This window comes from Rattus norvegicus, chromosome 9 (genome assembly GCF_036323735.1).
Source record: "Rattus norvegicus strain BN/NHsdMcwi chromosome 9, GRCr8, whole genome shotgun sequence".
NCBI classification, from domain to species: Eukaryota; Metazoa; Chordata; class Mammalia; order Rodentia; family Muridae; genus Rattus; species Rattus norvegicus.
Window position 1 is genome coordinate 81,966,360 of NC_086027.1, and position 72,089 is coordinate 82,038,448.

The 72,089-nt window shown below is 45.3% G+C and overlaps 2 long non-coding RNA genes across 2 annotated transcripts; one reads left to right on the forward strand and one right to left on the reverse strand.

The window, feature by feature from the left end:
• The first annotated feature begins 12,354 nt into the window (after positions 1-12,354).
• On the forward strand, positions 12,355-33,058 carry LOC120094704 (uncharacterized). Its single transcript, XR_005489198.2, has 3 exons — positions 12,355-14,216; positions 24,312-24,381; positions 30,540-33,058. It is a non-coding gene; the product is annotated as an uncharacterized LOC120094704 (long non-coding RNA).
• A 2,881-nt stretch (positions 33,059-35,939) lies between these two features.
• On the reverse strand, positions 35,940-41,008 carry LOC134480592 (uncharacterized). Its single transcript, XR_010055028.1, has 2 exons — positions 40,673-41,008; positions 35,940-36,379 (listed from the first exon to the last, which is right to left on the reverse strand). It is a non-coding gene; the product is annotated as an uncharacterized LOC134480592 (long non-coding RNA).
• Between the last annotated feature and the right edge of the window lie 31,081 nt (positions 41,009-72,089).

Sequence of the window (72,089 nt, forward strand, 5' to 3'; positions counted from 1 at the left end):
GGCTGTTTGTTGCAGACCATAACCTGCCTGAATATCATGAGTAATCACTAATCTGGTCATTGGTTCCATAGACTCCATTATTGGCATGGACCATCAGCCCTATGACGATAAAGTCCTAGATTTCTGTGCACCAGGTGATACTCTATAAGGAAAAAGGTGATGATCAGGTAAAAACAGACCTGGTACCCAATAGGCTCATTAATATGTGACTTAGACAACACTGGAAGTTGTTGTCCAAAGAAAGACCTGAGGAGGCAGAGGCAGAGGCAGCTACAGGTTGTCCATGGAGGGTAGCAACAGGCCTCACGTGTGCTGGTTCACTTCCCACTTTCCTGCATTGTCTGTGCAGTCTTTCTTTAGCTCTCAGATTGTACCAGGACGCTTTACTAGTGGGAAGTCATCTTGGGAATGGACTTATCTCTGTGGACCAAGGAGCATGTAAATTTGTGTTTTTGTGGGGCTTGGAGAGGAGCCATCACATGTGGTTGGACTGCAGTGGAGGAAGCCGCATAGGAAGGTGATGAATGCAACCTTCTCAGCATCCTAGGGTGCTTCACAGTTACATCCATTTTGAATCCATCTCTTTCATTCATTCACCAAAATCAACACTTATGGAGGATTGTAGGCACTGAGCTCAGTGCTGGGAATTTAAAGGTAGCTAGGCTGTGACTTCAGCTCTCCAGGAATACTCATGCAGATGTGGAAGTCTTCTATGTTTACTTATTGTGTGTGTGTGTGTGTGTGTGTGTGTGTGTGTGTGTGTGTGTGTGTTGGAGTGGGGCACGACCATACTAAAGCATGTGTATGGAAATCAGAGGACAACCTGCAGGAAGTCATTATCTTCTCCCACCAGGTAGGTCCCAAGGATCGAACTCAGATCCTCAAACTTGGTTGCAGGGACCTGGTGAGCCATCTTGCTGGCCCTAGAGAAATCCCTAAACTAGGGTCTACTACTCAAGACTTCCGATATCCGCAGGTGAGTGGACTCGACGCTTGCAAGAATGTCAAGGTCCTGAGTCGCACCAGTCCTTGGACATGAAGAACTGATTCATTTCTAGCCAAGTGGAAGAGTGACTTTCCTTTCCTGCTAAGAGAATTTGAAATGGTCTCTTAACAGTCAGCAGAAAACACTGGAGTGGAGGGGTGGGAGTGGGGTCTGAGATCTCAAAGTTCCTCCAGAGAAAGCTGTGGGGCTTCATAAACAGAGCCCTGCTGTTTCGCATGGTGTGTTATTATAGCAAGGGAGGATGATTTGTTTATTTAGTTTTAGAGTGGGTTTCAAAACAAACTTTGACAGCTGGGGATGAGACGAGAGGATCCGGAGAGTACTGAGCCACATCTGCCCAGCCTGCTTCCGAAAGCTGACAGACCTGTTGCTACAAAGCAGCCAGGTGCAGACTTGCACGGCACAGGGTGAAGTTAACATTTTTTAAAATTTGTTTCTTCTACTTTGGATTTTGAGACAGGTTCTCACCGGGTAACTTAGCTAGCCTGGAACTTGCTTTATAAAACTTGTGGCAATTCTCTTACATCTGCCTCCTTAGCAAAAAGATGCAGAATCTGTTTGGACTCTGCCTTTCTCATTAAGTTTTCTCTTCTCTTCCTCCCTACTCCCCACCCCTCCCACCACTCTTCAGAAAGTCTGGAGTGAGACTTGAAGGTTAAAGTTTTGTCACCAGACCCAGAAGACCTTGCTTGACCATTAGGGAGGCTTTCGCTCCCAGAGGCGGAATACCACGCCAGGAACCTCTTTCAGCTTCTGTCTCTGCCAGTTTGTTCTGGTCTGAGCCGGTCAGGCTTACACAGGCATTGTACAGGGGCCAAAAAGGGACTGGACAGCCTATTCCTTTGGGGCTAGTGGCTCCAACTCCAAATTAGGGGCTCAGTGAATGTCTTTCCAAGAAGGTAAGCTTGGGTTTTGTTTCTAGATGGACTCGGGTGTTTGAGGAGGAGAAAATCATCTCTTTCAAAGCACACAGCAGGCCTGGCAAGCGGGTGAACTCTGGGAGCTAAGGCGATGAAGATGATTCGAGTTTGCGCTCAGCCCAGAGTCTCACCATTTTAAGATAAGCGGCAAGCCAACAAAATGACCGTGCTGCCAATCCCGGCTCACTTTCCCCAGGGAGGACAGCTGGATTTTCATCAGAGTCATGAGATTTGGTCTCACTGTTGTAAATATAGGCCGGGCTCTAGGATGTGGCGGCCCTGCGCTTGGCCACACTTCTCTTCAGCAACCCCTTCTTCTGTAGGTTTGGGTCTGTTGAGTAACACGAAGGCCGTTTCCCAAGGATGGCATCATATGATTGCTGGAGCCTCCAACTCACTATGTAGCTAAAAATGACCTTCAACTTCTTAGCCTCCTGCCTCTGCCTTTACATGTCGGGATTACAGAAGTGTGCTACCATGCCTGGTTTCACGTGGTGTTGGGGATTGGACCCAGAGCTTCATCCATGTTAGTCAAGGGCGTTACTAACTGACCTATATTCTTGCTCGCTCTTTCTTTTCTTTTTTAGTGAGTCTTTAACTGAAGAGTACATTTCACGATGAATTGTAATGTTTCAATATGCAACGCTCTTTTTTTTTTTTTTTTTTTTTTGAGACAGACTTTGTAGTCCAGTGGTTCTGACTGACCTTACCTTCCCCCTTATCCTTCAGAGTGTAGAGATTACAGTCAGGAGCGACCATACCTAGGCGTTATGGAATGATTTTTTAGAAGACAGCTTGAAACACTGAAAACTTAAAACCAGGCTAAATTGAAAATGAGGATGTGGGGAGCTGATCCTGCTGTGGCATCGGAAGCCGCTAATCACAGCAGTCAGAGCAAGAGCATCAGGAGTTTCTGAGGTGCATGATAGGCCCATAAGATAAAACTGTTGATCAAAAAGGCCAAAGGAATACTTGTTATATGTAGGTCTCAAGGAAGTCAAGATATGTGTAATTGTAAATATGGTTCCTGCTTGTGAGTCTCCTTTTTTTATCAAGTAGTCTTCACAGTGTATGTGAAAATAATCTTGAACTCCTAATTCTCCTAAACCCAGAAGACTTCCACCATGTTGGACTTTTGTAGGCTTAGATTTTTTTAAGCCTACTTTAATAAGGTTCTCAAACACTTCAACACCCCCTCCCTTTCCCCCCCACTTCTAGTCTATTGTCTAAAGGTTGGGAAGAAAATATGGTGAATAGGACAAGGGGATGTGGACCTGTTTAGAAGGGGACGATTCCAATCTCTGACAGGGTACCAGCAGCCCAGTTCAGTAGGATACCTACCATGAATCAGCAGTGGTGGCAGGATCTAGTAGAAACTGCCAGGCCTCCCCCTGGATTCGGCACGAGTCAGTGGGAGTGACCAGGACTAGCAGGAATAGCAGGATAAGTTCCCTGCTGAGTGTCTCTCAACAAAGACAAGACAAAGGCATGAGACCAGGGAAGCATTGCTCGGCTGACTATGCAAGCATGCCATCACTGTCTACTGAGTCCTATTTATACTCTCTCCAAACATCATGTGCTCTCTCGTGGGTCTTGCCTCAGCAAAACATGACATGAGTCGGTCTCACCACGTGAGTATGCGTCATGTGCCTCAACCAGAAACTTTTTCACTTGAGGTTTTTATGAGTCTTTTTGAATCTTAGCCAGCAAGGACAAAGAATTCTCATCTCTGCTGTGCCCCCTTAATTTTCTTTGTCTGAGTTGAGCACACTTGTGGTTCTAGTAACAGTGGACTACACAGCAGGAGGATTGCTTCAAGGTCAGTTTGGACTACATAGCCTGGACCTGTCTTAACATCTCCTAGAAGCCCCCCTATCCCCAACTTCCCCCTATAGTCTTGTCTTTCTATCCTGCTTCAAGGTAAGGGAGACTTAATTGGTGGAGACCATTAGAAGAATCCTGTAAGTTAGAAAATGTTGTAGTCTTAGTTTCATGCCAAAGTCTAACTTGAGGTAGGACAATGGGTGAAGAACTAGTAACCATACTTTAAATCTGTGGACTCAGTCTCCTGAATGGGTGGGGCTGGTTGGACTGAGGCTCCTTGATGATGCAGGTGACACTTTGGGGGAGGGGCATATCAAGGTAGGTTTTGGAGAAGAGTTTTAAACAGTGCCTCATTAAACATGCAATTCTAGGGCCCAGGTACCTGCTCATGAACAATTACCACAGAGAAAGGAAGACTCAATTTGATACCAACACAAATATTGACAGGACCCCCTCTAAACCTGAGAGCAACCCAGAAGTCCTTCAACAGGTGAATGGCTAAACCGACTGCCATCCATTTGCATAGTAGAGTAATATTACCAAGCCATGAAAAAGAATGAGCTATGACAGCTATTGGGCTAATCTCTAGTGAACTATGCTGAATGAATGGCACCCTCCTTTTTTTTATTTTTTTATTTTTTTTAATTTATTTCATACTTAATAATAATTCTTTGGTTTCCGGGCAAACATCCCCCTCCCCCCTCCCATTCCTTATGGGTGTTCCCCTCCCAACCCTCCCCCCATTGCCGCCCTCCCCCCAACAGTCTAGTTCACTGGGGGTTCAGTCTTAGCAGGACCCAGGGCTTCCCCTTCCACTGGTGCTCTTACTAGGATATTCATTGCTACCTATGGGGTCAGAGTCCAGGGTCAGTCCATGTATAGTCTTTAGGTAGTGGCTTAGTCCCTGGAAGCTCTGGTTGCTTGGCATTGTTGTACATATGGGGTCTCGAGCCCCTTCAAGCTCTTCCAGTCCTTTCTCTGATTCCTTCAACGGGGGTCCTATTCTCAGTTCAGTGGTTTGCTGCTGGCATTCGCCTCTGTATTTGCTGTATTCTGGCTGTGTCTCTCAGGAGCGATCTACATCCGGCTCCTGTTGGTCTGCACTTCTTTGCTTCATCCATCTTGTCTAATTGGGTGGCTGTATATGTATGGCACCCTCCTTTAAGATAGGATGAAAGACCAAACTTAGGGCCTCCTGCCGGCCAGGCAAATGCTATGCCACAGAGAGATAGTCCTGGCCAAGCAAATGAACACCCTCAAAAGGTCGGGTGTGATTCTATTTATAATAACAAAGTATCAACTCATAGAAATAGAGACTAGTGATGAAGGAGTGGGTGTGTGGGAGGACCGGGGATGTAGCTGTGAGAGGGAAGGGAAGGATCTGATGCTGGAAATAGTCCTCATCACAATAAACAGCAGTATCCCAGCTTTGACACCGTGCCGCACAGTTTTAAAAGACCTCCTTACTGGGAGGAAACTGGACAAAAACACAAAGGGTCTGGCTTATAATTTTTTTTTGCAACTGCATGTAAATCTACAATTTGCTCAAAATATAAACTGTAATTAGAGGGGGAAAAGGTTGAGCTTTACAGAGGCAGCCCTGGTCTTGGAGCAATGGTTCTGTACCATGCAGCTTCAAGAAGAAGGAAGAACAGGTCCTTTCCTCAGTTTTGAATGTGAGCAATGAATTCACTTTCTCTAAAGCCCTGAAGGTTTTTCGTGTTCCTGTCTTGTTTTGCTTGAGGACGGGTTTCTAGTTCAGATAGTTAAGGAAGACTTTGCACTTCTAATCCGGCTGTCCCCCTCTCTCTCTTGAATGCTGGGATTACAGGCAGGCGCTGCCACGCAGGGTTTTGATGAGGTACTGGGGGTTAAACCCAAGGTCTCAGGAGTGAGGCAAACACTCTATGAACCCAGCTACATCCCAAGTTATTTTTAGCTCAGAATCAGGTTGATGGCTCTCCACAGAGGCTTTCCTCAATAGAGAGCATGTCTCTGTGAGACTCTGTGAGTTCTCTTTTGTGCTGTCGCCCTATCTTCCTTCTCAAGGTGTCATAATCTCTGCCTGACAGAAGGCAGCCAGGGCCTGCAAGATGCAGAGTCCAGGAAGCCGGAGAAGGGTGACCTAAGGGTGCAAACAGTGTGGCTGTCTTTCTTCCCCTCTTTCTTTTCCCTCCTCCCTCCTACAGCCACGTGCAGCCTGGGGTGGGAGGCTGGGTCAGGGGTAGAGGAGGGGGTGGAATCCTTAGGTCAGCAGCTCCAAGCTGCTCATTCTGTCTGGCTCCACGGTTGGCTTTGCTCAAGCCAGAGCTGTCAACCCTGCCCTTTAAAAATGGAGCAACAAAGGAGAAAAGGGGGAGGGGACACAGGCAGGGTGGGTGCGCTGGGGGGAGGGCAGAGCTGAGGAACAGGTGGGGACTACTTAAGCAAAAAGGCCTGACTCAGCCCTTTCCTTTCAAGGACTTTTCTAAAGCACTGTTTGTTTAGTTCTCCAGGGGAGTGGTTGTGAGGCTGGGCCAGGAGGAGAGAGCAGGCATCCACTGGACTCCAGACACCCCTCTTTCTGGGGACGGGGTTAGGCACCTCCACGGACTCTGGGTGGGTTCTGCTTTCTTAGTGGCGGGGCTTAGCTGTCTAGGAAACATAGGATCATAGAGGTTGGAGGGAACAGTGGGACTCAGAAGCATTCAAGGGTTATATAGATCTCTCTACCCCGACCCCTGAAATAATGACATAACAAATCTAGAAAACGTGCCTGTGACTCCTGGGTTTGTTATTGCAACACAATTTGATTTTTTCCAGACTGGAGTTTGGAGTTCCCCTGTTATGTGTTCCTCCCCCACATTGTATTTGGTGTTGGGGCTCTCAAAAATCCCACTAGGTAGAGCCTAGGTAGAGACTAGGGACATTATCGGTGTATGGGGCAGGGTAGGGCTCTTCTGGGGGGCGGTGGAATGGTTTTTATTTTTTTTTTGGTTTGTTTGTTTAAGTAATTATTTATAAATGAAAGCTGATTTCGATGGTTTCGAAATGTTTAGCCTTACTAAGCCACTAGCAGTATCTAGGAATCAATGAAGCAGTTGTAGGGTTAGTCTGATTTTTCCCTACTGAGTCAGGCTCCACCTGAACTCAAGTTTAGAACAGTTTTGTTCTAGAAGGCAAAAAAATCTGTGCTTGAAGCAGCGAGGAGACATCTAAGGAGGACTATATAAGTCATGAACTCTCTATCTTGCTTCAAGCGAGTACAGCCGGGAGCCTTCTCTTTAAAAGTAGATTTGTCTCCAACTCTCTGTTCTGTGTTGGCTTTTCCCTCTGCCTCTTCTTCTCTCTCTAACTGCTACTTCGGCATTCTCCCTGCTGCCTCGAGGTAGCTTAGCCAGCCTCTGGTGTCAGCTTGTCTGGTGTCAGGGGTCAGGGGTCAGAGGTCAGGGTGTCTTGACACAGAACCCAGGGCAGAGGCAGGTGTAGATGCTTATTAATAACCATCTTCTGACTTTGATGCATGAAAAGGGAGGGGAGGGCTGGGACCAACCAGCAATATTTTACCTGGTTGTTTTGCTGAATGTCAGACCAGAGTCAAAAGGTAAAAACGCCGGTGGTTTGCTATTTTTGACTAGATTTGTAATCCATGCAGAGAAAGAAATGGTCTCTCACAAGGGTGTATCAGAACGAACGCCTATTCTAATCTCTCTACCGTAGCTGAGACCAAGGACACGGGACACTCAATCAGCACTCTGGTGACTTGGCCAAGTAGCTTCTCTCTTCTGTTGTTAAAAAAATGGACAGGCTTCGTGAAATAGCAGGTTCCTCTGTGTGTTTTTGTTTTTGTTTTTTTGTTTTGTTTTGTTTTGTTTTGTTTTGTTTTTGTTTTTTCCCCTCATTTCTGAGCTACTGATGATCCAATTAGTACATCATTATATGAGCTCTATGTTGTGGGGTATTTGTGACTAGACTCTTTAAGGATAGTATTTTATATTCTAAAGCTTTAAAATCAGAAGCTTTGGTCTGGAGTGGTAGAGCACCCGTCCAGCCTTTGGGAAGCAAACACGTGCTCTTGAACACGTCACCCCAGTTCTTACCACATAGAGTTTTCTTAATTCCAAGGAGGAAACAACTACACTTATTATCACGACTTCTCAGTGCTAATTCCTCTTCGAAACTATTCCATACACAGTCTTCCTTGCCCTCACCCAAACCTGTATGCAGTGCATTGTAAGACAGAGATAGCTGTGGTCCATTTTCACTATGAGGTGTGATTAGAGTTCATCAGAGTGCCTGCAGGAGCCTAGCTGTCTGCTGGCGCCTGCTTATCTCAGGCTCTGAGAGTTAGAAAGTTTCAGGGAGTCTGTTACTTAACTGAGCCTAAGATGGGAAAGGGATTTGAGAGGTTTAAAAAACACCATCATGGGCTGGACACAGTGGCACATGCCTTTTATCCCAGCTCTTAGAAGGTGGAGGTAGGTGGACCCATGTGATTTCAAGGCTAACCTGGTCTAACCTGGTCTGCATACATTTCAGTACAACCAGGAACACACACAGTGAGAGCCTGTAATCAAAACCAGAACAGAACAAATCAAAACAAATCAAACGCCACCGCCTCTTCTCCTGTCAAATCAGCATCCAAGTGGATCCTCCTACCCCTTTTCAAAAGCTTTTCTTCATGCCTGTATCCCTTCCCCCCTCTTTAAAGAGAATTTTATGATAAAGACTGCCTTTTTTCCATTAGCCTTCTGAATTTGTTATTTATTGTCTTTTTCCAATATATATTACCATCTCGACCCTGTACCAATTTGTTGATTAATTAATTATATGAGGGTCAGGAAAGTTAAATAACTTACTCCAAGCCTCATGACTGTAGAAAATCTTAAGAGTTGGAATTCAAGCTCAGATCTAGCTCACCCCAGCCTCCTATCCTTTGTCTCTCAATGGTGCTTCCTAGACACAAACGTTTACTATTCCTTTTAGGTTGCTGGCTTTCATTTGGTTTGTCTTTCTGTCCCCTGCCTTTTGACATCCAAGGATGAACCGCCACATTTAGGCAGACAGAACAGCAAGATAAAATACCCAAAGACAGAGACAAGAGGTAAAAATTCTAACAGATAAAATTTTACCTCATTAAAAAATATCTGTGTTTTAAAGTAGGGCTTCTTCAACTTTAACCATTCGCAACCCCTCAGGAGATTCATGTAATGTAGGCATGCGGAAATGGGGCTTCTTTTGTGCCTTGGTTCTGTTTAATCTCTTCGGTTGTCCGGTTGTCCCGCAGGCTTTCAGAGGAAGGTAAATAGCTCTGAGGTGACTGGGCAGTTTCCCCAGGTTCTTGCAGTGCCAATGGTCACTGTTTACTTATTTCCTTCAGCACAATTAGTGAGCAGAAGTACTTTCTCCTCAGTGGTTCCTGCCCAGCACAGCTTATTGTCATCTTCTACCTGCACATCAGCTCCAGAAGTAAAAACGCAGCTGTTACAAATGTCGTTCATAGCTCTTCCCCCATGCTCCCCTGCCTTTGTCACTGAGCGGTGGTTACAGGGTATAACTTCTTACCATCAGTTTCTTTATTACGGTTGGTAGCCAGACTATGCATGTGACAATGGAGTTACAATGGACATTAAAGAACAGGGCTGCAGAACAGAGAGAGAATGGGTAAGTTAGAGAGAATGGGTAAGTTAGATTCCTGCATGGGGTGACAGGAGCCTGAGTCTGAGCCTGAGCCCGATACTGGTGCTGTCCTTTATGACTTCCCTGGGAGTTAAAACACGTTGTCGAGCTAGCAGGAGGAGGATGCATCCACCAGTGGAGGTCACCTTGTTCTCATGAGACACGGGCTCTGTAATTCATGCCCCATGGAAGGTGCTTCGCTGCAACCGTGTTTTGTACCCCAGGGTTTGTCTCAGTGAAGGAGGGTGTTATGGCCGAGCCAGCGCTGTTTCTCCTCATTGAGGAACAGCACCTGGGTTGCTCTCTGCTTAGTTCTTGTCCTGTCCACCGCTGTCATTCCCTCTATCTTTGACTGCCCAGTCCTGTCCCTCTTTACCGATGGCCTGATAGATGGAAAGCAGTGGGCATAACTGAGCATGTAGTTTTTTTTTAAATTTAATTTTATTTTTTCTCCATCTTTATTAAATTGGATATTTCTTATTTACATTTCAATTGTTATTCCCTTTCCCGGTTTCCAGGCCAACATCCCCCAACCCCTCCCCTCCCCTTCTATATGGGTGTTCCCCTCCCCATCCTCCCCCTCCCCTCCCAAATCCCGTTCACTGGGGGTTCAGTCTTGGCAGGACCAAGGGCTTCCCCTTCCACTGGTGCTCTTACTAGGCTATTCATTGCTACCTATGAGGTTGGAGCCCAGGGTCAGTCCATGTATAGTCTTTAGGTAGTGGCTTAGTCCCTGGAAGCTCTGGTTGGTTGGCATTGTTGTACATATGGGGTCTCAAGCCCCTTCAAGCTCCTTCAGTCCTTTCTCTGATTCCTTCAACAGGGGTTCTGTTGTCAGTTCAGTGGTTTGCTGCTGGCATTCGCCTATGTATTTGCCATATTCTGGCTGTGTCTCTCAGGAGATATCTACATCCGGTTCCTGTCAGCCTGTACTTTGCTTCATCCATCTTATCTAATTGGGTGGCTGTATATGTATATGTATATGTATATGTATATGTATATGTATATGTATATGTATATGTATATGTATATGTATATGTATATGTATATGTATATGTATATGTATATGTATGGGCCACATTTTCTGTATCCATTCCTCTGTTGAAGGGCATCTGGGTTCTCTCCAGCTTCTGGCTATTATAAATAAGGCTGCTATGAACATAGTGGAGCATGTGTCTTTGTTATTTGTTGGAGCATCTTTTGGGTACATGCCCAAGAGAGGTATAGCTGGGTCCTCAGGCAGTTCAATGTCCAATTTTCTGAGGAACCTCCAGACTGATTTCCAGAATGGTTGTACCAGTCTGCAATCCCACCAACGATGGAGGAGTGTTCCTCTTCCTCCACATCCTTGACAGCACCTGCTGTTGCCAGAGTTTTTGATTTTAGCCATTCGGACTGGTGTGAGGTGGAATCTCAGGGTTGTTTTGATTTGCATTTCCCTTATGACTAACGATGTTGAACATTTCTTTAGGTGCTTCTCAGCCATTCGGCATTCCTCAGCTGTGAATTCTTTGTTTAGCTCTGAACCCCATTTTTATTTATTTATTTATTTTTTTTAATTAACTTGAGTATTTCTTATATACATTTCAAGTGTTATTCCCTTTCCCGGTTTCCGGGCAAAATCCCCCTCCCCCCTCCCCTTCCTTATGGGTGTTCCCCTCCCAACCCTCCCCGCATTGCCGCCCTCCCCCCATAGTCTAGTTCACTGGGGGTTCAGTCTTAGCAGGACCCAGGGCTTCCCCTTCCACTGGTGCTCTTACTAGGATATTCATTGCTACCTATGGGGTCAGAGTCCAGGGTCAGTCCATGTATAGTCTTTAGGTAGTGGCTTAGTCCCTGGAAGCTCTGGTTGCTTGACATTGTTGTACTTTTGGGGTCTCGAGCCCCTTCAAGCTCTTCCAGTTCTTTCTCTGATTCCTTCAACGGGGGTCCTATTCTCAGTTCAGTGGTTTGCTGCTGGCATTCGCCTCTGTATTTGCTGTATTCTGGCTGTGTCTCTCAGGAGCGATCTACATCCGGCTCCTGTTGGTCTGCACTTCTTTGCTTCATCCATCTTGTCTAATTGGGTGGCTGTATATGTATGGGCCACATGTGGGGCAGGCTCTGAATGGGTTGAACCCCATTTTTAATAGGGTTATTTGTCTCCCTGCGGTCTAACTTCGTGAGTTCTTTGTATATTTTGGATATGAGCCCTCTATCAGTTGTAGGATTGGTAGAGCATGTGGTTTTTAATAAGAGACCTAAAGGTAAATTTGGTGGTTCCTAGTGATGGTTCTCATTTACTCAGAGGAAAGATGTATTTGACCCTTCCTGGCAATGAAAACAAGATTTATTTTTTCAGTATATAGTGCCTAGAATACCAAAGCAAGTAACAATAGTGGATTTAAGAAACTGTCTTAGATTGTTCTCCATCCATCCATCCATCCATCCATCCACCATCATTTATTCATCTACTCATTCACAGCACCTACCCACCTGTCTGTCTACTTCCCTATCCTTTCATTTACATATGAAAGTATTCCATTCATCCACCCGCCTACCCAGCTGACCACGTATCCACTTACAGCACCTACCAAGCCATTGATCTATCTACCCACTCATCAATATATCTGCCCATCCTTTATGTAATCTTGAGTGTAGTCATTCATTCATTCACTCACCATTTATTCATCTGTTATCCGTCCACTTTCCCACTCACCTATTATCTATTCATCCATCGTCTATCCATCTACTATCCATCCAAACATCCATTATCCAACCATCACCCATCTATCCATCTGTCCATCTACCCACCCACACACGCATCTGTCCTTCCTTCCTTCCTTCCTTCCTTCCTTCCTTCCTTCCTTCCTTCCTTCCTCTCTTTATTCCACACTTATCAATCTACTTACCCAATCATTATCCTTTCCCTTTGGCAGGCCAGCTGAGACCATCTGCCTTTGGACAGGACCCAAGAAGAGCCTAACTAGAAGTTGTGAAGTTGCCCATAATCTCTGAGGAGCTTCAAGCACTCCCATACAGCCATCCTGTTTAGAATATCCTTGACCAGGGGAAATGGGGCCATAGAAAGCCCCCCTTGGGGGTTGGGGATTTAGCTCAGTGGTAGAGCGCTTGCCTAGGAAGCGCAAGGCCCTGGGTTTGGTCCCCAGCTCCGGAAAAAAAAAGAAAAGAAAAAAAAAAGAAAGCCCCCCTTTCTCTCTTCTCACTAACATTATCTTTGTAGACTCTGCCTAGTCCTGCCTCTATTTTCTCTTCAGGCATTTTGAACTTTTGAAGAATGCCTCATGTGTGCACAGAGGTTAGTCCCCTGAGGCCAACACACCACCTTCCAGTGCTTGCCTTAGCTACCAACCATAGTGCCTCAGACTTTACGAATGTTTAAGGGGCAGTTATAGTCTCCCTGGCTGCCAACAGGGGTTTCCATAGGAAGGTCTGACTGCTATGTATGTTAGATGAGAAAAATCCTTCAAGAGCGTATTCAGAGAGCTGTGTGGGTCTGGGTATTAGGACTCCTCACCATGGGAGCCTTTGGTATAGAGAGACCCACAGTAGATGTGGGCAGGGGCAAAGGTGGTGTGGTAAGGAGAATGTCCCAGACAGAGGCACAAGTCTACCCCTCAATGCTATGAGTTCTGCTTGGTGCCTAGACTTCATCTCAAGAGTCCTGCCTGCTTGCCTGTTGCAAAGAGTCCAAGTAAACTGTTCTCACCACCAGCCTGCTTCAGACGCCAGCTGCATTCATCCGTCAGGAAAAAGGAGGCCAAGTTCTAGCCTTGGGCCTACAGGTCCCCCCACCAGCTACATGTCATCAGCAGGTTCTTCCCGTTTCCTGACATCTTGGACTGGTGGTCTCTCCCCACTCTCCTTAACCCAGATGATGAAGGATTTTGCTCAGTAATTGGCAATGTTGTTAGTATAAGAATTTCCCCCAGAATGCAGGTTTATTATTGCTGTTGTTCTTCTTGTTGTCAAGACAGACTTTAGCTGTGTAAACACAGATGGTCCCTTAAGCCCTGAGACTGCAGTTGTGTGCAATTGCACCCAGCAAAAGGAAAGAATTCACCTATGGCATGGCTCTGGGTTCCTCAAGCTGGAGTATTTCCAAGCAAGCACTTTCATTTTTAACGTCTGCAGTTCTATGGATGGAACCCTGGGCCCTGTGCACGGGCACAGCCATGTTGTCACTGAGTCACACCCCCAGTCCTCAGGGCTCAAAGACAATGGGGGGGGGGCGGTAGAGCATGAAGAGGAGTAGTTATAAGGTCTGTGTACCAGAATCACCTCTCTCTCAGGGTCCTTGGATACTTCTGGATAATCTGGGAGGTACCAGTTAATTTCTTTAGAGGACTTGGAAAAAAAAAAATCCAAGACTGTCTACAGAAATAAGAGCAGTTTAAGTTTACCCCACCCCCAAGGAAAAGATATGCAAAGTGAGGGTGAGCCTACAGACAGCCATGGGTACCTCGTGCCTAGCCTTGGGCTCTCAGCCCAGGTGCCCAAGGGCTGTGTCTGGATGATAGCTTTAGTTCTTGCCTGGTGTGCTTTTGGGAAACAGTGACATTGATAACACCTTTAGAGTCATGGAGAGTTTTAGATGGCGCTGCAAAGATACTCAGTTAGGAGAGGGAAGTCTAAAAATAGTTCCCAGAGAGGGCTCTTGAGGCCATCTCCCCTGTTTTCCCTATCTGTGTCGGACAGAGCAGCTGAGTACAGTCATCCTCCCGGAGCAGGAGTGAAGATGCTGTGTGGTAGACTGGGAAAGGGTCCAGAGACAGGACCTAGAGCTGGAGGCCAGATCAAGTGAAGAGGTGCAGTGCCCTGTGGGGAGCAGGGGTGAGGGGGTGCAATACCTGTGGGGAGCAGGGGTGAGGGGGTGCAATACCTGTGGGGAGCAGGGGTGAGGGGGTGCAATACCTGTGGGGAGCAGGGGTGAGGGGGTGTAGTGCCTGTGAGGAGCAGGGGTGAGGGGGTGTAGTGCCTGTGAGGAGCAGGGGTGAGGGGAAACAGTGCCCCGTGGAAAGCAGGGGTGAGGAGGTGCAATACCTGTGGGGAGCAGGGGTGAGGGGTACAATACCTGTGGGGAGCAGGGGTGAGGGGGTGCAATACCTGTGGGGAGCAGGGGTGAGGGGGTGTAGTGCCTGTGAGGAGCAGGGGTGAGGGGAAACAGTGCCCCGTGGAAAGCAGGGGTGAGGAGGTGCAGTGTCCCATGGGGAGCAAGGATGAGGAGGTACAGTGCCCTATGGGGAGCAGGGGTGAGGAAGGGAAAATGGTAATGACATCAAAACACCCTCTGTGTCTGTTCTCTGACCCCGGAGAGGATAGAGTTGTACCTTGGCTGTGCTCTTGAGACTAGACCATGACTTCCTGCATGTCAACCTCCCAGAATGGGCAGCTAGGCTTCAGACGGTCAGGGCATTGGCCCCATGTGGGTTTGAGGGAGGAAGACTGACAGCCACTGCTGCTAGCAGATCGCACAGCCCTCAGAACCCGGAAGAATAATGACTCATGAGACAGCTGGCTCTGGGGACAGTTCGGAGCAGGTGGAGGCCTGCCTGGTTTCCATCAATCACCCACTGTTACACCGGGTCATGAAAGAAGGAACAGAGGCAGGCTAGGTGGGTAGCAAAGGCCTTCTGTAAGGAAAGGAGTAGTTAATTCTATCCATGGACTCAGCAGCTTTGAATAGATGGATTATTCTTCCAGTTTTAGGAATCAATAGACGGGGTGGGGGGGAACAGGCAAAAAGAGATTGACCCACCATAGCATGCTTTTTAGTATAGAGTTTGTTGGGACTTGAACCTGGGTGTGTCTAATTCCCCATAGTTAGGAGGGAAGTGTGAAAAATTACAGTTGGCTCTTTTTGTCTGTCCTCAGTGAAAGCCAGAGAGTATCCTCAGCTCACTGTCCTGAGCAATTTTGTCAACTTGATATAAGTTAGAGTTAACTTGGGAAAATATCTCTTTCAGATTGCCTTCAGGCACATCTGTAGGGCATTTTCTTGCTTAATGATTGATGTGGGAAGGGGCTATGTCACCCCTGGGTAGGTAATCCCTGGTGCTATAAGAGAACAGACTAGCCAGTGAGCAGCACTGGTCTAAAGAGTTTGTCTCCAGATTTCTGCCTTGACTTCCCGTCTTGGCTTCCCTTGATGATGGATAGGCTGTAACCTGTATGCTGAACAGTCAAATACACCCCTTCCTCCCCAAGTGGCTTTTAGTCAGGTTTTTTTTTTAAACATTCTTTTTTTTTATTTTTTTAAAAGATTTATTTATTTATCATAGATGAGTACACTGTAGTTGTCTTCAGCTGTGCCAGAAGAGGGCATCAGATTCTATTAGAGATGGTTGTGAGCCACCATGTGGTTGCTGGGATTTGAACTCAGGACCTCTGGAAGAGCAGTCAGTGCTCTTAACCGCTGAGCCATCTCTCCAGCTCCCTAGTCAGGGTTTTATCACAGCAATAGAAACCAAATTAGGACACTCACAATGGCCAATGACTCTTGCAGTCTCTAAGTTCAGAGAAAGTCAGTGGAGGGTTGATCCTGCCCATGGGTCAGCCTCACAGGGCCTGATTTGGAGCATCCCTGTAGTCTTTCCTTGGCTTAGAGCAGAAAGATGCATCCCCCAAGTCCGGATTTTCACTGGGTATCTGGTTGCCCTAGCTTGGAATCTGAGCCGGTCCATTTTTCCACTGGTGAATTAGTGGAACAGTCCAGCCTTAAGAAGGAGCACCTCTGACCAGTCTGTGAATGGGCTCAGAGGAGTGCTGGGCTCAGGTGAGCTGCACAGGGTGGGGAGAGTGCTGGCTAGAAACTGACCTGCTCTTGTCTCACTGCCCCCTTCTCAGCTTGGGAACCTGCAGCGAGGCTGCTCGCCTTTCCCTGCCTGCTGAACGGTGGGAATTTGCTTCCGTGGTAGATTATATTTTCCCGAGATGGTTTGAATTACCTTGCCGTCCATTCACTTAATTAGGCTGAGGCTGGTGTCTATTGTGTCCAGCAGGCCTTCCTGCATGAATAAATAGTAACATGTTTGTTTTCCTGTAGGTGGGGTTCATTTTTAAAATGCTGGATTGGCACAAAGAGGAGAGAGTATGGGAGTGGGGGCAGGGGTTGTGAAGTCATGGGATAAGAGGTTAGAGGCGAAGTTTTACTTCCCTGAGCCAGCCCCGTAATCTTTCCTGTTCTTTTTGTACAACGTATTCAGAACACCCTCTGTTCTCACCTGTCTCTAGCTGGTGTGTGTGTGTGTGTGTGTGTGTGTGTGTGTGTGTGTGTGTGTGTCTGTCTGTCTGTCTGTCTGTCTATGTTTCTGTACTTCTCCTGGGAATCTAGGCACTTCCTGCTTCAGCACTGTTTGCTTAACCTTCTACCTGCTCATTTTACTGTAGTTTTCCATCTGACCCTTCAGCCTTCTGCCCTGTTCTTCTCTAGCTCTTGGCTACCCCAAAGCAACAAGGAACTTGATAAATAAGCCACAATACAGTCTTGCTCTAAAATATTATGCAGCCAAGAAAAACAAAAGAACTCAGAGATCTTAGAGTGGCTTATCAAGAGACACTATAAAAAAAGGAAGTAGTATAAACCACTTGCACTTTTAAAAAGGCTTTTCAACCTAGGTACACAGCATTTCTGGAAACATCTGAAAGATCTCTGAATAATGGTTGTTTCTAGAGAAAGGGAGTGGAGGCCAGATTTAGAAAGAGATCTGCATTTGTATGTTTTAAACATTTACATTCTCTCTCTCTCTTTCTCTCTCTCTCTCTCTCTCTCTCTCTCTCTCTCTCTCTCTCTCCCTCCCTCTCCCTCTCCCTCTCTCCCTCCCTCCCCACCTCTCTCTGTGTGTGTTATTGTAACAAGCATGTGTGTGGAGGTCAAAGGACAAGTTTCAAAGGACAAGTTTTGGGAGTTTGTTGTCTCCTTCTACTGTGTGGGTCTGACTCAGGTTGTCAGGCTTGGCAGGGACAACCTTTACCCCTTGATTCATCTCACTGGCCCTTTTTATATTGAAATTTTATAGCATATTTTTGTAGCTATGTGTATTTTTAAATCATTACAGACATATACCACTTTTGTAACCAAGGCTGATTTATAAGATGAAAATATGAAATTTGAAGATATGCTAGGAGACAGTACATGCTTAACCCCATGGTGAAACAGTGATTGGGAGCTAGCTGGCCTAGAGGAGTCAGGCTTATGTTATAGTCCCACTAAACTGCCAGGGAATTGTTGGGAATTGACTTTATCTTTCTAAACCTCAGTTCCCCAGTTTGTGAAATGGGATAGGAACGGCTGCTGCTCTCTGAGATATGGAAGCTTATACTTTACCGTGAAGACTGTTACTTAAGAATGTCACTGTATGGGCTTGCTTTAACATCTCCACAAAATTTTGCATGAGATGCAGATTCTGCAGATCATTTAGGGCAATTTTTAAGAGCAGATGTCCCAATCCTCTTTTTAGAAAGACAGGGTCACTGAGAAGAGCTCTGCATCTGAGATAGGTAGGAAAGTCCACCGAGGAGTCTCCTAGACTGAGTCTTGGGTGCTGGCGTTAGGGGAGCAGCCGAGGCTGCTCTGTGAGGCCTCACCCTCTGGTCCTGAGAACCGCTGAGGCCTGAGTGAGTGGAGAAAGCATGGAGAATATAGGCGAGGCCTGTAGAGCAGTCAGGCCGGGGATGTGTCCTCTCCGGGGTGATGAACAGTGACAAAGAGGCTGGTACTGAGTTATTTAGGACCTTGAAGGCTGCATCAGGCACTTCAGAGTCGTCTCTATGGGCAGTGGGAGGCATGAAAATGGGACAAAAGCAGTGCTTCTCAACCTGTGGGTCATGACCCCTTTGAGGGTTGAGTGACCCTTTCACGGGGATGGGGTGTTGCCTAAGACCATGGGGAAACACAGATATTTACACTATGATTTACAACAGTAGCAAAATTATAGTTGTAAAGTAGCAGTGAAAATAATTATATAGTTGGGGGTTCACCACATAAGGAAGCGTATTAAAGGGTCACAGCATTAGGAAGGTTGAGAAACACTGGGCTAAAGGAATGGCTGAGGCTTCTAGCAGTGTCACAACGGCCTGCAAATCTAGGGGTACAAAACCACCATTTGTCATGATCAAAGTTCCGTGTGTCAGGAACTTGGACTTGCTAGGGTGTGGCTGCAGATGGTTGTCTCTGCTCCCCAGGGTCTTGTGGTACCTCAGTGGCTGTGTCTGGGCTCCCCTGGGGCTGTCTGTGTTTACATGCACTGCTGGCAGGCAGCCGAGTCTTCAGCTGGGCTTCTCTGACAGAACATATCATCTGGGGTTCACCAGGTACTCTAGTTCCTCACAGCATGGTAGATGCACTCTATGGGTAAGTCAGTCAAGGTGGTTATAAAGCACCTCCTCAGACAGTTCTAGAAGTCTGGTAGCAGCTTATCTGCAGATCCTCTCATCAGAGCAATCACAAGGTCTTGACTGAGTAGAAGGGCAGAGAATGTAGAGATCACTCCTTAATGGAGGAACAGTGGTATCAGAGACACTGGGACCAATTTTGCAAAATGTGGTCTGCTGCAAAGAAGGGTGTGGGGAAAGCCAGGCACTGCAAATTAACCAATATTTGTCAGAATTTGCTCCATGGTAGACTCTGAAATAGGGGGTACAGTGATGAGCAAAACTAGACATAGTTTGAACTTCCTAGAGATGACGGCTGGAGGAGTAGACACTGACCTGCCACGCCTGCAGTGTAGACTGATGTGGTAGGTCCTTGAGAGGAACTTGGGGCTCTGAGTTCGTAGACTCTTGCTTTTACAGTCAGAGAGTGGAGGAAAGGGTTCCCTGAGGTTATCTGAGCTGAGAAGAAAGGGATGTAGAAGCAGAGTAAGTAGCATCAGGGGAAGAAGGTGGGCTCTATCCCAAGACAGGACGGAATCATATTGAATGATTGTGTAGTCCTGAGTAGAGAGGAGCGTGACTACAGAGCTCTCGTCCATCATTAGCTGGATTCCTTCTTTCTCCACTGTTTATAACATCTGGTTGACCATACTTTCCTGAAAGAAGCCACAGCTTTGCACCAAACAAATGAAGATGAGAATATGGGAGATGAGGTGGAGCAGAAGCCTCCCTTTCTGGTTCCAACTATAGACAGTGGTTCACAGGTCAACGGAAGTTAACAGCTGATGTGGGAGTCACTCTACAGCAATCTGGAAGTTAGTCTTGGGATCCAAGCAACATACCTACCTCATTGCTTTTCCTTGCTGGACTTGGGGGGAATCCAAGGAAGCATTGACACCCTCGTCACTATGGAAATCAAATGGAGAATATTTATAGCCAGGAAAGTGTTAGAAGGAAAGTCCATCTTGACCAAGTTGGTCATAGAAGCATGAAGATATCTTGATGTTATTGCTAATAGCAATGGATCAGGTGATAAACACTGACTTGGGTGGGTTGCAAAAGTGAGAAAAGGTTCCAGGTACTTTCCCAATCCCAACAACGAACCCAGATGATTATTCAGTGCACATAGCACTTGACTAGGTCTCTGCAGATGCCTCCTCTACCAACAGTCTGTGTAGCAGAGAGAGAGAGTGTATAGTGCTTAGCAACCATCTCCACAAAGATCGTCAAGGGTTTCTGGTTGTGCAACTTGCCTTTTCTGTTGACAGCAATGACAGGGACTCAACTGCTCCCAACTGCAGTTCTTGTTCATTCAAAAGTAGCCACAGTATTTGGGAGTTTACAGTTTTCAATAGCAATGTGATTCAATGAGGTAGCCAGTGTTGTGATGCTTATAGAAGTTTTCTTGAGTCTCTCACTCCTGAGAAGCATTGGCCTTCATTTGGTAATACTTGGATACCTTTCTCCAAAGTGTCCTGGGTAGAGAACTGAAGAGTCTTTCCATGTTCTGAGATAATGTTTGCTGCATATCCCTTCCTCTTTGAGAAAGGAGTGTCTGAAAGGTCACCACAACCTCTGTCCGGTGTAAAAGGAAGGGCATACCAATTCTGTCTGTGTTTTCTCTTCCCTGGAGAGAGTGTCCAACTTCATCAGCGTATCAGGCCAGTGCTGTGGCCACTCCCGTTTGAGCATCTCTATCATAGTTGGATACAGAATGTCTTCAATGTGGTTCTCCTCCTCCCAAATACTCATTATTCCATTTGTGATCAGCTCCATGACACTGGGTTGCAGAGGGACTTCCCATAGAGACATGCTGTTCCACCAAAACCTGGCAACATGCTCCAGGATCTGAAGGGCAGAATGATCATGGTGGTTTGTGTTTTCTCAGCCAACCTCAAGCCACACAGGACATGGATAGGCACCTTTCTTTAAAATTTTCACAAAACTTGAGTGCTTTCTGCTGTTGGTGCTGGGTGGAGCTGGCTTCCATCACAACTGTCCTTGCTTCCCCCAGTTTCCCACTTAGTGTGTTTATTTGTACCAACTCCATGTTGGTGCCAGGAACACCACTCTCATCCCAGAGCACAAGGCATGCACGGATCCCTTAGTAGGACCACATTGATCCCAGGCCATGCCAGGCTGGTAATCCTCCAGCATTTTTTTTTTATTAACTTGAGTATTTCTTATATACATTTCAAGTGTTATTCCCTTTCCCGGTTTCCGGAAAAACATCCCCCTCCCCCCTCCTCTTCCTTATGGGTGTTCCCCTCCCAACCCTCCCCCCATTGCCACCCTCCCCCCATAGTCTAGTTCACTGGGGGTTCAGTCTTAGCAGGACCCAGGGCTTCTCCTTCCACTGGTGCTCTTACTAGGATATTCATTGCTACCTATGGGGTCAGAGTCCAGGGTCAGTCCATGTATAGTCTTTAGGTAGTGGCTTAGTCCCTGGAAGCTCTAGTTGCTTGACATTGTTGTACTTTTGGGGTCTCGAGCACCTTCAAGCTCTTCCAATTCTTTCTCTGATTCCTTCAACGGGGGACCTATTCTCAGTTCAGTGGTTTGCTGCTGGCATTCGCCTCTGTATTTGCTGTATTCTGGCTGTGTCTCTCAGGAGCGATCTACATCCGGCTCCTGTTGGTCTGCACTTCTTTGCTTCATCCATCTTGTCTAATTGGGTGGCTGTATATGTATGGGCCACATGTGGGGCAGGCTCTGAATGGGTGTTCCTTTAGTCTCTGTTTTAATCTTTGCCTCTCCCTTCCCTGCCAAGGGTATTCTTTTTCCTCATTTAAAGAATCCTCCAGCATTTTTTACAGGGATAGCTTCAAGCCAGAATAGCGGTATGTATTTATTTTGTTCACACATAGACAAGTTTTGTTTTGTTTCTTTTGTTTCTTTTCTTTTTCTTTCTTCCTTCCTTCCTTCCTTTCTTTCTCTTTCTTTCTCTCTTTCTTCTTCTTCTTCTTCTTCTTCTTCTTCTTCTTCTTCTTCTTCTTCTTCTTCTTCTTCTTCTTCTTCTTCTTCTTCTTCTTCGTCTTCTTCTTCTTCTTTTTTGTTTTTTTGCTTAGCATGAAATCAGACCATTTGAAGGCAGAATTGATAGTCATCTCCTCAAGAGAGAGAAGCAGACAGTGGAAAGAGGTTTTCTGGAACTTCCATTGGCTAAGAGCTGGAAAGACTGGGATTGGTCAGCTAGTAGGAGGGGTAGGATGCCAATAGATCAGAGCCCAAAACACCCAGGAGAACGTGGAGGTACTGTGAGGAGTCTCTAGCCAGAGGAATGATAACCAGATTGAAAACTAGAAAGCAACCCTAATCAGACCATTGTCTTGATTTAGTCTGATGACCCTATTTCCACATAAGCACAGGTTCTGAGCATATATTGGGACTTTAGTCTTTAGTACTGTGGGGTAAGGATCCAATTCAATCCACTGTCACATAAAGGGATGACTACTTCAAGGCACATATGTATTACTGACAAGGGGCTAGGGGATATGACCCTGAAAGATGACAGTAGGAGGCAAAACATCCTAGCTGGGCAGAGCAGCAAAGACAGGAAGACATGGGGAAGATTCCAGACCCAGGAGAAACAATAGACACTCTTGGGATCCCTACTAGTTTGCAAATATCACATTAGATGTTATATGAACCCCTTATCTGTTAGATGCTATGTGAATAATTCCACAGTGTTATATCCCCAGGTTATAGAGAAAGCATGATATGAGTTAGGAAGCAACTGTCACAAAGCAAGACTGCAGTGTGGCTCCATGGTAGGGACAAGAATCCAGACCAGTGCCCCATGTCTAGTGATTTACCTAAAGCAATGGACTGAAATTACTCACAGGTGGAAGAATGTTTGGAGGATCAGACATGTTTTTAGCTGTGCCTAATACCATTGCAAAATGACCAACAGAGAGAGATATTTGAGAGAGATCTTGGGATAGCCTTTGAATGCTCACAGACATGGTGGCTGAGACTATGGGATTATAGTTCATTGTTGCACTTGCCTTCTTTAGTCCTTATACTGGGACAAGCCTTTCTCTCATGAGAAAAGTACCTATCTGTTTCCTATGTGGTGGTAAGGAAACTGTGACCTTAAGAGAATTAGGATGACCAGAAAGTCCTGACTCAGTTGCCCCTGTGCTTTGTCCATCTGTCCATCCCCATCTACTGCCTCCTGAGTCCTTATAAATACTAGGTGAAAAGGATGCACCTTTCAAGCGCCTTCGGATGTGGTGGAATGTGGCCTCTCTGCTTCAGGCTTTAGATGTAAAATGTTCCCCCAATTCTTATGTATTGAAGTAGGGATTCTGGGAAGTGACTGGATCATGAGGGCACTAACCTAATGGATTAATCCATCAATGATTTCATAATTGAATGGCATTATTGCAAGGTGGTGGGAAGTAGGAGGCAGGGCCTAGTTGGAGGTAAAATGTCACTGGATGTGATGGTTGGTCTTGTCTGTCAGCTTGACGGGGCTGAGAATCACCTTGGAGATATAACCACTGGTCAAGTTTGTTTCTGAGAGCCTTCCAGAGAAGTTAACCCAGGTAGAAAAAAAATCACTTTGAATATGGGTGGTATTTTCCAGGGATTCAATAAGAAGGGAAAGGGGAAGAAGCTGAATGATTGACAGCATTCACTTCTTTTGCTTCCTGACCGAGGACACGTTATTAGCTGCCACACAGTTCAGTCAGCACAACTAGACCTGTGCCTCCCCTGCCACTATGATCATGTCTCTTCAACTGCAAGCCAGAACCTTAAACTGATTTTGTTGGGCACTCTGGTACTGAGATGAGGAAAGTAATTCAGAAACTGGGTGCACCCTTGAAGGATGTACCTTTTCCCTGGCACCCCATCTTTGTGTCACCTCCTAAAGGGCAAGAAGGAAGAGCCAGGCATGATGGTGGACATGAAGAAGCCAGCTTTCCTCTGCTCTTCTCTGTTCCAGTGTCTCAAGTCTTGCCTCCAGCTCACCACAATGGAATGGACTGACCACAGACCAAAAACATCAAATATGTGATCTGGGAGAGAGAGGGAGAGAGAGAGAGAGAGAGAGAGAGAGAGAGAGAGAGAGAGAGAGAGAGAGAGAGAGAGAGAGGAGAGACAGAGAGACAGAGAGACATAGAGAGAGAGTCAGAGACAGACAGAGATAGACAGAGACAGACAGAGATAGACAGAGACAGAGACAGAGAAAGAAGGTATGTTTCTCTACATTGTTGGGGGTTTATGTATTTTTGTCATGGCAATGAAAAACTACATGTAGCACAAATACTGTGCTGTTTCAGCTTGTGTCCTCCCTCCTACTGTGTGTCTATGGTTGTGTCAGATTTGCCCCTCAGTTTTCTCATGTAGACACTGACATACTACTTAACTCACAGGGTTGAGGTGTTGTTGACTGAGACTACAGACATGTCTGTTAGTTAATATCAGAGTGCTGGATATCTATGGGAGTTATTGAATCCGATCAGTACATTTAGGACTCTTCATAGGGTTAAGTAAGACAGTATCTACCACTCTCTCTTTCCCAGATGGAATCTTCCAGACCAGTGGTTCTCAATGTTCCTAATGCTGAGACCCTTCAGTACAGTTCCTCATGTGGTAAGTCCCAACTATAAAATTATTTTCATTGCTACTTCTGTAATTTTGCAACTTTTATAAATTATAACCCAAAATATCTGTGTTTTACAATGGTCTTAGGCAACCCCTGTGAAAGGATCATTGACCTCCTAAAGGTGTAGAGACCCACAGGTTGAGAACCACTGCTATAGACTAGTCATAGCTATGGTCTATGAGCAAAATATTCTCAACCTTCTGTTTTGTATAGTATGTGAAGGAAAGGGTGATTTTTACATTTATTTATTTATTTTATTTTTTTTTATTTTATTTTTTTTCCCCAGAGCTGGGGACCGAACCCAGGGCCTTGCGGTTGCTAGGCAAGCGCTCTACCACTGAGCTAAATTCCCCAACCCTATTTTTATTTTTTTAAATTAATACTTTAAATTTGTAATTATGTGTATATATATGTGTGTGTGAGTATGTGTGTGTGTGTGTGTGTGTGTGTGTGTGTGTGAGAGAGAGAGAGAGAGAGAGAGAGAGAGAGAGAGAGAGAGAGAGAGAGACTATACATAAGTGTAGGAGTCTGAAGAGACTAGAAGAATTAACTAGAGTTACAGGTTGTGAGCTGAGCCCCCTGATGTGGGTACTGGCAACCAAACTGCAGGTCCTCTGCAAGAGCAGAAAGTACTCTTAATCACTGAACCAGCCCCAACTTTTACATTTAAACCATTGACGAGAAGAATAGTATTTAATGGCACATGGAAATAATATGAAATTCAAATCTTCATGTCCATAAATATGGAGTGTTATTAGAATGCAGTCATGTATATTGCTTGATGCCTGTGGCGACTTCCGCCCTGGTCCTTTATTGTATGTGGTTCCTGTCCACGCCAATATAACAAAACCAGGTGATCAGAACTTCCAGTGAACCCCAGTCCTGTGGCATCGTTGGACTGTGTCCATGACTCTCAAATCGCTGGGCCTGTGATAAGTTCCTGCAGATCTGCTTTCTATAAGAACATCAGCCAAATCTGTTCTTCCTTAGACAGTGCTGACAGAACCCTTGAGAGAGAGAGCCCTTGTGCCCAAGGCAAAGAGAAAGGCTCACCCCTTTAGGGTAGCTGCAGCTGTCTGAGTCCAGAGCCACAAATCCCACCCTGCCTGCCGCACTGGAGCTACTGAAGTTGCCTGTGTGTCAGCTGGCAGAGGGTTTTGCCTGGTGACAGGTCTCCTATTTAAATATAATCACCTTTTTATATCCTCAGAGCTCTCTGAATGCCTCTCCCCACCCAGAGCTTTCCCCGATGATTGAAAAGAGCTAATCCAACAAATGGCATTATCTCCTCTGAATGGACCCCGTTTATCACCTGGACAAGCCCAGAAACTTCAACCCCAAGCTTCTCTTTGTTGTAGCAACAGGGAGTGCGGGTGGGCGGGGAAGGATGTGCTTAGCACCGGAATGGGGCAAGAAGAAGAAGGAGGCTGTGGAATGCTCTTTAGGGGAGACCTTTAGAAGGGGAGTCAGCTTCACTTTGCCAGACCAGGCTGGAGCAGAGTCCTTGCAGCCCTCAGAGTGACAGGTGTCAGTCACACTGATCTTGCAGTGTTCTGAAGCTGAACTGAGTATTCTAGAAAGTTATTTTTTTCCTGAACTATAACAAGGGAAGAAAAAAATTTGAAGGAAGATAGATTTTTCTTTGTTTTCAAATTCTTTATGTTAAAAGTTTCTTAATTTCTTAATTAGCAACTAGTTTCTTAAGTTAGTTTAGTGACCAGAAAAGAAAAAAAATAAATAAAAAGAAAAGAAGTAGGACAAGCCAGGCATGGTAGTGCACACCTGTAATCCCAGCACTTGGTTGGTAGGGGTATGAGGGTCAGGGGTTCAAAACCAGCCTTGGCTATGTGAGGTCTTGTCTCAAAAACAAACCTCAAAACTCCAGAAATTAAAAAAAAATTAATGAGGAGGAATGAAAAAAGGAATAGGAAAAAAGGAAGAGGGAAGGTCTAAAGAGGGGGAAAATAAATGCATGAAGGAATTTCTTTTTTTTTCTCTCTTTGGTGAGGGGATTGAACCTTGGTGCATGCTAGGCAGAAGCTCTGCTATGTCATGTGTGTGTGATCCCGCATGGCTTTCTAATTGCTTTATTTGCAATGTTCCCGCCCCCCCTCATGAATCATGTTGCTTTTGAGAAAAGAACCCAGGTTATAGTAGCATGGTTACTCATGAGTAGCAGAATTGGCATAAAACTTCTGAGGTGCAAAGGGAATTGTTAGTTCCATTAACCAGACCAACAGTGAGCAGAGTAGTGACCAACGGGGGCAACTAGGGACATAGAAGAGACGGGGGCTCGGAATCCCTGACTTTATGGGGATGGTCTTTCTGCACTTCATGCACTGGTCTTTCTGACATCTTTATCTCAGGGAAGTTCTGCCCTTTTCTCCTGGAGTTGAATCCAGGAAGTCTCGAGGAAGCATTGGCCTTCCTTGGCTCATGAGCTCATCTTGTACTCTGGGAAACAAAATTTCAGAGTTGGTTGCTTTAGTAGAATCCAACTGGCTTTGTGTGGGAGGAAGATGACCCTGGAGGACAGAGGGTGCATTTCTAGAAGTAGTTTGAGGTGTCCCAGGCAGACAGAATAAGAGACACCCATCTAAGCCTTCCCTTTTTGAACAGCCTTCCTCTCATCTTGATTCTGGGTAGAGACACACAGGGATACTGTGAGCCATTTTCCTTCCAGGCTACCATTCTTTGTTCAAAAATTGTCTTCAGGCTGGGATCGCCTAAAAACAGCCTTTCCCAGAGTGTACTCCCTCTTACATCCCCTATAGATCAAGAACCTTCTTTTTGTTTTACACAAAGGCCGTCTGAATCTTAGATTTGTTCCCCTTTTCTAGAAAGTTGTGTGCATGAATATACAAGGCCCAGCCTTTGAGCATCCAGTTGGACGATTTCCACTACTGTGACAAAATACCCAAGAGCAATCCTCTTAAAAGGCTTTGTTTTGGCCCACAGTTTCAGATGTTAGTTTATGAGTTGTTTGGCCCCATTAGTTTTGGGCTTGGGGCCATTAGCACCCTGAAGTGTTCAAGACTCAAAGAGAGGCAGAGAAGAAGGGGATGGCATGCCAAGATTGCCTTAAAGGGCTTTCAATGCCCTTACGTCTTTCCCCTAGGCCTACCTCCTAAAGATTCTTCCACCTCCATGAAGGCTCCCATGTCTGTATTAAAAGCTTGAAGACATTCTAGAGACTTAAAAGAAGGTTTTGAAAGTCTTGAACTCAGCAAAAGAACCAGGTTCTGGCTGCCCACACTTGTGCCTGTCAACAAACTTGAGTCTGTTCTGTGTCTTATAAGGGGATGTGACAATTTCAAATAACTGATGAGAAACCAAAAGCACACACACACACACACACACACACACACGCAAATAAACAAATATACATATATATGAATGAAATAAAAGAAGGAAGGGACATATGAGAGGGAGGGGGTCTCTACAGGGAAGAGACCAGGTACAAGAGAGGGTAATAGAATATATGTGTCAGGAAACAGAAGTGTGGGGTTAGCAGCAAAGCGGGGGATGAGAGAGCTGAGGGGAGATGAGTAAGAAAATGGAATGGTGGATGTGTATACACGTGTCACAACAAAACCCACTTCTTCGTTAAAGTGATTTTTCAAATGAGTTTTTTTTTTTTAAAACAGGGTTTCTCTACATAATCCAAGCTGACCTTGAACTTGGAATCTTCCTGCTCTCACCTCTTGAGTGTGTTGGATTACAGGCATTCACTTCATGCCCCCTCAGTGATGGGGGTGTACTGTGCAGCCCCTTCCTCAGCACTGAGTGCTGATGCCCACTTCATTGCTAGCAGCTGGCCAGGTTGCTACTGCAGCAGCCTGTGGGGAGAAGGGGAGGGTGTGGCAGGGCTCTGCTGATGCTCTGGGTTTCTCTCCCAAGACCCGTTCTCATGCCCAGAGCAGTCTCTCGGCTCAGCCCATGGGGCCATGGGGCTCTGATTCCAGTTTCTTTTTTCGTAGTTTTCAGGATTTCCCAGCTCTGGTCTCTTGGGGTTTGTGTGTATGTAGCCTGGGAGTATAGAGTGGGGCAAGGGCTCAGGGAGAGAGAGTTGAGTGGAGTGGGTGGTAATATTTTCCAGCTCTTTCTCTAAAGTGTCTGCCTTCCCCTAATGGACACGGAAGTGAGCCAGCCGCTGACTGTGCTGGCCGTGAGATTGGCTACTGCTTACATCATCTGCGCAGCCAGACTGGGGACAGGATGGGGGGGAGGCGGGGAAGAAACTGAGTAGGGATTAATCCATCCCTGAGGGAATTGGTGGACAAAGGCAGTGGTGATCAGGTAACCTTTTTCCCAAGCACATGTCTTGGGGAGGTGGAGGAGAGCCAGGGAGTGACATTAGTACACGCATGGGGTACTTCTTATTTGCTTCACTATTTGCCAACATCTGAGGTCCATTGCATGCCACTCTATGTAGCTCTATTCTGTTAGCTTGGCTTGGGGGTTGAGACTATATTATGAAGAATTATCTATCTTGAGTGACATTGAGTGGCCCGACATTAGAAGCTTTCTTGGCATGTGGTCGTTATTGCATAGATTAGGTTCTACATGAGGAATCGTCTCCATGGTTGGAGATGGTGACAGTATTCCTTTATCATGGCCCCATAGTCTGAAGAACTGTATCAAGGAAGAAGACATCTCTGATCTCAGCTTGGGGGCTTAAGTGTTCTGATAGGCTGATGGAGCACTTCGACAGACATAGACATAAGACTCACTTATTCTACCTCATGTATGCTCACTCCTCCTACCCCAGGAGGACTTGGGCAGCCATAGGGTTTCCAGAAGGTGGAAGGCATTGTTGCTTTGGAGAACACTCCATTATTGCTCAAGAAAACTACAAAGCAGCTTGCATTCAGGAGATGGTCTCTCTCTCTCTCTCTCTCTCTCTCTCTCTCTCTCTCTCTGTGTGTGTGTGTGTGTGTGTGTGTGTGTGTGTGTGTGTACACTGGTGGAGGCCAGAAATTGATGTGTTTTTTTTTAGATAAGATCTCAAACTAAACTTAAAGCTTAATAATTCACCTAGCATGTAGCATGGCTGGTCAGGAAGCCCCAGGGACCCTCCTGCTTCTGCCTTCACAGCACCTTCCTGATCTTGACTTTTGAGGTGGGTACTAGGGATGGTACTCAGGTCCTTGTGCTAATGGGGCAAGCACTTTGCTAGATGAGCCACCTCAGTTGCTCCACAACTATTTGCTGTCAGTGCTATTATCTTCATCGGGAGGCAAAACTCCTGAAAATCTCCCAAAGCAAAAAACAAAACAAAACAAAACGAAAACAGCAACAATGAAAATCCCTTGCAGCTGGCCTGACCCAGCTTTTTACCAAGTCATAGCTCGCCCTCTGCTTCTCTTTTCCTCTTGGGCTCATTCCCTACTTGCCTCTTTCCCACTGTGATTTCTGAGGGATATGGATCTATGATAGTCAACAAAAAAGGTCAAAGTAGCGCTTCCCACTATTCCATTGCTAATGAGAAAAAAAAAATCAATCTGTTCCTCTTACTTTGTGCTGGGCCCCACAGATACATCATCTTTCACCCTTGTAATCCTTGTTCAATCCTGGGCACGGGGTGGGTGGTCAATCTGTTCCTGAAAATATTGTACCTAAATATCAGAAGGAACTGTAGATTCGATGGGGCTCTGTTGGGTGTCATCTTGGGGAGGTGTCATAAAGCTCAGGGGATTGACCCTGGACTAGGATGGATGTATTCAAAGGACCGCTCCATTCTGACTCTGTCATCTCAGAACCAAGTTACTGGGCGGAGTTTCAAGGGCAGCTTGGATTCAAACCCGTTGAATCCACTGGCCTTCATGTCCCATCCTAAGTGCTGTGTTTTGCTTTCTCGGCAACTGGCAGTGAAGTAGAACTCGATGAGGGAGACTTAGAAAAGGAGCAAATAATGACTAATAAACCAAGGGAATCTAGTCTACCAAATTATGCTAAATGATCTAATTACAAAGCAGGGAAGAAAATGAGAGGGGTAGGGAGGTAGAAGATAGAGAAACCACTCAAGCAGAGAGGTCAAAATAGATATACCTTTATTAATAGGGAAAGTCCTGTTACCTACCCCTTCCCTCTGCTCAACGAATTGTGGTTTTCATTTTTTTTTTTTTTTGTTTTTTTCTTTCAGAAAATCTGAGAGGGAGAGCGATGGCTAATGACTCCTACACCTACAGATGTTTCAGCAGGCTCTGTTGTCTGGTCCTTCAGATTCATTTGTTTGTTTGCTTTTGGAGACAGGGTTTCTCTTTGGAGTCCTGGCTGTCCTGGAACTTGCTGTGTAGACCAGGCTGGCCTCAAACTTCCTGAATACTTGGATTAAGGGCATGTATCACCATGCCTGGCCTGTCTGATTCGTCTGTATCTGCCTCGTAAGGACATCAATGGCACCAGCTGCTGAACTCAGGATGCCAAGATACATAACCTGATTTTATTTAGTCATCGGCCAAGTTCTTCTGGAGCTGAGAGGTGCTCAACCGATAGCTGGAGGAGCTCTCCCTCTATTCCCTGAGTCAGATGCCCTGGTGAGCAGGGACAGTCTCTGAAATGTGTGGAGAATCCAGGCTTTGCAGCGGCTTGTATATGCAGATTTTGTGGATGTATGTGTGTGCACACTTGGTGTGTGTCTAGAGGCAACATTGTGCCATGAACTTGGCTGTACTTCCTCCACGCAGGAGATGGGATCTTGGCCTTGGCAGCGAGTGGGCGTACGTGTGGACTTGAGTCACAGTAGGCTCAGAATCTGGGCTCAAGCATCTGAAGGCCTGTCACCTGCAAGGCTCATTATAGAAGGGGCCAGGTGCTTGGAGTGTGCCCAAAGCCATACTGACTGTGCTGTCATGAGTTTGAATAGTATTCCTGTGAGAGCTATAAATAACAACTCTGAGCCCAAAGCCAGGGTTTTAGAAAGCCATCCTTAAATGCACAGTGCTTTACAGTCCCTGCTGTCCCTTCCCTGGGTGACTCAGCTCTCTAACCCAGTAGGCCCAGCCTGATCCAGTAACCTTCAGGCTTGGCTAAAAAAGGATAGAGCCAAAGCTGGTCTCAAGAACCCCAGTGATCCCATCATCCAGTTACCATGTGAGGTTTTGCTACTTTTTTTTTTTTTTGCCTCTGTTCCCTAGCGGAGACATGGATGAACAGGTCCTGTACCAAGAGGCAAGGGCACAGACGTTCCTAATTGGTTGATTCTCGGAAGCCTATTCTATGCATTTGGGATCACAAAAGGTTCTCCCATCCTCAGAATGGATTGGCTCAGATCCCATTCCCTCTAATCTCCAGTGTCCTGAAGCCACAGCACTCAGTCTTGGGAGTGGAAATCCCAGGATAAGGTCCTGCTAAAAGTATGTTTTCCCCCTCACTCTCAGATGTTTGGGCCAGTAGGAGAAATAGAAATGAAGATAATTTTCACTTTGGCTTAAGAAATGACTACTCGAGGTCTGGAGAGATGGCCTAGTGGTTAAAAGTACTAGCTGTTCTTCCAAAGAATCCAGGTTTGATTCTCAGCAGACTACAACAGTGTATAACTACAGTTCCAGGGGATCTGACTCTCTCTGGCCTTCGTGGGTACCAGGCATGTATGTGACTCGCAGACATACAAGCAGACAAAACAAACCATGTGCATAGAATAAATAATTAAAAAAAAAAGCACCCACGTCTAGTGCCTCAAATGGCTGAATAGAGTATCAGATGGCAATAGGCTTAAACCTGGAGGTAAAGGTATCGTGGGAGGCAGTGAGCTAGACACAGAGCTAGATATTGGATTCTCTCAGCCCCACCCTCCACACCCGTGCCTGCTTTCTTTCTCCAAGTCTTTACTAGGCTCTTAGGACAACACTGTCTGAAGGAACAGCTGAAGGTTCAGAGGGTGCATGGAAAGGCCAAAGGGTTTTTTTTTCATTTTCTTCTTTTCTTTTTTAAGACTTCCAGGAGTGTGCAGAGTGCTGGCTTGGCCTTTTAGCCACATGCCTTACCCCCGCTTGGAGCTCAGCGGTGTTTTTATGCCAAGGCCCATACACCTGGCTGTTCAAGCAGAAGGAAAAAAAAATCCATCATTCAGGGTTGTTTTAAAAATAGTGTAACTCTTTGATTAAATGGCCAAACAGCCCTGAGTCAAGGTTTCTTTGCTCTAGCCTGTGATTTGTTCAACTGACCTAATTTTAGTATAGGGCTCTAAATCTAAGAGGAATGCAATGAGGGTAACGATTCCTTAAATTGGTCATGAAGTGTTGTCATTCAACATGCATCGATTAAGCCTGTGTGTGTGTGTTTGCATACATGTGTTTCCTTATATGTGTATCCTCAAAAGCCTTCAGCTGCAATAACACTTTATGATGCTGTCACCTAAATTCTGGGTACATGTTGTCCTATGCTGACACTAATAAACAATCCTACACACACAGACATACATATAAACATAACACACACACACACACACACACACACACACACACACACACACACACACACTTCCTTGTACTCCAAACCCATAGGGACCAACTTTATAAAGGACAGAGAACAGAATGTCTTAGTCACTCTCTACCTCAAGTCATGGCCTCTCTGCCTGCCGTGGCCTGGCTTTGGTGGATTCTGAGAACTTCCTCTATACACTCACCCAGGCTTGGGAAGTTTCTAGTTCTCTGCTGCTTCTTTCTGATCTTTATAGTCCCAGAAGACTGAGGTATCTTTCATATCATGTTCTGAAACACTCTTTTTTTTTTTTTTTTTTTTTTTAGTTTTTTCCGGAGCTGGGGATCGAACCCAGGGCCTTGCGCGTTCTGAAACACTCTTAACCAACCACATCCTTTTTGAGTGCTCAAAATAAGGCAGACTGTACTCTCTTCATAGGTGTGGATCTGTGGCATCTGTAGGACAGATGCCGAGACCCCTGCATGGTTTGGGAGGAAACTGACCAGTAGACGTGAAAAGATTTGCAAGTTTGCAGAGGTATGAAGTAGCCATGTGGCCATTTCTTATCCATAGCTGATATAATGGTTACATAAAAGGTGCAGACAAAACCCACAAGGCTGTCAGTCAGGACCAGAGCCCTGGGGTGGTGCTAAGGCTGGGGACAAGCTGATCTTTTTGTGTATCTGTTGCTGACTGCTACACTTAGGGCAGCATTATTTGGCTCAGTTTCCAGCAGCTTCTTCTTTTTTGAAACCTACACACTGCTTTGGAATTCATAGACCTAGCTGGCTTGCCTTAATGTCACTTGCTCTCGAAGTTTGCAGCTACCAGGCAGGAGAATCCCAGATCCACCAGTCCTTCCCTGCTTCCAAAGATGCAGGAAGTTTGTTTGGTAGAAGTCCAGTCTTGAGGGTCTGTTTTCCCTTCCTGATTGAGAGAGGTCCCTTTTGATGGGCTGCAAAGTTAACCTTGGGCACCCCACACTGTACTCGCTTATCCCATCACACACACACAACACACACACACACACACACACACACACACACACACACACACACACACACACACACCCCTTGTCATTTGACAGGGTCTCCCACAGCCCCGAGGACACAAAGCTTCCATGCCGCTGGTTAGAGCTGGAAGGAAGACAAGTATACACGAGTATTCTATTGCTCAAACAAAAAGGACTGTGTGCATGCACATGGAAGACCGATGGCCTCTGGCCAACGAGACATAATTGTGACCTGACAGACTTGTAAGATGGCCTGCTCACGTGTATCCCAGCCTAGGCCGAGGTCACGGTGCACATGACAAGCCTGGGAAAGGGAAGTCTGGCATAAAGAAAATTTAAATTAGCAGGGAACAGGAGAGAGAGACAGAGAGAGAGAGAGAGAGAGAGAGAGAGAGAGAGAGAGAGAGAGAGAGAGAGAGAGAGAGAGGCAGGCAGAGACAGAAAGACACAGAGACACAGAGACACGGAGAAAATTTCCATCTTTCCAACCAACCCCCAACTTCCCTGAGTCAGAAGAGCCCACAGCATGGGACAGCCCTGGACAGCTGCCCCTGCACTGCCCATGCCCTGTAACTAGAGCTGGTACTTGCAGAAGCTTCCTGACAGCTGTGGAGATAAGGGGGCAGGGCCTCTAAAGATTGGATAACCTATGTTGGCGCCCATCTGGGGTGGGGGTGGGGCAACTGAGCCCATACATTTCTTAAGCCAGTGGATGGGAGTGGGAAAAGATGGGGCCAGGTGCCAGCCACTGCTCATGGCGGTCGATTTGGGGAGCTCTCCGTTAAACCTGCATGTGTCCCCACCGACCTTCCATTGTGAGTGGGATCCTTTACAAAGGTAAGGGAGGCTCAGTGTGTTCCCTTAGACTATTTCTCCTCACCATTTACCTCTGTCATCACAGAAACCAGAAAAACAAAACAAAACAACAGCAAAACATATGTTGGGGCTCTGGGTCAGGCAGGGGTCTAGATCCTGTGGTCAACCGACCTTTCCACTCCCAGGACATTGGCCCTTACTCCTGCCCCAGGCCTTCCCTCCAAGGGTAGCCTTGCCTTTCTTCCTACCTGAGTTTCTTCAACCCTAGGAAACAGTGCCGGGATTTTATTTCTTTCTTCATCACCTCCTGTACATCCCAAGAGGCCAGGACACAACCCTCACTGCCTGACTGATATGGTCCTTCCAGACAGGCTCAACCCTCAGGTTCTCCCACAGGCTAAAACACAGTGTGGAGTCCCTACTCTGAATCTCATATTCTGGTCTTTCTTTCAAGTCCCTCTCTCCTTCTCTTCCTCCTCCTCCTTTTCTCTCTCCCTCCCTCTTTCCCTCCCTCCCTTCCTTCCTTCTAGTACTGGGGAGTGAACTTGGGGCTCCAAAGATGTTAAGCAAGCACTTAACTGAGTACCACTGAGCTAAATTTTCAGCCATCTTTTTTCTTTAGAACAGAGTACATTGAGATAAGATATCTTTACAATCTTGCCAAGCCACCCATGGAAGAGGGAAGTTCCAGGGCTGACTTCCAACTCCCTCTATTGTCCAGGTGGCCTTGAACTTGCTATCCCCCTGCCTCGGCCGTCGAGTGCAGAACAGGTTTGCACCGCCAGGGTAGACTACTCTGTTTCTTCTCTCCTATTAATTTGTATCTGGTGGCTGCCTCTGTCTGTGCCCTGGCCCTTGGTCTTGGGTGTATAGATACATCGTGTCCTGGTTTGCAGTGTTCACACCTCGAATAAGATTTGCACAAGGTTAGACGATTCCTTCTCGGTCTCCTATTCCCCGCCTCCTTGGCAAAGAGGATGGGGAGACTTAGCCCATGCTGGTGCCCATCCTTGTATACTTAGGCTTTATGCCAAACAACTAAGACAGTCTCTGCCCGTCCCCTTTCTAATAGCATGGCAGCCTTGACAGGAATGGAGACAGATCATGGAACTTGGCAGAGTTTGCTCAGCAGCTGCCCCAGACAGACCACAGAGCAAGGGAACAACAAAATAGGAGGCATTGACAGCTTGTGATCTGAGTGAGGTCAAGGCCATGCATGGATACTGAGTGGACATGAGACCCCAGGCAGCCTCCTCATCACTTAAAATAGGAATGAAGAAAGAGTCGTGCATGTAGATATTAGCGTAGATATCATTAAAGTCTTGAGGTGGATATTAGCATCATGACAAGGAGGAAGATGCGTGGCAAATGTCTTATAGATAGTTCATGGTGGCTGTTACTAAAGAGAGGAAAGGAGAAAGGGGGACCTCAAAGAAAGAACTTCCTGGACCTCCACTTTTGCCAGCTCTGAAAAAGAAAGTTAATGAGACAGACGGCTGTGGAGTATGGGTTCTGGTTCCACATCTGTATCTCCATTTTACCGGTTCCATGATGATGAGGATTCGCTTTCTTTTTCTCCTCCTTGATCAGAGACTCGGAGTGCCCAACACAGATCCATTTTCAAAGAGATGTTGGCTTGTGCTCCACATGAGTCCTCCAGCGTCTTCTCCTGTTGTGCTCTAGTCTCAGCTGACGTCCTACCCCAGGCCCAGTTTTCCAATCTTTGTCAGTATCTGTCACATGGAGGCCTATGTCAGCTTTCCACTGTACTATTAACACTGTGCATTAAAAGTCACTTTCAGGATCGTCACTCTCCCAGAGGGCCCTGAATAGGTCATTGAACCCTTCTGGGGTTCCACTCTCCTCTCTGTAAGGAATACCTGTGGCTTGTTGGAATGTGATAAGGGAAGTATTTATCCCTTACTGTATACAATGGCAGCAGCACTGTTGTTTTTATTCCTTACAATAGGTCCTTTCTCTTTGTTCTTGGGAGCAATCGCTTGTCACTCAATTTCTCAAGCCAAGTATGGCTTTAGGGAGAGCATCTCTATTCTTCCAAGTCCCCGTTTCCTCATTACCACCAAAGTCAAGCCTGCCACCCCCTGCCCTACCTGTTCAGATCTATGCTTTCTTAAATGTGGGAGAAGCTATAGAGATCTCTAGACTGCACACAGTCCTGCTAGCACGTACCAGATGGGTAACTTTCCTGGTGGGGCCACACTAGGAGCTCTGTTGGGCATTTACCTTCCATTTGACTTTTGGGTGTGTTTATGTATGTGTGCATGCATTTGTGTACGTGTGTGTGTGTGTGTGTGTGTGTGTGTGTGTGTGTGTATAAGGTCAGAGGACAGCCTTAGGTATCCTTTCTTAGCCACTGTCTACATTAAAAAATGGTTTTGAGGAAGGATTTCTCATTAGTCTTGAGCTTACTAAGTAGGGTAGCGGAGACACCAGCAAGTCTGTGGCCCCAGGGCTTCCTTTTGGAAACAGCCAGGAGAACTGCTGGGAAAGGAGGAGTGAGCGACTCCAGCCATGGAGGATTGTAGCATGGGTTCCATAATCCCAGGCCAGCCATAACAACTGCTGACCCAACAACTTCAACCAGCTTGGTTTCAACCAGGAACAAACTGCTATTGCATATGGTCCAGCTGCCATGATCCTGGTATTGGGCTGACCCTCCAGGCCAGGTAAGTTACACCAGGCTACAGTCCCAGTGGGGTACCATTGAGACCACATGCTGAGTGAGGAGTTGAGACTCACAAGGTTACTCATGGACTCTGTTCTTCTTAATGGACCCTACTCAAATGGTTGCTTTTCCTTTTGTTATTTCTACCTCTGCCTACACTGCCTCCTACATGCTCCTCTCAAACTCAGATCCTAGACCCAGGGGGTTGGACAGGACCCTGAAACAACCATTTCTGACAATATATCTAGTCTATGTATATGACATACATGTTCTTACACTGGGATGAACCTAGAACCCATTATTAACCAGCTATGAAGCTTTGGAAAAGCTATTCTTACTGTTCCTAAGGAGCATGCCTTGCACTTAGAGGGCTCAGAAAACACTATCTAATACTAGTGTATAGGGAAAATACCACCTCCCAGCACAGCTGACAAATGGCTTAGAGATGAATGAATGCTACTTGTGCTTCCCTACAAGACAGGGGCCCATCACTCATGGGTCCTTGTGATCTTGCTCGAGTTCTCATTTTCTTTGTGTGCCCTTTGCAAGCAGCAATAAGGAGAGGGGAGTAGAAGTAAGCTGAACAAATGTCTTGCAGTCCTACATGATTGTGTTTGGAACACACACACACACACACACACACACACACACACACACACACACACACACCTTTGATTCAAGTGGAGCCAACTGACTCTCACAGGTTTTTCCAGACAAGCTCCTCACCTGTCCACAGCATCTCTGCTCGGGTCTCTCTCCACCATATCAGCTGCTTTCACACACACACACACACACACACACACACACACACACACACACACACACACACACACACACACACCAGCTGCTTTCACAAACACACACACACACCAGCTGCTTTCACAAACACACACACACACACACCAGCTGCTTTCACAAACACACACACACACCAGCTGCTTTCACAAACACACACACACACACACACACACACACACACACACACCATTTTCTCAGAGACCCATTCCTGAAGATCTTCTGTCCACACATGCACAATCTCTCACACACTGGTGCTCAGGGAAACACATACAATCACATGCTGCTGTTCACTCTCAGAGAGACACTTGGGCCTCACCCACACTCTCTTACTCACGCCTACACCACAGTCAAAGGAAAGAGGGCTTTGTTGGGGGTAGCAGAGGGTGGCAGGGACTGAGGAGAAATGGGTAGGAAGACTTCAGTGATCATCCATGCTTGTTCACTCTGTGTGTCTCTTAAGGAAGTGCCAGGCAAAATCAGACTTGATATGGTGTCCTTTGACTGAGAGTCCATGAATGAAACCAAGCTTGTTCCAAAGTTGAAGACCTCAAAGGCTGGGTGTGGTTGAAGGGAGGAGGCAAGTTTGGTGAATCCTTGGAACATGGCAAGAACGATGCCACAAGAGTGTGCCTGATGCCCTGGAACTAGAGTTATAAGTAGCTGTGAGCTACCATGTGTGTTCTGGGAATAGAACCCAGGTCCATTGCAAGACAGAAAGCACCGTTACCTGCTAAACCATCTCTCCTTTACTTCTCTTTAGATTCATTTAGTGGAAGTTGCTTTTTTTTTTGTAAGTTTTCTTTGGCAGAGGAAGAACAGAGTTGTACCCTGTGGTAATTGTTAAAGAATAGAATCTTTTATCCCACACTAATGCCAGTACCGTATGGCCATGTGGCTTCTATGGGGTGTCTTCATCTCAGTCAGCAAAGCACCTTACCCGCTAAGCTCCCTCCCATCTCATGCTGCTGATGGCTACTCTCTGAGCCCACAGCAACCTGTCCACCCATCTCGTTCCCAAGGCGGGTCGCTGCCACGCCGGTTTCATATAGAGACCACCTATCTTGCAGCTCTTACTGTGGACTCTGCCCACACTCCCAGCAACTGCCTCCTGGTCCCAGCAGTGGCTACCCCTCGTAGTTCTGTCACTGCTCTGTTTATATTCCCAGCGTCTGCCCCTAATAGTTATATTATAAACTCCCAGCAACCTGTTAAAATCAAGACTCAATAACTTATAGCAATCAGATTTATATGTTAAATTCTCAATCCATAATACATCCACACAATAAATTCACAACCAATTGATAATGATATAAACTGCTCACCTAGATAAGATAAATTGACCCATAGAAGTTTACCCCTTAAGAAATATTCAAGACTACCTGTGGCCATCTAAGGCCACATGGATCTGGGTCGTCCTTCTCTGCCTCCATCTTGGTTCTCCCTCTTTCTCCTCTCTCTTCCCTTACTCTGTGCCCACTTTCCGTCCAATTACAGGCCTTGCCTTAACTTGTGTCAGCCCTCACATAGTCATCAACCTACAGTATCTGAGGATGATGTTCTGACAGAATGGGTGGGAAAGGTGACAGCCCTGAGGAAAGATGCTCAGATGTAGTTTATATGGAAGAAAGGAAGTGAAGATTCAGGGAGAACCAGTTGTTAGGAGTCATGCTGGCTGGTGGGATATACGTCACTTCCAGAGTACGGTGAGCAGGTGGTCTGACTGCAGGAAGTGCCCATAAGAGAGAAACCAAGGGGACCAAGTTTGACATGTACACTTGTAGCAAAGATGTTAGAAGGACAGCGGTCTTGTGAGGGAACATAACAAGAGGATTAAGGGGATGACTGCTGCGAGGGACGGCAGCCTATGCGCCTTTGGAGGAGGCTCAGGGAGCAGGAGTGGGGATACCCAGTCACTGGAGGTTCTGCTGAACTGTGGGGTACTCTGTGGCAAGCACGTGGGGCAGTGCCCTGAGGAGAATGCATGTGTGGGAGGATGGGAGAGCCGCCAGTTCTGGACGCCAGAAAGGTCAGAGTGAATATTCCACTGAAGAAGAATGGCCAGTGTGTGTTTGGAGAGGCTTCTTGCTGCTTGTCTCTGAGAAGCCCCCTATCTCCCCCTGTAGAGAAGGGTTCAGTGTCTGCTGGCTTCAGCCAACCTTTCCTCCAAACACTAAGTCCAGAGCTCCTGTCTCAGCTCTGCGCTCTTTCTAATTCTTCACTATTCTGGAAGAAAGCAAGAGGGGCTGTGGGTGATCCTTCTCATAGGATTGAAGACCAGAGCTAAAGCCCACCGTGAGGAGAAGGAAAGGCAGCCAGAGGTGTAATCCATCCCCTAAACCTGAGTGGAATTGAAGTAGACGGTAGCTAGCAGCCTTCTCTTGTCCATGCTTTGGACTCATCCCCAGAATATAAAAATAAAGGAGGGGGGTAATATGTACACACACGAAGTACTGTTTAACCTTAAAGGAAGAGAAATGCCTGCCATCTGTAACAAATGGGCAACCCAGAAGACATTGCCCCAAGTAAAACAAGACTCACTCACTCATTTGTGGAATTTAGGAAAAGTCAGAATCACAGAAGCACAGGGTTAAACGATCCTGCATGGAGATGCTAGGTACCGGTATGCCTGTCAACTGGGAAGGAAGAAGGAATTAACCCCACAGGATAGCCTGTGACTAATGTGGGGTGAGAGCTGCTGTCATTTGGATGTGGTCTGTTTGCCACAGCTTATACATTACAGGCTTGGTCTGAGTCTCTGTGTTGCAAGATGGCAGGCCCTTTAAGAGGTGGGAAGTCCTTAGGTCACTGAGTGTTGCCCAGGGAGAGGATTGAGCTAGTTCTCATAAGAGCGAGTTTTTTCTCTTGAGGTTCAGTGTTGGAATCACTGGATGTCCTGCTTTTCAATGTGATGTCCTACCAATGGCAGTGCCACTCACTATGGTGACTTCACAAAGGGGAGCCAACAATGGAGTCATGCATTCAGCCTACAGAGCACTGAGCCAAACGAACTCCCTTTTCCTATGAAATTAACCTGAGTTTGGCTTAGTAACACAGGCCAATCTTTTTAGCTATTTGGGAGGCTGAGGCAGGAGGGTCACAAGTCCAAGGTCTGCCTAAGACACAAAAGGAGGCATGAGACAAGCCTGATCAAAGAGGTGAAACTATTTCAAGTCAAAATATTGCAAAAGGGACTGGGCAGGGTACTGCCTAGTATATCCAAGGCCCGACATCCTCAGCAGTGTAAATAAATAAATGATGTTAGCTTGCCTCAGTTCTTATTAGAGAACATACCCACACAGGGGTTTGTGGATAAACAGTCCCCTTTCTGTCGCCCTAAGGAGACTGTTAGGAGGCACTTTCTATATGGTATTTCAAAGAACGTCAGCAGAACTGTGCTTCAGTTTCCTCTGGTGGAAGTGACAGTCCATGAAGTCGCCTTGGGAGAGCATCTCTCCCTTCATCTGATTTTCCTGCTGCTTCCTGGGGTCACTTCTAAAACTAAACCACCTGCCTTCCAGCCCTTGGCACAGGCTTGACTCTCTGGGGGCAAGATCAGGTCAGGAGAAGCTTGGGAGAAGAAATTAGATCTCATGGCTACACAGAAGTTTAGTAAATTTGATCTGGAAGAATACTTAGAGACCGTATGGCACATCTACACATTTAACAGATCTGAACCTGGGCCAGACATTTACCCCAAACTCTCCCTCCAGAGAGAATCTGGAATGTGTGCCCTTCATGAGGCAAGCTAATCTCTATAAAAACACGGCCCTTAACACACAGCAGGTGCTTGGTAAATGTAAAGATAAAGTCACACTGGGAGAGGCTTGGATGGAGGGCAGCTGTGGTGTTGCACAAAACATTTCCATATGTCTGTGACAGATTTCTGTCTGCAGAGTGGTGGCTCTCCTTCCACCTGCTGCCAGTCTTCTGAGCTGTGATTTGCATATCGGAATGAAGGAAATGCTAGCCCAGTGGTTCCCAACCTTCCTAATGCTCTGACTCTTTAGTACAGCTCCTCATGTTGTGGTGATACCCAATCGTAAGATTATTTATTTCCATTGCTACTTCATAACTTCATAGTAATTTTGCTACTGTTGTGAATTGTAGTCTAAATATCTGATATTCAGGATATCTGATATGTCACCTCCCCCTGGAAGGGATCATACCCAGGGAGAGAGAATTGTTGCTCTTGAGAGCTAAAAACATATAAGAAAGGCAGCCATTAGGCAAGAGAGGCCCAGTAAAACATAAAGAAAAGTAATGGAAATTTATTTTCTTCTTCTTCTTCTTCTTCTTCTTCTTCTTCTTCTTCTTCTTCTTCTTCTTCTTCTTCTGCTTCTGCTTCTGCTTCTGCTTCTGCTTCTGCTTCTGCTTCTGCTTCTGCTTCTTCTGCTTCTTTTTCTCATTATTGTTACTATTATTATTATTATTATTATTATTATTATTATTATTATTATTATTATTATTACCAGAACCAGAGAGTATAGACAAAGTTATCAATGGAATTGTATAGTACCTCATTGGATCAGCTCAACTCAAAGGATTTAGTTTGGTTCTACAGCCATTTTTTGGACTACAAACATGATAATTTTGAAGAGCTTAAAATGGCCAGTGTGGAACCACTAGACCCAGCCCCCCTGCACATACGTAGCAGAAATGCAGCTTGGTCTTTATTTTGTCCCCCAACAACCAGAGTAGGGGCTGCCTCTGACTTTCTGACTCTGTTGCCTACCTGTGGATCCTGTTCCCCTAGCTAGGCTGTCTTGTCTAGCTTCAGTGGGAGAAGATGTGCCTGGTTCTGAAGTGACTTGATGTGCCAGTGTGGATTGGCATCCAGGGGTCCTCCCCTTCTCAGAGGATAAGGGGAGGGGGGGAGGGGAGAAGGGGTATGTGAGGAGGGCCTGGAAGGAGAGGGTGTGGTCATGATTCAAAGTGAATAATAAATAAGTTAATGGGAAAAATGGCCAGTGTGGTCTAGTGTATGATCTAGAGCATGTGAAACCCAGTGGGAGGAAGTTATGCCACCAAAATTGTGGCCTTGAAGAGGATGTTGAAACCCCAGTCTCTTGTCTCTTTTTTACTTTCTGACCATCGTGAAGGGAGCACCTTCTTCCATCACACGTTCCTACCAATTTACTGTCTCATCATGGTTGGTTCAGACCATGGCCTGGAAACTCCAAAATGCTGAGCCAAATTTTATTGTTTTCTTTTCTTAAATTGGTTACTTGAGGTATTCATTAAGCTAATGAAACTTCAACTTCATAAAGCACTCAAGTGCTTCTCTTAGGTGTATGACATAGTTTGGAACCACTATCATCACTGTCACTACTTGGTCACTTTATAGTCCCTATGCCAGAGGATTCTCCAGCAAGAAAGGAGTTGTCTTACCAGTGTGCATAATTGGCCCCAGTTGATAGGACGAAGTGTGGTGGCTTCTCTATACTGGTGGGCAGAGGGCCATGTGTGCAACCTAGTGAGTGTGCATTCTTCATGTATGCTTTCTCCAGTGACTTTGATGAAGAAACATTTTCATGGACATGGTCTGATGAGGTCAAGGCAACCGTAAAGCTTTCTGTGGGTCCTGATGATGTCCAACCAAGAAAGTAACCGAGGTCAACCATTGTAAAGACGTTAGCAAAGCCATTATGAAGCGTGGTCATGGAAACTAGGAGTGGATATTGTTGAATGCAGCCACTGGAAGCTGGCAGTGATGGCGACTAGTTGCTATCATCCCGTGGTTGTCTGAATGAGAATGGCCCCCATAGGCTCACATATTTGAATGTTTGGTCCCTACTTAGTGTGACTGTCTGAGAAGGACTAAGAGGTATGGCTTTGTTGGAGGGGATGTGTCATTGGGGTTTGGCTTAGAGGTTTCAAAGAGGTCATGCTATTCCTAGTTAGCTCTGCCACCTACTTGTGGATAAGGATGCAAACTCTCAGTGCCTGCTCCAGAGCCATGCCTGCCTGCCTGTTGCCATGCTGCCTTCCATCATGGGCTTGAACTCTAATGCTCTGCAACCGTGACCACCAAATTTGATTTTCTTTTACAAGTTGCATCGGTCATGGTGTTTTGTTTTGTTTTGTTTTTTTTTTTTTATAGCAATAGACCAAACATTGACAGGTATGAAGGCCAGCTGCCTGATGCCTGCATGTTAGGATTTAAAACGGGATGCCAGTCAGGACCAGCAAGTAATGGGTCACAACAACTAACTCATCAATGTTCTAACCTCTCACTTCCCATCTCTTGCTGACACCGTCCCTATCTGAATCCGTGGCTGAATCCAACCATAGTCAGAGGACAAGGGAACCTGTTGTAAAGCAGTCTCCTGGAGCGTAGAGCAGCACATAGGTCAGAGAGTCTAGAACTGGCAGTTCCTAGTGACTTCACACATTAGAAACATATCCAAGTAGTAATAATATATGGAGAAAAGTTGCAACTCAAGGAACTGTTGATAAGCAAATAACTCAGAACAAATGTGCAAAGGGTATGAGAGTAAGGCCCAGTGTCAGGAGCCAAGATATGCTTCTGGCTTCTCTGATTAGTTTCTTGGTAAAAATGGAACATTGTGGTTGATTCTGTGAGTAAAGTAGAGGAGGTGGACTAAAAGAGCTTGCCTGTTTTCCCTGTCTCACTTCCTAGGGTGGGTGGGAGCAGAGCAGATTTCATTAGCTATAAGGTGTATCATTTATTAAGTATTTCCTATGTGCCTGTCTCAGAGAACCAGAAGCTGCAGAGAAAACTGAGGAAGGTTAAGACATGGCATCCTGGTTTTATATTCTGAGTGTGGGTATATATTCTGTAGATGATATGGAATAATAAGATGTAGAAAGCCCTGGAATAGGAAAATGTGAGACCCAGAATCAATTACAAGAAATTGAAGGCAAGGGCTACCACATCCAAGGAATGATTTTGTAGGGTGCTCTAGAGGCCTGCAACTGGATGAGAGAATAGGGGGTTACTGTCCAAAACTTGGCAGCAAGACTGGGGAGAAGACATACTTGGCCTCTTAACTTCCTTCCCTTTGAATAAAAGACTCTTGAATCTTCTTGATTCTTGTCTTAGTTAGGGTGTCCATTACTGTGAAAAGACACCATGACTAAGGCAACTCTTATAAAGGACAACATTTAATTGGGGCTGGCTTACAGTTTCAGAGGGTTTTGAAACTCCCTCTAGGAACTATAGACCACAGAAGTTCCCAAACTCAGTTGAGTAAAGAATTAATTTTTTAATGAAAACCCAAAGAGGTACTGTGGGACACTAGTATCTCAGGGTATTGTTTCAGATATCCTTACTATTCATGGAGTTTACCTTCTAACAGGGGATGACTGCAAAAGACAGCACTCTAATATTACAGGGTTTCTGCTCTACGATGGTTTGAACCTCTGCTCTCACTCCATTCATTATTGAAATCCTAATGTTCACAGCTATGATACAAAGTGTGGAACCGCAGGAGATGATTACAAGTGAGCACAGAACCCCCAGGAATGAGATTAGTGTCTTTATGAAAAACACTCAGGCACATAGCTAACTGCCTCTGCCACCATGTGAAGAAGATACCTAAGAGTGTAAACCATGTACAACTGTGAGGCCATCCTCACCAGACAGACACCACACCTGCTGCTGCCTCTGTCTGGAACTTCTCCACCTTATGAGTTAAAAGAAACAGAATTCGATTGTTCTCAGGACATTTTTGTTATGCAGCTCTAACAGACTAAAACATATAAGCATAGAATTCTTGAAATTGGGGAGAGGGCACAGTTCTCCCAGATTTTCAGAATTTCTCTTTGACTTCCATAGTCTTAATAGCAGATGGAATTGAAGGAGGGCTGTAGATGAGATGTGGCTTGGCGGCTCCTCCCTTGAAATGATGGACAGGACTAAAGAAAGTGAGAGGCAAGGGATTTGGAACCACGATAACAAAATCCAAGGGCAGAACATGGCGGAGAGGGTCTTGGGGTCTTGGGAGACCTAAAGAGACCCCCTCCTTCCTTAAAAAGGCCTCTTGTAGCCTTTTCTTCCTTGCTAAGAAGCAGAGGACATATCAAAGACATGAACATTTCATCAAGAATGGATCCTTTCCGTAGGGTTTCTAGTTCAAGGACTTGTCTGCCAACCATGACTCTAACTCAGGGTTGTGAAGAAGGGACAGCCGCCTCCTCAGCATATTTAGATGGTGAGATGTTTTTCTCATTGTCAAAGTACCATCAGCAAGAAAAATTATACAAACAACTGACTTTGACTTAAAACAGGGAGGTACAGAGATTGCAGAAAAACCCAAAGTCTGGGGATTGAAAGAGGGAAACGGATCCTAGGTCACTGATGGTCAAATGCTGGTGATTTCATGCAATCCTACCCTTAGCTGGCCAAACATTTAGGAGAGACCCTGAAACGGGGCAGGGAAGGAGTGAGAAAGCAATTGAGGAGGAGGGCAAGTGTGAGAGAGGTGTTGCTGGCTTAAATTGGACAGAAATGCTCTCCTTGATGACAGGAAGGCAAAATAAGAAAGTTCTTGGTGTGCATGACATGGATATGAATGCCCCCCACCCCCAGCACATGTGTTGAAGGCTTGGTTCCCCGTGTTGTTTCCATTAAGAGGTGATTGGATTGAGTGTGCTTGCCCCATGGATGGACTCATTTCTGATGAACTCCTAGCTGAATGAATTACTAGGTGGTAGAGACATAAGGTCCACTAAACCATCTCTTGTCCCCAGATGCTTCCCCATGTCTGCTTCCTTGCTGCTGACTGAGCATGCTCCTCTATGATATGCTACCATTTCTGTGTCACTTGGACATGTCACAGGCCAAAGGAATGAAGCAAGTTACTGTGGACCAACTCTCTGAAAACACGAACCAACCAAGCCTTTCCTTCCTTCGATTTGTTTTTCTCTCGATTATTTTGTCACAGCAATGAAGAATTGACTAGCACGTCTCCCATGGACATATTTCCAAGCAGTGAGTAATAAGGTTACAGTTTTATGAAGAGTTGTACTGATGGAACAGGATGTTGAAGCTTTAGGGACTAGCTCCTGGGAGCCAGAGTGGAAGAACATGAGGCGCAGACCTGGCCTTTGGACCTAAGGTGATGGAGTCTGCATCCGATATCACATCAAGCCACTTCGTACCCATCGTACCCAAGGCCTTGCACCTGCTCAGCCAATGAGCTGCATCCCCACCCTGGTTTAATGACTTAGAAACAAGCAAACAGGAGGTAAGGAGCACAAACTGTTAGAAAAGTGGACCCCAGATTTTGGACTTGTGGGATTCTTCCTCACTCTTCAGTTTGTTCCTTCCACTGCCTTCTCCCATTAAACCCTGAATTACAAAGTGATGACCGAGGCTGATGTGGGGGTGAGTGCATAGAGAATCGTGGCTGGTGTAGGGGAGTGTGAAGTTAGAAGTCCCCACCTCATCCCTTCACCCAGTCCTTCTGAAAGAGAAGTGTGACTGTGGCAATGTTTTCTCCTTTCTATAATAGCTTACCATATACAAAGCTGCCTACAGATATTAACCGGTTTATTTTTTGTTGTCAAACAACCCACAAAGGAGGAATTAATGTTTCTGTTTTCAAGATTAGGAGAGCTGGCTCGGAGTACGAGTTCCCCTGAGGAATTGTCAATGACAATGGACAGAATCAGGTTCAAATCCTGTCTTTGACTTCACAGGACTAGAAGGAGGCCCTCAAACAACCAGAAAACTCTAATGCAGAAGCAGTGTGGATGGGCCAGGTAGGTGAACAGGTACAAATGAGGTTGTCTAGGTATAGGGAGTGGAGGGGGCTGTGGCCCAGGGCTGGTGAGCCAATGCCTTGGTTATGGGAATCCCTGTGGCTTGCTGAAAGGCTAAACTGGTCTTTTTGGGATAGAAGTTGGGGATATAATTAAACAGCTATTTATTAAGTGCCTAGTGTATAACAGACACGGGGGATGAAACTATGAATAAGATGGTGAAATATCTCTATATTTGATGTGAACTTATCCAACTCCTAAGTGTTGAGAACTAATAAAAAATTTGGAAACAGTGTTCAGGCCAAACAAAACACATCTGTGGGCTACATTTGGCTTGCAGGCTGCCGCTTTGTGACTTCTGTCCAAAGGCTTCGATGGTGCAAGTGTGTTCTGAAGAACCATGTACTAGGACCAGGGGGAAAGAGTGCATATTTGCTCTAAAAATCTCATCAGTTGAATTTTTAAAAAAGTTTTGTGTATGCTATATTATGCACATGCCATTCATAGAGCTTTTTCACTGCATTATAGATATTTAAAGATGCATTACTTATATACATTGGGGTATGTGATTGATATATTTTTACTGATGGCTATAAATTTGAAAAAGTTGAAGACTACTGGGATAGTTCTTGAAAAGTGTGTAATTGTTCATCTGCTGGAAACAAGACTGATGTCTCTAGCTCCGTGCTCAGAGGCCTTCAAGGAATGTGAGCTTGGGAAACAGTGTCCACAGCATGGGAGCACTGTCCCATGAGTGAAGCATTCAAACCCTTCTTCTACAGGACTGCATTTGAACCACCATGGCTAAGGCTATGGGGCTGTTACAAAGGTAACTACTTTTGTAGATGATGACCCTGGCATGTAGTTTTGAGTGGTGTGATCTGTGGCTCAAGGCTGCTGAGCCTATGTGCTGCTAATGGGAACCTTAGGGGAGCCCAGGAGTTGGATCAGCATGCAGAACGTAGTTCTGACAGCAAGTTCCATGAGAGTCCTCTCATGAAGCCTGTTTAGATGCTGGTTTTTACTGTTGGCTGCAGCGGGATAATGTGGTCTTCTGAGAACTGCACTGCATGGGTAGCCAGGAGATGAGAGTCCAGTCTACCAACATCCTTTAGTTTCTGTGACCTCAGGCAGCTCAGGATCTGACCTAACCCCTTTCTGTGATGAGGAAGGGTGTGGGGCTATGGTCTCTGAGCAACTTCTATTTCCATCATTGGTTTTATACTAAGTGTTGGTATTGCAGAGCGGATGCTCTTCAGTGTTTTCTTGGTCCTAAGATGGTTGCCTCTAACCCAAATGGATATATTAACCACAGCAGCTAATGAATCTCAAAGTTTATAATGTCTTATGGTAGCAGTCTCTCTTTTTAAAAAAATTATTTTTATTTGTGGTGTGTGTGTGTGTGTGTGTGTGTGTGTGTGTGTGTGTGTGCTCGCGCGCGTGCAGGGCCTTGTAAAGGTCAGAAGAGGCTGTAATATCTCCGGAAGTTGGAGTTACGGCTGATTGTGAGCCACCCATCATGGTTGCTGTGAACCAAACTTAGGTACCCAGGAAAAGCAGGAAGTGCTCTAAACTGCTAAGCCAAACTTCCCACCCCAACATTTATTTCCTTTCCACAGAAAGTACAAAACATATTTCTCAGTTGGCAGACCATTTCCTTCCAAATGGTGACACAGGGATCCAGGATCTTTCAACCTCTACGTTCTTTCATTTTTGATAATTGGCATCAGGGTGGGCATGGTCATTGATATCTAGAGAGTGGAAGGAGGAGGAACAAGGATGACGGAGCCTGGGCAGATTGAGAAAACTGCAATCATTTGTTTCAGATTCTGTTGGTTACAAATTAGTCCCATAATGATTACTAACTGCAAAGGGGGCTGGGGAAGGAAGCGCAGTTCAGCTGTGTGACCAGGAGAAAGAGGAAATGGTTTTTGTCAGTAAGAGGAAGCCTTAGCCCCTGGAAGGAGTGAGAGGAGACAGGGTTATGTTTGTTGGGAAAGAGTAGCATTCAAGTGGTGTTATCTTCTTTCTTAAGTACTTTAGAAGGACAAGTAAGGTGGCCCAGTAAGGAGGAATGCTAGCTGTCAACTGTGACGGCTCAAATTTGATCTCCAGATCATATATAATGTAAGGAGAGAATTGATTTTGCAGTCAGGTTGTCCTCTGGCCTCCAACATGCATGCTATGGCTTTTATGCATGCAGGCTTCCATACACCTACCCATACCTACCTTCCTCACCCCCTACCCCTGACACCCTCACAGAATAATTAAATGTTAACAAAATAGAATTCAGGAAATCTTCAGCTGCTGAAAAATGGTTGAATCTGGGCCTTAAGAGCTTTCCTGGGCCACAGGGTAGAGCTCTGGGCTGAGACTCAAGCCATGCTAGGCTCTGGTCTGGGCTGTGTCTAGGCCTAGTTATGTGTCTGAATATAGTTTACGTGACCTTTATGCTTCAATTCCCTACTTATAAATGACAATCCAAATGCTAACCTTGTATAGACAAGTTCCAACAACAGACATAGTTGTTTTAAGAGCCAGGTATAACTACATCATGCACATTTTGAGAAAAGGAAAGATTAAAATGGGGAATGAGCTCAAACTGTAGTTAGAGAAATTATAGGTTTTAAACAAGAAAGAAAAAGGGGGAAATTTCCCCACAGTCTAGCGAGAGAAAAAAATTATTTTTGGAGAATGTATAAGTTGCCAAGAAATCATGAAGAAAGGATTTTGAGAATAGCAGAAAGAAGATGAAGGCACAAGGAACCTGTGCTCAAGACTCAGACTTTGGTTCTGGTTCTGTCTGGGGGCCGAGGGTGTAGTTCGGTGGTAGAGCATTGGCCGAGCATGCCCAAGCCTTGGGTTCTAGCCTCAGTATTGCAACAAGCAAATAACCAACCACATAGATACACAGGTCCTTAAGCTGCTGTTTGACGGAGCGACTATTAGAGTTTCAATATAAAGGTGCACACTTAAAGTTGCATACAGTGAGAGTCTGGTTGTTAAAAAATTAGAGCCTTTAAAACAGAAGCCAAGAAATACTTTGTATCGGGAATAGAAAAGATGTCTTGAAAATCTAACGCATTGCAGATCCAGGGGCCTAAAAATATGATCTCCAAAACACTCACCCTCTAGAAGCAAGGCCATGTAGGGCTGCCAGTGGGAATATTTCTCTGGTGAGACACCCAGGCCTTCAGAGGCTGAGGCCACAATGTGAAGGGTCTGTCTTCTACTTGAGCTAGTGGAAGACCTTGGTATTTGGCTATGGTTTTGCAGCGTAAGAGCTCTGGGACCCTGGAAGCTTCCACCCAGATTCTGCAAGGCCACAGTTTCTGCTGGGAGCCCTTAAGAAGGCCATGCCTGAAGCTGTGAGGCGGTAAAGCTTAAGTTGCAATGGACCCAAGGAAGTTTGGGATCCCAGGGAAATGTAACTAGCCCCAATGACAGCCATATGGCTTGTGACAAGTGAAGTCACAGGGGCCGGCTGTGCGGTCTTTCAGAATGTACACCCCACTACTGCAAGATTGATGATGGACAGAGAACAGACAGATTTAAAGTCTGTCTTGTTGGGGCCTGGTCACACTTTAGTCTGGTCTCTTATGTCTGCGTCTCCACACTTTCTTGGAACACAAAAGTCTGTTCCATGCCATTGTATGTTGGAAGTAGATGCCTTTTTTCCCTGCTTCTCTTCCTCCCTTCCTCTCTTCCTTCCTGTGGGACAAATCCAGGGCAAGCACTCTGTTATCGAATCACATTTCCATTCTACATGCGCACACACACACACGCACGCATGCACGCACGAATGCATATACACGTACACACACACATCCGTGCACAGTACACCACACTACCAAACTTTTGATTTTGACTTTCGAATAATATTGGAACAGTTAGACTCTGGGAACTTCTAGAGATGGGCTAAATGCATTTTGCACTATAAGATACCCATGAGCCTTTGGGGGTCAGGATCAGAATGCCATGTCTTGAATATGAAATGTCCCCATGGGCTCACGTGTTAAAGGCTTGCCCAGCTGCTGGTGCTATTTTGGGAGGTGCTAGACACTTTACAGGGTGAGTCCTAGCTGAAGTAGCTCCCTGGAGACATGTCCTTAGCTAGATCTCACCCTGGCTCCTTCCTGTCTCCTTTTCTGATTCTCAGACACCTTGAGCAGAGCAGCTCAGGAAACCTAACATTTTTCCACAGATATCCTGTAGTCACCTCACCCAAGCATCGCTGTCCAGTAGGAATCTTACCCAAATGTTAGAGTTTTCTTTTGCTACAAGTTTTCTACTGCAGACTTCCACATCTTGGGAACAAAGGCAGCTGCTGTAGGCATCTTTTTCTGTTGTGTGTGTTCATGTGGGTGCATGCATATGTGGGTTGGTGTGCATATGTGTGTGTGCATGCATCTTGTGTGTGTGTGTGTGTGTGTGTGTGTGTGTGTGTGTGTGTGTGTGTGTGTGATTCTGGGGCCAAACACAGATTCTCACACTCTCCAGGTGAGCATTTTTCTAACTGAGCAGTTATCTCAGCTTTGCAAGTCTTTTCTTTCTACTTCTAGCTGGTATCCCGCTGGCCGCAGAGTACTATTGCCCTACTTTCAAAATACTTCTGATCTCTCCTGCCCCTGACACCATAGCAATTCGTCACTCCTCTCATCTACACAGGGCCAGGACTCCTGAGGGTTCTCTGGGCCTACTCTTGCTCCTTAGCATTTGTCTTAGGGTTATCATCCCTGTGATGAAACACCCAGAACAAAGGTGAAGAAAGGGTTTATTTGGTTTATGTTTCCAAACCACTGTTTATCATGGAAGGCAGTCAGGACAGGAACTTGGAGGCAGGAGCTGATGCAGAGGACATGGAAGGGTGCTACTTACTGCCTTGCTCTTCACAGCTTGCTCAGCCTGCTTTTATATAGAACCCAGGACCGCCAGCCCGGGTGGTCCCACCCACAATGAACTGAGCCCTCCCACATCAATCACTAAGAAAAATAATGTCTTATAGGCTTGCATATAGCCCAACCTTGTGGAGGCATTTTCTTAATTAATGATTCCTCCTTTCAGATGACTCTAGCTTGTGTCAAGTTGACATTAATCTAGCCAGCACAGCATTTGTTTTTCCTTCCTTTTACCTTTCTCACCACATGGGGATTGACATCATAGTCCTTACATTAACCTATGGGGATTCTCCTTTGTAGCCACTCAGCTCATCTCCTGCTGGTCCTGTCCACTGCCTGCCACAGGACTGTGGTCATCGGCACTGTAGCCATTTGCACTAGGTGCTCACATGCTGAGCCCATCTTAAGGCCATTGCCCTTCTTCTTGGGGGCATCTCCTTCCATGCTTTCTTCTCGATCCTTCTTTGAAGGAGTTTGTCTGCATTGATCATTCCCTCTCACTCCAACTCGACTTAAAACACTTCTTACTATCTGACATAATGTTATACCTTGACTTGGGGACTTTAATCATTCTCTGCTAAGATATGAGCTTGTAAGTGCATGGCCTTTTCGCATTTCACTGTATTTGTTAGGGGACATGTTTGCAACCATTTAATAATATTAACTCAACGAATCAAGGTGGTGAAATTGAGCACAGGACCTCTTTGGAGACTCACTTTCCCATGGTTAGTACTCTCAGCAAAGGGAGAAATACTCCCTTCCTGGGGATTTGGGTCTGATGGCTGGGGTGATCCTAGACTATCTTATTTAGTGTATAGCACCTGAGCAGGGCATAGACCCCTGGCATCAGAGGCTAGCTTTTCTCGCCTTGCAACCTTAGTCAGTTTCCAGCACAGGGAGTCTGTGCTCCCCATTTCATCTTTATAGGGGTGCTTGACTATCCAGGGTGTGGATCTGGCTTCTTCTTCAAGATATTTGCTTTTGCAGTTGGGAAATGAATGAGCAGATTCTCCGTCTCCTGGTGGCCAGCTGCCAGCCTGTAAGAGTCAATGCCACTGGCCCTGACACACTTAGGAGGACTTACCTCCTTTGAAAGGAGCCTCTTCCTTTACTTTGCATGCAGAGGAAGCACAGGCAGATGCCACCTCCACTGGTTTCTATGAGATGCCTTCCTGCTTTTTCTTGGCATGAGCTTTGGGTTGGCTCTGCAAGGAAATGGAGATGAGTGTGCCTTAATATTCTTACCCTCATTCCTTACTGGCCAGGGCATGTTAGGTTTTGTAGAGTGACTGGCAGAGATAGGTCAGAGAGTGGCATTAAAATGAAAACATCATTTTTTCTTACTCCGTAGCAACCATGCTGCACATCTGATTCTCACGATGATCTTGAGGTAAGTACCATGACTTTACAAATGAAGAAGTGGATACAGAAGTTTCCAAATATATTTACTTGCCTCACAAAGGCACTTGTGTGTACAGTCAGGCACAGGGAAAATGAACAAATGATTTTTCCAAATATTTGTTCTATCGCCACCTTAATTCATATGAGGGAGACCTCTGCTCAATTGACTGAAAGGTAACAGGTTTGATGTGGAAATCTGGTTTAGAAGTATTGTTTAACACTACTCCTGTGAAGGCACGCTCAAAGGTCAATTCAACCCAGTGGGGACCCAATGAAGGACTAAACTCAAGACACTGTCAAAGTCATCTTGGGGAACCAATGAGTTTTTTGGGGTTGTTTACAGGGGTATGGGCGAGTGGTTACTTGCTGGAGCAGAAATGACTCAAAGATAGCTGCCTTTCCAAAGGCCACTTCAGCATGGGTGACAGCTCACAAAAGCTGGAAGCCTGGAGCACACTGGACAGCCTGTAGGTAGCTAAGCTGGAGCGTGTCTCTTTTGGGTGACCGAGTGTTCTAAATCTCCTCCAGGCAGCTTGGCTGGTCTAAACTTCTAGGCAGTTCATTTTGCCTCAGACAGCCCTGCAACAGTCCTTACTGCTTATGTCTGCTCCAGGAGAGAGGAGCCTAGTATATCTGGTCAGTTTCAGGGACTTCCTGATGCCTTGAGTTTAGAGAGTATCAGGGCAGGCTGGGATATTTTAATAAACTTCCCCACAAAGTGGAAGGATCTGTCTTAGAGAACATCGCTAGGCAACAGAAGAGGATTGAAATGGAAGCAATTGGGTTAAACGTACACCTAGAAGAAACTTTGAGAAAATGCTGGCACTTCTTGCAAATCCTCAAGAAGGAGATACACCATGCTGCCATTCCTAAATTTAATTGACTAAGAGATGTGTCTCTTCCTTTCCTGAATATTTTTTTGGGGGGAGTCTAATGATCCACAAACATTCTGGAAATTTCTGAGTTGGCTGAGTCACTGAAATACAAAGAAATCCTAAGCATTGCTCCTTACATTCTTTAACACACAACTTTCTGAATCTTGAATCCATCCATGCAAAGTGGTCTGTATTTCAGGCACTACATTTGCCTATTTTTCCATCCTATTCATTTGCAACAGTGAGTGGGCTGGGTTTAAATCTAAATTTCTTAATTATGATTCCCTTGCTTTTGTTCTATTCTTGGGTTTTCTTCCAGTTGACCATTCTCTTTCTAAGTAAATACCAACTCCCAACCCAAATCTTGTTCCTTTCCGTGTTTCCTTTCTTCCTTACTTGCCCTGTGCAGAGAGATCCCTCCCTCTTAAACTGGTTAGTGGGAAAGATAGAGATAGATAGATAGATAGATAGATAGATAGATAGATAGATAGATAGAGTTAGCTTATGGCTGAGGGAATTAGCAGACAATATGGATCAGTTACTTGCCTACCATTACAAAGCAAGTCAGCAACGAAGCCACTATTTTAACCTAATTTTTCTAGTCTAGGGACCCACATTCTTTTTTCTATTTTATGCTGTCTCCACCCAGCTCAACTATTATTTCATAGCTAAAGGAGCCAAGGCCAATGGAGGGAAAATCACACAGCATGTAATGTCAACAAAAGGGCCACCTGCAAAGGCTTCACACTAGGGGCATTTCCTTCTTAGCAGGCTGTGCCCCCTGGTTTGGTAAGAGCCCAGACCCTGCTGCCAATCTGCTCCTGCTACCTGGGTGCCATGGAAATTGCAACTTGTAGCTCCAGCAACAGCAGGAGGTGCTGGCCTCCTCCTTGGAGAACAGCCAAGGCAGGTCAGCCTACTAGCCTGCAGACCTAGCATCTAAAATAAACCAAGCAACAACCCCAATGGAAACCAGGCAGCCAGCCCAAAAGAAACAGCACAGCCTTCTACCAGCCAAGGGCCATGGAGAACACACACTTGGAGGCTGTTGTTTCATTCTTGTCTTTTAATGAGAATGAGCCATAGTCACCCTGGTTCTAGAATTTTGGACTGGTAGATACTGAGTGAGCTAAGATCCCAGAGAAATTTTGTTGTGGGTCTGAGTGTGCTGTGCTAGGCACATGTGTCTTCCTACCATATCAGAATTTATTGAATAATAAATACACAAGCTACAGTATGTATAGTATAATTGGCTACAATTTTCCTTGGTAACTGGCTGTTGGAATTAATAGATTCTTTTATTCCAATCTTAATTACTACTGTAACTCTCAGATCACGCTGTACCCCATGCAGTGCCTTGCCCCAAGAGACTCCATTTTACAAGTAGTATCTCACTCCATTTTGAGTGTATATGCAGAAGAAGGGTGGCTCTGTACTTTGCTGAGCACATTAGCAATACTGACAGAACCTTGCACAAGCCACAGACTGATACATAACTTATTCCTATTAATTGGGCAATAGGAACATGCAGGTACATTAAAATCACATAAATATGGTGAGAACCTGCTGATTTTTAGAACGTTTTTTTAGTTCTCTGAGACTTTCATATAATATATTTTGATTGTATTTATCTGTCCTCCTCCAAACTCCTCCCAGACTCACCACTTACCCTTTCAAATTTGTGGGTTTTCTTTTTCAAACCTATCAAGCACAGTTTGTATTACCCACATATTCTTGGATGTGTGGACTTCCGGTGGAACATGTTCCACCTACTAGGAGCTGCACTCTTAGAGAATCTCCCCATTCCAGCTATGGGTGGGACTTCATGCCCATCTCCCTCTCTGTCCTGGGGTTTTGCCTGGCTTCATCTTACATGACTTTCGTGCATAACTATTGTGGGCTCATATATGCAACTATCCTGTTGTTTTTACAGAACACTGCTTCCTTGTAGTCTGGCTCTTAAAATTTTTCCATCCTGTGGTGGTTTGAATATGAATGAACCCCATAGGCTCATATATTTGGATGCTTAGTCACTGAGGAGCGGCACCATTTGAAAGGATTAGAAGAATTGAAAGGTATGGCCTTGTTGGAGAAAGTGTGTCACTGGGTGTGGACTTTGAGGTTTCAAAAGCTCATAACAAGTCCAGAGTATCTCTCTCTCTCTGTCTATTGACCAAGATGTACTCTCAGCTATGATTTCAATGTCTACCTAGTGCTGCTCTGCTTCCCACCATGATTACAAAGGACTAAGCCTCTGAAACTGTAAGCACCCCCCTTCCCCAGTTAAATGCCTTCTCTTAGAAGAGCTGCGGTACACAGGTATTTCTTCACAGCAATAGAACAGTGACTAAGACACACACCATCTTCAACAATGATCTCTGAGCCTTGGGAATACAGGCTCAGATACAGATGTGTGATACAGATGTTCAATAGGCTTGAGCATTCTGACATCTCTCATTCTCACTTTGACCAGTAGTGTGTGAGTTTGGATGAGATGCCCCTCCTGACATCATTCTTGAGTGTTTGAATACTTACATGGTCTCCATTTGGCAGCTGTTTGGGAAGCATTAGGAGGTGTGGCTTAGTTGAAGGAGGTATAGCACTGGGGTTAGGCTTAAGGTTTCCAGACTTGTCATCCCCAGTACACTCTAGCTTCCTGTTTATGCATCAGGATCTAATCTGTCTGCTACTGCTCCAGTACCATGCCTGCTTGCCTACTGTCACGCTCCCTGGAATGATGATAGGTTTCCTATCCCTCTGGAACTGTAATCTCCAATTAAACACTTCTCCCTACAACTTCCTTTGGTCATGGCATTTTATCACAGCAATAAGAAAGTAACTAGTATAATGGATCTCTATGTTAATTGCCATCTACTGCATAAAGAAGCTTCTCTAATGAGGGTTGAGAGATGCATTGATCTATAAGTATAATAAAAAGTCACTAGAAGCTGGTTTAATAGTATCCCCATAAATTAGAGTAATAATATTAGATTTTTCCCTAGGGCCCATGACTTGTTTAACTTCAGGTTCTTGTCCTCAATAACAATTCTCTGAGAACTTATGACACATACCAGACAAAGTAAAGGATAAAATCTACTCATCTGAACTCCACAAGGAGGTGGACACCTAACAATGGTGACAGTAGCTCCACTAACCTGTCACCCAACCATCTGGTATGTGCATCACAGGCAGAGAACTCATGGCTATTGTGGGGATTCAGCTCTACTTGGTCTCAGTTTGCATCCTCTTATTGAATTGATATCCTTCTGTCTAACCATCTGTGATGGTTTGAATGAAAATGGTCCCAATAAGTTCATAGAGGATTAGGAGGTGTGGCCTTGTTGGAGTAGGTGTGGCCTTGCTGGAGGAGGTGTGTCATAGGGGATGGTCTTTAAGGTTTCAGATGCTCCAGCCAGGCTTAGCAGGTCTCTCTCTTCCTACTGTCTGCTTATCTGGATATAGAACTCTTACCTCTTAGCTCCTTCTTTAGCACCATGTCTAACTATATGTTGTCATGCTTCCTACTATGATGACAATGGACTAAATCTCCAGACTATGAGCCAGCCTCAATTAAAAAAATTTTTTTTTTAAAAAAAATAAGAGTTGCTGTGGTCATGGTGTCTCTTCACAGCAGTAAAATCCTAAGACTGAAATTAATACCAGAGACTAGGGTATTTCTTTGACAGGACTGACCATGCCTTTGTTTGGAGGAATATGGACTTTGGATTAGGGAAGCAGAAGAATACTTTAAGTGGGGCTTAATGAGTCAAACTAGTAGGAACATGGGAGACAGTGGCTCTTTGAACTGGGGTGATGTGAACTGTAGGAGACAGGCTCAGATGTTTCAGAGGAGAAGAATATTAATATGTGGTCTGGAGATCATTTTTGTGATATTTCAGTAAGGAATATGACTGCTTTCTACCCTTGTTCAAAAAATCTGCCTGAGGCTAAACTGAAGAGCTATGGATTAACAGCTTTGGCAGAGGAGATTTTCAGAAAGCCTAGTATTGACTGTGTTGCTTGGTAATCAGTGGCCACTCTTATGCAGCTCTATAATGAAAAGGAGCAAGCTAAGGGAGGGAAAACACAAAATAGTCAATGTAAGGAGAAAAGAGGCACCAGGAAGCACAAGCAGATTAAAGAAAAGCCTGATGCTCAGGGAGTGGTGATTTCAGAGAAAAACTCCACCCAGCTAAGCTTCCAACTCTTGTAAAGCAATGAAGGAAAATTGAAAAGAAAGTATAATTAGGGCCAGGTGTGGTGGTGCACCCAGCACTCGGAAGGTAGAGGCTGGCAGGCATCCTTCCTTTGTAAAAGTTGCTATGGTCATGGCATCTCCTCACAGCAATAAAACCCTATGAGGTCACCATTCCATCTGAACCTGCTCTCCATCTGTTTGCCTGTTTATTTATTAGAACTCTATCCTGCACTTTGTCTCTACAGCCTCCAGGGCCTCTTGTTTCTTTTTTTTTTCTTTCATTTTTAAACTTGATTCTGACCCCCCCAGAGCCCTGACCCTACAACAGCATCTCTAGCAGATTTCACTATTATCTTATTCCCACAGAGACTTTCTGTGTATCCATATCAGTTTATGACTCTCAGGCCTTACACTCTGTTACAGCCCTTTTAATCCATTAAAAGTACTTCATAATGAACATACATGCATGTTTATGCATCTATATTCTATTTATCTGTCTTTCCATCCATATGTCATATATGTATTATCTATCTATCTATCTATCTATCTATCTATCTATCTATCTATCTATCTATCTATGCTTTATTATGTGTTATAAGAGTTAATTTTAATAGTTAAGATCTTAAGATCAAAAAAGAAAAACCCATGCTTGTCTCATCTGGCTATCAAGGAAATCAGTACCACCTGGCAAGTCACTGCCAACAAGACTACTTCACCTTATGGCTGCATTATTATTCAGTGATTTGACATTTTGGAAAGACACAACTATGTATGTCTGTTTCTGATACACCACACATGTGACAAAGGCTATCTCTACTTCCTAGTACGCTTGACTCTGTTTTCCACTTGTATCTCTGATTACACAATTATGTAATAAGTAAGTTGTAAAGTTGAAATTAGAAATTCTCCATGCCATTATGAATTGGCTTGACTAAAAGTGTCGAATGGGGCTTTTGTTGTCTTATCAAATTTTCCTATTAAATTAAATCTTAGAAGGGTTCTGCTCTGGGAGAGATGAGTGCTCCTGAAGGAGTTGGTTCTGAAGAATACAGATGTTGAAAAGTCTACCTCTGAGGTCTTTGTCACGAAGGCAGCCCACAGAAGTTCCAGGTGGCTGGGGTAAGCAGCAGCTGTCAGGAGATGATTTCTTATCATTCTCTTTGCCAGAAGCTAGACACACCAGCTGAGAGAGGAAGGTTTCTTCTCTTCTTACTTAGGAAGCTGTGAAAAATGACTATCTTCAGCTACAAAAGCAATCAAGGATTGGTGTCCCTGCAAGGAGTGGCCTTTTTCCCCTTCCCTATGCCCTAGATGAAGTAAGAGGACTTTGAGGGGGTGAGTTGAGGATCTCCTTAGGTGTTTGAAAGACTAGAAAGAAAAGCACAAGAAGACAACTCTTTTAGCCAGATGAATTACATGGAAGATGTACTGGCTTGTTTTGTGTGTCAACTTGACACAAGCTGGAGTTATCACGGAGAAAGGAGCCTCCCTCGTGGAACGGCCTCAGTGAGATGCAGCTGTAAGGCATTTTCTCAACTAGTGATCAAGCGGGGAGGACGCAGCCCATTGTGGGTGGTGCCATTCTTGGGCTGGGAGTCCTGGGTTCTATAAGAAAGCAAGCTGAGCAAGCCAGGGGAAGCAAGCCAGTAGGAAGCACCCCTCCACGGCCTCTGCATCAGCTCCTGCCTCCAAGTTCCTAGCCTGTGTGAGTTCCTGTCCTGACTTCCTTTGGTGATGAACAGCAATGTGGAAGTGCAAGCTGAATAAACCCTTTCCTCCCCTACTTGACTGTTGGTCATGATGTTTTGTGCAGGAATAGAAACCCTGACTAAGACTGAAGAGGAGGCAACCCTGATGCTCGTAGGGAGACATTCTGTGGGAGCTCAGTGCACAAATGTGGAGATATTCTTTTCTGTTCAGGACTTTGGGGAAGGAGGCAGTTGGTAGAAGCTCACTAAGAAGAGTATCAAACTCAATTTATCTTTAAATTTTGAATTTCATTTTATTTCTTTCTTAAGTTAATATTTTTGATTAGCACAGTGACATTTTCAGAAATATTCATTACATTTTGTTTTTGTTCTTTCCCTTTTCCCTTTTCTCCTCTTTGCTGACCCCTTTCTCCATCCCCCAAAGTATCACTCTTGTGCTTTCATGGCATAAATAGTCTGTTCTCCCCTCTCATTCCTCTCTCCTCTTCCCTTTAGATCTCTCCCTTCTTTCCCAAGATCCTTTTGTCCTCTTTCTTCTGTCATACCCTCTACACCCACAAATTCCAATCTATCTTTCCCATAAGAGAGAAAACATGGCTTAAATCGGAATGAAAGAGGTTGCTTATCTCAGCCAGCTGTTGGGGAAACGAGGATAATTTGACAAACTACTGCCAACAAAACCTTGTGAATTTGCAGTCATTCAATAATACAGACGTTGTGGAAAGACACAGATGTGTCTTGTCGGTCTATTTAACCAAGTCTGGCTTATTTTGCTTAACATAATGATCTCCAATTCCATCCATTTTTCCCATAAATGTCAAATTTCCATCCATTTGTAGCCAAATAAAATTCTATTATGTATACGTGCACCATATTTTCCTTACGTATGCATTTGTGGGTGGACATCTGTGGTTCAGAGTCCTCTGTTTCCTCTCTCTCAGGATGTCTAGACATGGCATTGAAAGGATGAAGCAGAGTCTGGAGTGGATGGGGCCTGCAGGATCCTGGTCCAGCTAGGAGTGAATACCAGGGTCAGGGAGGAGGCCTCTGAAGATTTTAGTGTTGCAGCTCCTTTAGACAAAGGCCTTCTCCAACGGTCTTCAATGAATCAGCTTTCTGACATGATCTTAGCTTTTGTGCATACCTTTATTCAGGGTGGGCTTGTATACATACATTTTATTTGGGGTGAACCAGGTGTATACATGGTCCTTGAAGAGTGGGAAGGAGTTTTCAGGGAAAATTAAAATCATCGGCTAGAGTTTAAAGTTCTGTGAATGCCTCATGAGTATGAAGAGGCATTCCAGGAACCTCGAATACTTGCTGGGTGGGTTCTCATCAGGGAAGAAGAGGAAGGGGAAAAGAGAAAGTTGAACTTGTAGGTCTGTCAGATGACTACTTGACCTTTCCCAAGTAGAGGGTATTGGGGTTCAGCCTTCCCAGACAAGGTCAGAGAAGGGGGATTCCTGCTGGTAAAGGGAGTCCTCCATTTTGCACTGAACCCAGAGAAGCTATCAGTCAAGGTAGGGTCCATGTTTTGGCTGTTGTAGGGCTACAGCCAGCATGTGTGTATAAATGTTCTCTCTGTGTGTCCTATTTCTTTAGGTATAGGAATAGTATGGCTTGACCATGTGCTTTGTTTTTAGTTTTCTGAGGAACGTCTATACTTGGTTCATGGATTCTATTCTATACCTCCTAGGTACATAGCACTGAGAGAAAGAGAAAAAGATAATGTCTCTAGTTGAATGCCTATTCTGACTTAGACTAAGCATCACATTAGGTTCAGGGAAGTAAAATTATTAAGACTGATATTTTCAAGAGATCTGCTGTTAGAGGCAAACACTGACTGAGAGACCGATGGCAAGTATCTGTCATGTCATTTGCAGAATGGATTGACCCTTGAGTGCCATCTGCTTGTGGGGAGGGATGGATGTCAATTGCTATGTCTGGTTCTAAGTTGAACTGTGCTGTCTGCTGCTGGAGTATGCTGTGTGTGGATGCTTCAAGAAGGCTACTGGAGACATCAACGTTCATGTTGTCCCAGATTGTATGTCCCAGTGGAGATAAGATGTAGAAGACAAGGCTTGGGAGGGGGTCCGTCCCCAGATCCTCTTCTGAACTCAGAGATTTTTTTTCTTATTTTTTGATAGTTCTAAGCCTCAACAGTATCAAAATGAAGACTATGGGTTTCGTTGGAGTTCCCTTTTTGATACTTAAAATTTTTTCTAAATCTTTCTCATTTTGAAGTGATTCTTATAGGGAGAAAAACTAGATCCGATAAACAATTTATATCAATGAAGTTGATTTATAAAACTCTAAAAAGGCTTCTGTTGTAAAGGAAGGTGGAGATTTTTGTTGGTTTAGGTCAGAAACCAGCAAACTTTATATATATGTGGGCAGGAAGCAACCATTTTTGCTTCATAAGTCATGTAGTCATATAGTCTGTAGTTCTTTGTAGAGCTTGAGTTTGAACCCAGATCCCAGAACATGCTGGGCAAGGGCTCTACCATGGAGTAACAGCCCTCAGGCAGTCTTGGTGGCAGGAACTAAGCATGTAAGCATGGCTGCACATGTTACCTGTATGTGAATGAGAGTGGCTATGTGCCCTCTAACCTTTATTTATGAATGAAAAATTGGATTTTGTGTTTATTTATTATGAAATATTATTTTTCTTTGCCCAACCATTATTTTCCAAACCACTTAGAAACATGGAAAAGAGTCTTAGCTGATGGAATATAAGTGAAAAACTCAAGATTTTTTTTTTTTTTTTGCACACATTAACTCTTGTTTTCCCATCATTCCTCAAAATGGAAGATGACTGTTTCTGTGTCTGGGGTCATTGTACTGCTTGGCGTACTTTGTGTAGTCCCACAGTCCATCCCTTCAGTCATACCCTATTGTGTTCTGGGGTTGCTTCATGCGCAGGGGGTTGACAAGTGAGTGAGAGGATCCGCTTCAGAGTAACTTGCATTGCTCTAGCCTTGGTAGGAGGATTTGATGACAGAGCAAGGATTTAGATCTCAGTCCTTACTTCCCTGAACAAGGGTCTCTCAGTCCTGGGGGTCTGGCTTTCTGGCCTTGTTGAGCTGTGATATCATATCCCAGGTAACTTTGGTTGTCTAGGGGGTTGGAGTGCTGTGGGGGTGGAGGTGACATGCTTGGAGCTGGTGTTCTGAGGTAATTTTAGTGTTATGAATTCCCAGCTGAGAGACCAGCCAAAAATTAAAAAAAAAATAGCATAGAACCCAAGACCTTAGTGCTCAGTGTATTCTGGTACTACATTCCAGTGGGATTCTGGGATGCTTGTCAACAGCCGTGGCTGCTCTTGGACTTTCCCATGGCCTATTCCAGGACAACCACAGATCTGCAGATGTTCCCTCAGGACCCGGTCATGGCAAAGGCCCATTTTGACAGCAGCTACTATTGCTCCCAGGGCCAGAGGCCAGTGCTCATGTGGCCTCTGGCAGCAACCCACTCCAGATCCCACCCACTCCACAGCAGGTGAATGGCAGTCCCTGTGAGTTCCTCTTTGGAGATGAGAGGTTTTGTTTTTTTTTTTTTCCTATGGTGTGGGAGCAACAGATATGGCTTTGTGGAAAGGGACTGGAACCTATGCAGGGGGTGGGAAGTTACTCCCATGATCCAAAGGGGCATTCTTTGTTGCATATTATAGGGTAGGGCTGAAGAAATGAGCTTAGAGCACAGAGGGCAGACAGGTAAGGAAGTCATATCCTTCTGATGTACAAGAGTGAAGGAGAAAGGATATTTCAGGGGAAAATGAAACTATTCCCAAACTTACTGGCTTTTAACAGAAATCATTCTTTTTCACACCCTGGTGCCTTAATGGGTAATGTTAGACACTTTCGACTTCAATAAATACCTAAGAAAACCACATAAAAGGAGGGCAGTTTTACTTTCACTTCAGGTTTTAGAGATGGTAGAAAGTCCATGGGGTTCTATCACTTGTGGACCTGTGTATGCTGAGTTAAAGCAGCATCAATGAGAAGACAGAGTGGAGCCAGGTGGCTCATTCTAGATAAACAAAAGGCAGGTAGGCAGGCAGGCAGGCAGACAGACAGACAGACAGGAAGTGCTTGAAGACAAGATCTATACTTGGAACTAGTGAACTGCTTTGTTTGCCTAGGCTAGATCCCCTATTATAGCCCATTAAGTTATGAGTTCATCAGTGGATACAATTACTGATAAGGCAAATGTCCCTATGTCTAACAGTAACACACCAATTGGGGATTGTTTCGACATGTGAGCCTCTGGGGGGATGTTTCTTATCCAAACAATAACCCTTAGGCTCTTCTGGGTGCTGTCTCATACCAAGGCTCACTTGTTCCATTGTGTTCTGATGGATGTTGGGGATGGAGTCATACAAAGGTTTGATTTGGCTCAACATTCCAGACAGTTCCTTATTTCACATAGGAGGCCTTGGACCAGTTTGGATGGAATGGCTGTCAGTTTCCTCTCCCACCTGTGGCTGTTCCAAATGGCTAATTTTGGGTTTCCCTATGCTGTAGAGGGCTTAGGAGAGCTGGCCTTGTAAGGAGACCAGATTTCTTCAGAGGAAGTGAGGAGGATATGGCTTAACTTTTTCAAGACTAAATTAAGACTGTTCTGGAGTATTTTCTGTATTAACCTGTTGATCAAACAATCCCATGGCAGCTCAGGTTCTAGGACACAGAGGATTAGACTCACCTCTTTAAGTAGGGAAGGCTGGTGCTTGCAAGAAGGGACAGGATGAATGGTGACTATCTTGGAGAGAAGCTAAGGCTGAGATAGAAAAGGACCAGAAAGGCAGCCAACACTTGGTAGTCAGAGGACAAGGAAAACAGCTCACTGTTGAGCCATTGTGCAGGAGAGGCAAAAGTGGGAGGTATGCTGTATCCTCATGAGCTGTGATATGGACGTTAAATTTTATTTTTTCAAGTATTTTAACTACACATTAATGATGCATAATAGTGGGTTCTTTGTGACATTTTCAAATATGTCTATAATATATTTTTGATCATAATCACCTCCATTACACTCTCCTGTTCTTCTCCAACTCCCCCCATTCCTTCCTTTTCTCAACTGGCTCTCCTTCTGCTTTCCTGCCTCAGGTTGTGTGTTGGCTTCGGTGATCAAATGAGCTTAATCAGAGTTGCCTCATAGAGCATGAGTAAAGATGTATTTTCAGGAGCTTGAGCAGCTTAACAGTGGCTTCACCACTGAACATGTTTCTCCCTTTCCCAGTTACTACCTATAGAGCCTCAGGGAGGCATGGGGCTTGTGAACATGAGTTGGAGGTTTTTTAGCACACGCACACACATGCACACATGCACATCTCATGTGCTAGTCTTTCTAAGGGCTTTTAACCATTAGATATCTGTCTTCTGCTTCCTCCCAGTCCATCCTAGTTAGTTGTCTTAATGTTCAGGGTTCATCTATGTTCTTTGGGCTCCCAAGTCTTCTGTGATTCCCAGCCCCCGTTCCCCCAGCACTCAGCCCGATGGTCCAGTCTAGGTCTTAAGGTTCTTTACTGAGTTTGTGCTCATGTCTTTTTCTTTGTCAAGTGGTCATGTTTGGATCCCTTGTTCTCCTAGGAGCTGCCTTCTGTTCCCCTACCTCAATGGCTTGTCATATGGACCCTTCGAATGTCTTCCCCAAACTCTATCATTTCAAAATTCTTTAAAATATACCTCCAGGGATTGGAAAGTTGGCTCAGTCAGTAAGTGCCCTACAAACACAAGCAAGGATCTGAGTTTGGCATCTCAGAATCCATGTAGAAGCCAGGCGTGGTGGTAGATGGTTGTTATCCCTGCACTTGGTAACAGAGACAAGAGGATCCTTGAAGCTCATTGGTCAGTTAGCATAGCTGCATTGATAAGCTCTGGGGTCAGTGAGAGATGCTTCTCAAAACGTGAGGTGGGGAGCAATAAGGAAAGACACTTGACCTCTGGCTTTTGTTTGCGTGTGTACACAATGCATGGTATCTATGGTGTACAACATGGTGTACAACAATCATGGTGTACAACAGTGGCCACATCCATGCAAATGCTCCCCTTCTCCTGGAGACCCAATGCTTTGAGGATCAGCGACGTTCTATTTGTGTCACCATCATTCCCCTTACCATTGCTTCAAGGTCTTCAGGGACAAAACCCACAAGACCTTGCTGCTTCTGCCCCACGGCTCTATGCCCTGCACACAGCAATCATTCAGTCGATGGCCTATTGAATTTAACAGTGGTTTCTCTGGGCCACCAGCCTCTGATTGTCTCTTTCCTTTCCCATGGCAAATTGCAGCATTCAGCTCCCAGCAACTCCTGGTCCAGGGCCCTGAGGTTCCTGGCAGGCCATTCCCTCAGGACCATGGGACTGCTGTTCCCAGATGGCCAGGACTGTGCAGGCTGGAGCTGGATCCCAAGGAGGTAGCGAGCCTCTGACTCCATGGACTTCCCTGGCTCCCATCTCCAGCTGCCCCATACTTATTTCCCTTGGCACAGAAAGCCCTCAGTCATCACATGGACCATTTATAGCCATATATCCATCTCTTATTCTTTTAATGAAAATTACAGTGACCTTGACTTAGAAAAGGAGAAAAGAAAGAGAATGGAGACTGTCCTGTTGCAAAGTAGATATTTCACAAGGCCACTAGGGCTTCCTGTAGTAGTCTACCCACTCTGGGGAATTGATACCAGTGTTCCTGGCCAGCAGGCCCCTCCCCATATCTCTGCCTGTGTCCCAGCTCCTCAGACTTCATTAATGGATTACATTAACGGGCAACAGATATGACTGAAACTCTTGCTGCTAATCAGGAAAGGGGTGTGACTGCTTGGCTCGGGCCTTGTTCATATTACAGAATCATTCAACTGACACCAAAATATTCAGTGGCCCCTGGTATGAGAAGTGAGGAGCTGTAGTCAGGCTACACCTACAGGCCAAGCAAAGACTAGAGCATCAGTCATTCTGTAGTCCCCTGCCTCTGCCAGCCAGTGTTTTAAGCAGCTTGTAAACAGCAGCTCATGTGTCCCTCACAGTCCCCCTTTGAAGGAGTGCTGTTATTATCCCCAGTTTAGAAATGAGGAAACGGAGGCAGAATAGGCTAAGAGACTTCCCCGTTCACTCCAGTGTTAGCAGCATGCTGGGTTTTGGGTCTTGGAGACTTGGCTTCTGTGTCTGCTGATCAATTGGTATTTCCTTTGTCGTTCATCCAGTGAAGGTGTTGAAATACTAACAGAGCCACCTCGTCCTTCTTACATGTCCAAAAGCACTGAAAAGGGCAGAGTGTCTGAGAGCTGTGGACAAATGACTGGACGAGTCCGAACCAGTTCTCGGCACAGGTAATTCAATTTGGTTCAAATTCTGACTTTCCCACAGATTTTCGTTTCTCAGCCTAGCTTTGTGTGCCTATTTGGAAGGGCAGATTAACAAAGGGATTTACTGGGGTTTCCAAGAGCAACCTCCTTCCCTTGGCTCCAATCTCTGGCCTGGGAATTCACTAAGTAGCCAATTAATTCATTTTCTTCTCTCCATTCATTCATCAAATTCTGATCCCACTTCTTGTGTGTGCAGGACACCTTATGGGCAGCAGGAGGGTGTGTGGAGGAAAGTCTAAATAAATGGAACAGCCTGTGCTTCGAAGCCATGGTCAGTGCTCCTGTGTACGCAGCCATTGGAATTGGGAGCCCAAGCAGGATGTGGGAGCACATGCCTGTAATCGCAGCCCATTCAGAGGCAGAGGCAAGAGGACCAGAAAACTCACTCCCAGTTATGTATCTAGTCTAAGGCCAGCCTGGGCTACATCTGATTCTGTTTTAAAGACAAAACAAAACAAGGTCAGCAAGATGACTCAGCAGGTAAAGGTGGTTGTCAACCAGCCTGATGAGCAGAGTTGAATCCTGGGTACCCATGTCATGATGGAAAGAAGAGAACAGACTCCTGTAAGTTATTCTATGAAAACACACACACACACACACACACACACACACACACACACACACACAGTTGTTGCTGCAGGTTTTGTGTTCTTTGGAAGGATTTTTGCTACTCTCTGGAAGACTGTGTGAGGTGTGCTTTACTGGTCTCCTGTCTACACAAAGAGGATTTCACATGAGAGTTCACTGGAGTCAGATGTCCTTACAGGGAGGCTGTATAGAATGGTGATGTAGATTCCTGCTCCAGGATGCACGGTACCTGGCGTAGCTGAGTAAGGATGTAGATATTCTTTCATTCTTAGGGTCTGTATACAAATAATCACAGATTTATTACCTTTATTCTCTAGATGATAACTGGGCTTTGGAGGCCATTCGCCAGTGTCCCCAAATCCAGGTGACAGCAGCTTATTTCTTCTGGAGATCTCTCCTAGCTACTGGTGGTCCTGTGCCCACACTCCAGTCTCTGCTTCAGCTGCACATGGTCATCTTTTCTCTATTATACAGGCTATCTGGACAATCCTCGACAACCCTAATCTACAGAACTAGAGTAGATGCTTATACCAGACACGAGCCACTTAAGGTATGAAGGGTTTATTTTGGTGAATAGTTTGAGGGTACAGTGCACCATGGTCAGGAAGCCATGATAATAGGAGTTTACTGCCACTGCTTCACATGGTGTTCATAGTTAGGAAGCAGAAAGGCTTGAATGTTGATGTCTAACTTATCGTCTCATTTTTATTAGGCTTGGGGTCTCATGGGACAGTGCAGCCCACATTCAGGGCAGGTCTTCTCTCCTGTTACATTGTTTTGGAAATAGCTTGTAAGACAAGCTCAGAGGTATGTCTTCTAGGTGATTCTAAACCCTGTCAAGTTGACAATGAAGATTAGCAACAAGCAGCAGACATTCAAATTTCACCAGCTGTTTCCTTTTGCTGTGCTTAACTGTCTTTAAAGAGCTTGGCTCTCAGTCCTTGTTTTCTCTAGGGGATGGGAATCCCTCTAAGGATGAATTGGGGTATTGAAGTGAAGGCTGGGAGGAAAGTTTGGCAACAGGAGGATGGGGAGAAAGGCTTTGGGAAGATGCCAGAGGTGAGTTAGGTGAGGTAGCAATCTCTCTGGGGATTTCTACTGCTCTGTGGGAAGATAGATTGAGACTTAGGGTCAAGATTCTGGTTTGCTTCACCGCAATAGTCCAGAAGCATTGAAGAAGTCTGAACTTTAAAGCCCCAGTTCTGATCCCAGTTCCCAAGTTCCTGGAACCACAGACATTATTCTGGAGAAAACATTGTGCTAGCATTCCAGGTGGCCAGGCGTGATCCCCCGAGATGCCATTCCTGGACTCACTATGCTGAGTTAACTCTGGGCCTCAGTGTTATCAAAGGGCAAGTGGTAGGCATCGAGAGCCTCTCAGAGTTCCCTGTAGAGGGATACCTAAGCTGTGGGTTGGAAAGCCGAGGGTGGCTGTAAAAAACATGTGTCTAAAAGGTTGGAGAAGATTAAAAAAAAAAGCATTGGGTCAGCAGCCCTTTGGCTTTCAAATAAGGCTTGGGATGGATGGTAGGACTGAACCACTTCATCCCATGAAGAGCCCTTCTCTTCCACTGCTGAAAGAGTGCCCTTTTTTTCAGGACTGAAGAAATTGAGGTGTGTGTGTGCAGACTCCTCAGGAAGAGCTGGGTACCTGAAGGGAGTCAGTCCAGGGTAATACAATAGAATAAACTGATGAGACTCATAGGAAAGACTTGGGGAATTGTGTCAGGAGTGAGTTTTTAGTAAGATCTTTCCCACATTCCCAGTTTCATGGGAGAGGAGACTGACTAGATTCCCAGAGAGCAAAAATACTTGCCCAAGTGTTCACTGTAAGTGATTGGTGGAGTTGAGAATTGTTCCCAGGTCCTTTAACCTCCAGATGGCATGTAGCAATGTATTACAGCATAAGAAGTTACCTCTCAAATGAATGACTTAGAACTACAAACATTATTTTACAATTTCTGAGGTTAGGAACAAGGATTTGTTTGGATGGGTCCTCTGGCTCTGGCTAAATCTCTGAAGACTCTGTGACCAAGTGTTAGGTCATGTGACATGAGTGTTTAAGCCTACTTCTGACATCACTGAGCAAGCTGAGAGAGAGAGAGAGAGAGAGAGAGAGAGAGAGAGAGAGAGAGAGAGAGAGGGAGAGAGAGAGAGAGAGGGAGGGAGGGAGGGAGGGAGAGAGACAGACAGAGAGGGAGGGAGGGAGGGAGGGAGAGAGAGAGAGAGGGAGGGAGGGAGGGAGAGAGAGAGAGAGAGAGAGAGAGAGAGAGAGAGAGAATTCTGCTCATTACAGTCGACTGGACCAAGCTCTCGTATTTCCCACTGGCTGTAGGCCAGATGCCCTCTACCTCCTGCCCTGTGTTGCTTTCCACATTGCAACGGACACATCGCTTACTTCTGTTAGTGTGGATGGAGTGAAGAGTGGCAGAGGTGTGCAAGACAGAAGTGAAACTGTCGCCATCACTTTTGCTGTATCTCCCTCAATGAGGTGACCGCTGTGCACAGTTCCTACTTCGGAATGCCAGACACAGAGTCCTCTTTGAAGTTGCCCACTATTCTGAGTTGTTTCTGATCTGATTTGTTCCTTCTAAAGCAATGTAGTAGAAAGGCAGGAGCAGACACCTCTTTGGAGAAGATACTGTGACTCTCAAAAAGGAGAGAGCACAGTTAGTGGGGTAAAGAACACTTTACCTCCAGGTCGAAGTGATAACAGTTAATACTTATCCATTTGCCCCAAATAATTCCCTTCCCCCGTTCTTTGCCTTCATCCCATTTCTTTTTGATAGTCTTGCTTTATAGCCCAGGCTGGGTCATCCTGTCTTAGCTTCCTGGCTGCTGGGGTTATAGGCATGCAGCACCACGCCCAGCCAAAATTTCTTTCTTTCTTGTTAGTAATTTGTTTGGTTATAAGAGTGACTATGAAAGGCATTTGGCAGCCCAGACAAGTTATTGACTCTCCCCTATCCTCAATCTTCTCACCAGGATAGCAGTGTTAATTTCACGGAATTAATTAAACGAGACGTCATATCTTTTAAAGCTAACTCTTTGATCTAGGAAGGCCAATGAACATGAACTTATTACAAAACCAGCGAGCACCTCTTTTCTCATGGTTGACCTTTCAACTTTAAAAATTGTGAGTGCAGTAGTCAAAGCAATTGGACAGGAAGCCAGCGAGAGGGAGAGCTCTATGAAAAAAGCAGC